Below are 72,089 nucleotides of genomic sequence, written 5' to 3' on the forward strand. Positions count from 1 at the left end.
TCAGTGGTGTTGAATCTTATAATGACACCTAATGAAAAGGATGCATTTATTTTTACTAAGCTTTTTATTTCATTCTTTTGAATGTTTTTCTGTAACTTTCAGTTAATGTACATTCTTTGGTTTGTCATTATAAAAGGACTGTCATCCTATGACATGGGTAAACATTATAATCTCATGTTTTTTTATTCTTTATTTTAGATAAAAATCTTTTCAAGAGAAATAACCAAGTTGTAACTTTTTATTACAATGGTTATAATTTATTCTATGCTTATATAATACATCCTATATTGAACATAATAAATTAAACTCAAATAAACTTCCTATCCTGTTACAGCATGTCAATTGTAGCCACATTTGTAAAATTTAAAAACTCTTTGTATCACAAGACTTTGTTTTATTACGTACTCACCTTGAAAAAAAAAGTAAAAAAAAAGTAAAATAAATAAATGCATGCACTGTACAAGTATTTTTTTTTCTAAGGATATTATTGTATTCATTGATTGTGGTGCTTCATTCACAAAGCGCTGTATGTTGGAAATGTGCATGTGGCTGAGTTTCTCTGTATAGCCAACAATTCTGTAATAAAACATAGTGAATGTGGACAAAAGAATGTGTGTACTCTGTTTTCTGTCAGACCGTATAGCGTTTCTAAAGTCAGCACAATGGCACAACACCACACAGCAGGTCTTTTCTGTCAGTGAAAGAGAAAGCAGAAGAGGTTTATAACAGGATCGGTTTTGTTCCGTATGTGCGCAGATTGTCTCTGGCAGAGGCATATGCAGCAGTGCTGAGCAGAGATGGCACCGTGCCCTTCTCTCTACCTCAACACACAACAGAAGAGACAAACCCATTCTCGCAAGATGAAAACTGCTTTAAGACCTTGATTTTAATTGAAATATTATGGATGAGGTTTAGTTTATTGTTTTGTATTTTCAAGTTTAATGCTGTTTTGCAGTAGTTTGAGATTCATCTGTGTCATATATGTTGGTCCTGGTCTTTAAAGGGGTGGTCCACTACCTTTAGTTGATGTGTAATGTACAGTAGCTGTGTGAACGTAAACAACATCTCAGAATGTAAGATGCTCAAACTTCAATGCAAAGGGAGACATTGGCTTTTACAGAGTTAGTTTAGCAAAGCCTACAGCGAATGAATTTGGGGACTACAAAAAAATACATCCGGGCAAATGAGATTACAAACGTTCCAGGTTATGTGCATTCACCACGCATATGCCTCGCGCAGCAAAGGGGCATGGCCAGACATGCGTTTGTAGAAAAAGGAAAATGCCGTCCAAATGCTGCTATTTTCATGGATCTTGTCCTGTTTCACTATTTGGCCTTCCAGTGAACGTGACACAAAGAGAGAAGTAGTTAAAATTAATTTTTAATTATGTTTCAGAATATTCTAAAAAATATATAACTCTATGTGCAAAGCATTTTACAAAGGACAGCTTCCGGAATAGGTCGCAGTTAAGTGTTGGATTCAGCCTACGATAAAAGAAGAAGCTGTGGATTTTGAGCCCTAATCTGTAAGTACATTTTTTTGTTAAAATGTATATCTTACATGAATAGTTTCTAGCGTTCATTGTAGGCTATGTTGTAGTAAGGACGTAAACAAGGATATAAACAATGTGAAACAGGGTTTGTCACTAGCAATTATTATTTGCAATTTAGCTTATGCCTGCCAACATTTGTGCCCGAGTTTCCTGAGAACGGGGGGTGTGGGGGGTTAGGTTTGGTGTGGTGGTCTCTGAGTAACAAAGTTGAGAATCAGGGGGGTGGATGGGCTGCGGGTGTATGTGGTGTTATCAACTGTACCATGTTTATGGCCAGCAGCGATCAGATGCTATACCAAAATTGAGGACCTGGCATGGGGATGAAATTATGGACGTTTTCTGGGAGAAATTACAAGATGGGAGGGTGGCAGAAGATGGCAGAAGATGAGTGTGAAAGACGAGAGACTCTCGGGAAAAACAGAGTTTGGCAGGTATGATTTAACGACAAACATGTATCCGTTTTACCCCTGTAAACATCCACAATTGTCACCAGCGACTGCAGTGTATCTGTATGTGTTAACATTCCATGAGTTTTACTCAGGGACTAAGTGAGTCACCACCTTGATTCACCTTGTGAATCAGGGGTCGCCACAGCAGAATGAACCCCATACAAGCTTCTCATTTTAAACCCATTTGTTTTGTGCTGTTCCATATGCTGGGATTATTTATGCTGGAAATTATTAAAGAACAAAGCTCATGACCTATTAAAAATAACCTGAATATAATTCACACCATAAATGTAGGAATAACTGTCATTTGTTCACACCAGTTAACACATTTCCCATCACTGTTTGACATTTAGTTTGACATTTTTCCCCTGAAATGCTAAAATACAACATGTGAAAGACACTGACTGTATAAAGCCCATGAATATTTCATTTGGCAAGCTGTTCAGTTTATGATTGGTTGAAACTGCTTCACACTGCATCCTCAGTGGCACAACACAAGTGCTAAAAAAAGGTTAAAAACAGTCTTGAAATTACGTATGTGGAACATTGTTATACAGGGTTAACAGCTGAGTTCAAAAAGGTGATAACGTGGGGTTAAGTAGACTGTAAGACAACCAAACAAATAAACAAAAAAAAATATTTTCAGTTTTATCCAGACCTCAAATAGAACAGTCACTTGCTTCCTACTCTGCAACCCCCCATCCTGAAAGTGTGCAATCTCACAGGGCACTTTGTCTGTGCGGAAATTGAATGAATTAGGGAAAGTACCCCATCTCTCTGCCGCTAGCAGAAGCTATCTTCCACAAAGAGCACCAAAGCAATAACACAAGAAATGCCTGTGGCCCGGGACTTATTCAGAAAGAGAAAGAGAAGGTGATTGTCCTTTGGGCTAAAGTTTAAGTTATAATTTTAGCTTATCCTAAACCTGTGAGAATAATAGACCTGCAAAAAACGATGACACATTCCGTTAGGAAATACATGATACATACTAGTGGAATAACTGATGATGACCAATCAAATTATTGAAGTATGTAGTATGTAGAAAAATAATGCATTAATTTCTAATAATTAATGGGATCAGACTTAGTTATTGTTGGCAAACCTAAAAACACTGTTCAGATTTGGTATTTCAAGACATTTGTTTTGGACATTTAGTTTTTGTCCTCACACAGCTCCTGTGTAATTTATTGCACATCTCATCCAAAGACTTTAGTTTTGACTTGATTTGATTGTTGTAGACCATTTTGACTGTTGTAATAATTGAAATCATCCAGTGTGGTGTCATAGAACTGTGATAATCAAAACCTGCCCCGAACTAGCCTTGTGGATCCCTGAAAATAATAGCAGACATTAAAATATGAATCAAATTAGAATCAAGCATCCAACAGCCTTGTAGTATAAGTAAGGGATAATCAACGAATTGCCAATTGTTGGGATAGTGTAAATATGACATGATGTAATTTTTTCAGAACATTATAAATAAAGAATACAATTACATTCAAAAATAAAGTTTGTTTGTGCGGTGTGAATTGACTTTTAGAAGGCTTAGGCAGGAAAGTCTACAGTATAAATGTGACTTTTAAACATCTCTTTTCATTCTAAACCCCATTTAAAACCACTAGGAAATATACAAAATGTATGAACCTAATAATTTTTTGTTTCTGAGTTTTTGATCGCATCAAAAATTGGCCCAAATTTAGGATCAGGCTATTTAAGTTGATCTCTGATTCAAACTTTTCTGTTGTGTCACCTGTATTAGTGTTGTGGTGACTGGTACATTAAAAAAATGTTGGTTCATGTGATTAACATTATATTACATAAATTGATAGTTCAACGAAAAGTAAAAATTGTTATCATTTACTCACCTCCACTTGTTACCACATGTGTTAAACACAAAATAGGATATTTTGAACAATGTTAGAAACCGGTCATCCTTGACTTCCATAGTATACAGTATATTTTTCCTTTTAATCAAAAATTTTTTTGAATTTTTTATTTCTAACTTCTTGATAGCAAGTAAATAATGAATAAATTTTCATTTTTGGCCAAATTGTTGTTTTAAAGGCAACAAAATTCAATGTTCACTTACGGTTATAGTCCCAGGCATTTCTCAATCCAGGCTCATTGGAGATATCGTCACCTTGGAATTATAAGGCTATCTGCGTTCTGAATGATTTTGAGATATTGAGCTTTGATGTAAATAAGTTGTCATTTAATAATAATATGTTAATAACTCAATTTTGACAAAAAGTTCAGATAGAACTTTACAATTCTAAGGTTAAGATCTGTGCCTCAGGCTACATTTTTGTGAAACCTCTATTTAAAGCTATTTATCTACATAAAACTGTTTTAGTTGTGCATTATAAAAATCACTTTTTTTTAAGAAAAACAAACTACGTTGCTCCAGTTTCGTTCACAATCCACTAGCACAGCTGTCTGCATTTTTGTGTTTCTGAAATACGTTATTAGGGTGCATTGTGTTATAGTTCACGTCCTTCTTGTAGATATTCATGAGGAAGCAGGGATTATTGTACAGATCACCTTCACCCTTTTGTACACTAACCAATAATGCTTTCAAAGGCAAACAGAAAAGTAAAGTGCATTTGGTTATAATTGCATCTTGATTTAATTTCTTTTGTGGAACTGTGGCAAGGCTAGAAAAGTTGTCCATGTCCATATGGTAATACATAGGTGAAGCAGATGTATTTGATAAGACATCTTAACCTTTGTTTCCATCCTACGATGCAAATTTAACCTTATGGGCAAAACTGGAATATCTCAAATAAAGTATAAAAGAAATATTGCAAAAGCACAGTTTCCATCCAATGATTCAAAGAGAACAAAATCGTCAATTCCTGATACACTGGTTCAAGTTCAGAAGCTAATAATATCGAACTATTTTGATGACAGATTTTGTCTAAGGGATTTTAGAATGACAAAAACAACATTTCAAATGTTTTACATTGTAATCGGTTTGCTGGTTTGTTCATTAATGCTGTCCATCACACCCATTTTTATAATATCCTGATTCTTTATAACAAAATGCCAGACTTTATTCAGTAAATGTGTTTCTATTGGCGTTTATGCACATTTTGTCTTATCAGATAAAAAGTTTATCCTACTCAGTTGTTTGCATACATTTTTATGTACATTTTTAAAATGTATCTTGGTGTTTCCACAAGCACAAATTATGTATAAAAATAGTTGAAACATATGGAAACATATAGACAACTTTAGGGATTTCACTGTGTCTCTGTGTCCTTGTGATCTCTGTCCTGCAACAAAGTTGTTTTGTAGTATTTATGTGGTGTTGTGCAAAGAACTGCATGAAAATAATCTTATATTTGTCAAAAATGTGTCCCTATCAAATATCATTAGTCTGAAAAGAAACAAAAGTTGCTGGTGTCATACTGCCCTGTAGCATTTTTAGAATCTAGAAACTGCAGTCGGACCTATGTAGAAGTATACATTTTTGTGGTTTCACAAAGATGTAGGCTGAAGCATGTATTTTCAATGAATCTGATGATTTGTGGGAGGAATGGGAAGGGGTATCATTTTATTAACATAATTTTAAGGTTAAAAAAAAACTACTTTAATGAAATATACATTAAAAAATATTTTTGATGCGTGTTCAAACTACTTATTTTAAATGAGCTGAAACAATGCAAACAATGTGATTTTTTAAATAAAAAAATTTGTTTTACAATCAATCCACTTTAATTTGTAAAAACTATTTAAATTAATTGCATCGATTTGTGTTGGGACAACATGAAAGAATTGTGAAAGCCAGAATTTTTTTACAGTGTATGTGACATGCAAATGCAAATATATATAATAGGGCATCATTTAAAACATCAGGCAAAAAAAAAAAAACAAAAAAAAACATCAGTATACCAATGCTGTCAGAGTTAAGCTGTTTTACACAGATCTTCACTTCAAGATCATATTGACAGACCCCACAGGACTCTTCAAACAACCATAGAGGGAATGTATGCACACACTTCACCCCGACTGATAACTACAAGTCCCATCTCTATGGAAAATCTAATCAATCCTTTCCCTACGATCAGCACTAACTTCATTGATTGTATAGTTATTGTGACACATGTGGGGGCAGCAGACGCTTGACTCTACGCTCCAGTGAAACATGGCTCATTTATGGCCTGCCTGCAGCCTCTGACAAAGTGGTTATGGATGTTACCAATTTAATGGTAGGTGTGTGTGTGTGTGTGTGTCTTTTCTAGAGAGTCAGAGACAATAATATGGGTCTGGGGAGGTGATAAAATTGAAACGAGGTTGTAGTCACATGACATTACCAATCTTTACTAACATTAAGGAGACTTTGCTCACTTACAGAACAATAAAAACAAATAAATACTGTTAACGCCAATGAAACCTTTGAATGATGAATAACATCCTTGTTGCCATGGAGACAGTGAGTACTGACATTTCAGCTGAAGGTTGAACTGTAATTAAACTGGAAGAGGTCAAGAGAAAGGTCATAAACAATGCATAGGATCAAACGTAAATCCATGCATTAATTCTGCTCTGCAAAGCCAAACACATGTGAAGCCATTATTCAGATTTATAGATACATATGTCCTGTCATTTTATTGTAGCATGCAATTAAAGTTGCACAAATCTAGCTTCTTTATATATAAACTATTGCATACATACAGTACCATTTTTACTTTTCAGTGTTTCAACTATAATTTAATTGTAAGGCAATTGTGTTTTTATGTTTTTCTTTAGCAATTACAAATCAGTTGGGAGAAATAAAAATGCATTATTTAGAGTCTAAAATATATTATTGTGCAGTTACATTATATGTATTTTTTACACTGAAGCATAATTCATTAATTAAACAAGGAGTAAATCATCTTCTCCTTTCCAGTAAACAGGGCTAATTTTATTCTCTTATCGATTTATTCTGCTAATTAAAACTTGACCATATTGATTATAAATGTTTCATATTTTCAGAACACACATCCTTTACTCAAGTATGCTCATGTTTAAAATGACTCTGGTAAAAGTTAAAGGACTGATTATTTGAAGGACAAAAGTAAAAAAGTTAAAGTAAAAAAGTACAGCCTCAAAAGTATCTATTACTACTTCCTAGTTTAGTTTCATGCTGATAACTAGACTCCACATCTTATTTATAAATGTAAATTTTTATATTTTTATTAATAATAAATGTTTTAAATACAACACTTAATTTTGCCCCAAATATATTTGTTTTTGTTTTGCTTTCCTTTTTAAAATAAGAATTTAAAATATCAGAGATTTGCATTAGGCAATCTGGTTAATTCTCTTCAAATAGCAGCTCTCTGCTCCTGTGATTTCAGTATTTGTTTGTTTGTTTGTTTTGTTTTGTTTTTCCAGAACCAAATTTAAATGGGACTGTGTTATTACATGCTATTACACATTATTACATTACGTTATGCATGTTATCACTCATGGTTAACATGATTCCCTCTCTTATAGCCACCATTTTCATGCTATAAGCATTATAAATTAGCCTATATGCAAAATCCTAGTTTGCACACTGCATATAAATATATTTACCTAGTCACGTGCCCAGTTTTTGCTAGATAGATAGATAGAAAGACAGACAGACGGACGGACGGACGGACAGACAATCTGATTGATTGATTGATTGATTGATTGATTGATTGATTGATTGATTGATTGATTGATTGATTGATTGATTGATTGATTGATTGATTGATTGATTGATTGAATCAAAAAGGCATTCTAATTGTGGAATGAGAGGAAATAATATAGATTGTGATACACATTAAAACAAAAGTAATGAGCCTGGTTTTAAAATGTAAGGAGTAGAATGTACAGATATCTGTGTAAAAATGCAATGAGTAAACTTAAAAAAATATTGTCTGAAAAATCAATATTGTATTTCAGAAAAGAGCATCTCTTACCATCTCTACTTATTTTCTTGAGATGACTGAAACATTTGGTACTTTTTTGGGAGCAGTATAAAAAAATAAGTTTTGAAAGAAATTTTACCCAAGTTTTTTCCTTCATGTTAACATAAAAAATGAAAAGATGTGCATGTTAGTATGCCTTCAAACGAAATAATTAATTAGGTAACATTTTATTTTACTCTCCTTGTGTTCCTATACTTAGGAATGCAAAATAACGTCTACAGATATGTATGCAACTGACCCTTAAAGAATCAGCCCTAAACATTCACAACACTCACCCATAACAAACCATACACTGTAACAAGGACACTAAGTCAAATAAAGTGTAAACATTAATGATTATTAGTTATTATTACACTTGTTGTTGTTGTTATTATTCAGATTATTATTAAGTATTATTATTATTATTGCTACTACCACTTTCTACTTTCAGAAATACATTCAGTGACATTCGGCACTGGCAAATTTTGCAATTTTGTCTACATTTTTCGAATTGCTGAACTCATAATGCCCTATTAACCATTTAACTGAACTAAAAAGTTAGACTGGACTTTTATTCCATGAATTGCACACTACAGCAGTAGTTTGAAAAGTACCTAGTCAAATGCCACCTCGTCCCTGTTGTTGAATCAAAATCTTGAGAGAAATATTTGCTTGGACAAAGCTACATATACCTATAGGTGCCTGGGCTTTATGCTTAAGGCACACACATACTGTACTGTAACAAAACACATAAATCCAATTGTTTACTGTGCTAAAGGCATAGTCCTCCCTCCCTTTTTTAATTGATGTAAAATCAATTGCTCCTTTGATGTTATTCTGTATGCTTTGTACATTTCATGCCATAAGGAATTTATACAATCCAACTTCTCCTTTTATCTTTGATAAAAGATTGCCTGCAAGCTACTATAGAGCATATCTTCTATGCATAGCACAATGTGGCCTTGACCATATTGTTCCACACCAACTAGTCTACTGAGCAATTCAAAAAGACAGGCATTTCTCTTGAGGTGGTCTAATGTGAAGTCAGTCACTCTGCTGTCAACACTGGCTTTGAAGGATGAAAATGTTGGGTGAGCTGCTCTGGAAAACTGCTGACAATACAGTAGCTTTGAAAACGGAACACTTTGAGGACAGATGCCCTCTATGACTGTGACATTCTGTAGGCTCTCTTTGAAAGCTGAACATTTTCATCTCCACAGCCAATATCTGGGACTGGAACCCTTCCAAATTTCTCATCAAAAGAAAAACTTGAGTAATATATATTTTTTTCATTCTATTTATTTTTCAAAATCAGAACAGGGCTATCTGTACATTTTTTACAGCCCAGCTCTATAGTTGGAATGCTCAAGTTCAGCATAGATTTGTACACAATCAGGGTACCTTCTGTACAATCCATATGCGTTTTCAAAAAAAAAAACAGGAAAATTAAGAAAACAGCCATTTTTTCGTTTGCTCACAAAAAAACCCTGAAAAACAAGACTTTGGCTCAATTTTTGTTTTGTTTTTTAATTTAGGGTAGGAAAATTGATAAATGACTTCAAAACTCATTATACATATGTAGGCGGTGCTGAAACACCCATTTTCCTCTGATTGGTCAACCAAATCTGAGCTCATGACGTAGCTCTCAAAATAAAGCTGCGGTCACACTGGGCTTTTCCTCCCATAGACTTCCATTCATACGCACGCGAATGCGTCAGACTGGAAACGCAGGGTCATGCGTTAAGTTTCACAGGTTGCTGCAGTGCAAAGTTCAAGCCTGGTGAACTCTGACCTGCGAAATCGCATCTTTTGACTGCGTGAGACCATCGAGGATCAAAACAGGACCTCTCTGGACAGAAATTTAAAACATGAAGCAATAGCTCTCTTTTCTAATGTCTAATCATCTTGTTTAATCCCGCCCTTATATAATATATATATATTTAAACTAAGCTTACATATTCTGTCATTTGATCAGTTATCAGGCTTACATTCATTGCGTATGCATAAATTAAATAAAAACCTAAATTAGCAATATTATTAGTCATTTGTCATTTAGATAAGGTCATAGTTTGCTGATCACCTGATGCTGAGCAAAGATAGCCCTTTCAGAGCAGCACCTGGTTTGATGATAATAATAATAATAATAATAATTATTATTATTAGTAGTATTATTATTATTATTATTATTATTATTATTATTATTATTATTAATATTATTATTATTATTATTATTATATATGCCTATAGTTCACTACCAAACATCTTGCTGCTGTGCACCTGATGCTGAGCAAAGACAGCCATTTGCAAACAGCACCTGGTTTGCATGATTGTTTCCGAGCTACTGTAGGCCTAATTAATAATAATAATAATAATAATAATAATAATAATAATTATTATTATTATTATTATTATTATTATTACTATTATTATTATTATACTAATAATAATAATAGGCTAATAATAGTAATTATTATTGTTCACTTAGTATTTTTTTTTATTGGTTAGTTTTTTAAACTGTTTTTAGTAGGACCAGAATAAAAACACATTGGGCCCAGTTGCTATAACAAAGGGTACGATTTAAAAAATTTCCTCCTATTGATTTTGACTAGGCTATGTGTCTAATGTATTTTGAAGTCGTTTATCCATTTTCCTACCCTAAATAAAAAAAAAAAAACTAAAATCAAGCCAAAATCTCATTTTTTCGTTTTTTGTTTGAAAACAGATATGGATTGGACGGAAGATACCCTGATTGTACACGGACCACGGACCCATTAGATTAGTCAGTACTGAAGCCAAATCTGGAGCTTATCTAACAAAATTACTTACTATAACAGTTCAAAAAATACACCCAAATCTATATGTAATGGAAAAATATTAAATAAAAAAGGGGAAAAATCATTCATTCATTTTTATTTCGGCTTAGTCGCTTTATTAATCTGGGGTCGCCACAGTGGAATGAACCACCAACTTATCCAGCATTTGTTTTATGCAGCGGATGCCCTTCCAGCCGCAACCCATATCTGGGAAACACATACACACTTATTCACACACACATACACTACGGACAATTTAGCATACCCAATTCACCTGTACCACATGTCTTTGGACTGTGGGGGAAACCGGAGCACCTGGAGGAAACCCATGCGAACGCAGGGAGAACATGCAAACTCCACACAAAAATGCCAACTGATCCAGCCGAGGCTCGAACTAGTGACCTTCTTGCTGTAAGGTGACAGCACTACCTACTGCGCCACTGCATCACCCAGGAAAAATCAAGAGAAGCATAAAAAAACAAAGTGGAAAAAAGTAGTTGAAATTTTGTACGTGTGTAATTTTTATTTTTTTGCAATATTTTGCTTGAATTTAATTGTATTATCTTTCAATTTCTGAATTTTAAAACTGAATAGTTCTAACTGATCAAGCTTAATATTGTCCGTATAAAATATGTGTAGTTTTAGTGAAATAAAATGTATCAATAAAATGTGCACCATATATTTCCAACCAAAAATGCAAATGAACTTTATGCATGAAACTGGATTATTGCATTAAAGATGTGCGAATAAAGCAGCGTTTCCATCTATTGAGTCAAAGCAAACAAAATCGTCACCTCCTGGCACCAAATATCAACAGTAAAAAACTGAATGTACTGCGGTAGGAGAAGCTGCATCAATCTTTTCTTCATCTAATAAATGACTTGTGCCTCAGAAGGCAATCCTGACACACAGTGAACGCGCGGTGGCGTTTTAAGGTGTCAGACGCGGAGCACCGACGCTCTTGATTAATATAATAACACTAATACTTAAACGGTAAGGCCTTTTAGAATGCCCAAAACAACAATTCAGATGTTTTACAGTGTTCTCAGCCTGCTGGTTTGTCCATTTACGCACATTTTCATCATCACATGATCTCTTAAAACAAAATCACATGACCTTTTTTAATGCGCATACTTGAATTTGTGAGGTAAAAGTGTTTCCATTGTAGTTTATGCGCATCTTTCCTATCGAATAAAAATTTCATCAGTTTTGCGCATAAGTTTTTTTATGCGCATTTTCAAAATTTATGCGCATCATGGCGTTTCCATTAACTGTTTTGGAAACATAGCGATTACCAGCTATCTTAACTCCTTAGATCGCTGGAAATATGCCCTATAGCTTACGGACTACAAATCTGACATTTCATGGACTACATCTCCATACATGCCCTCCGCTCACACACATGTTCCTCATCCTGACTGATTATACACACACCACTGGAGGATTGTCAAGGACTGATTACATACACTATTTAAGTGTATACACTCACTCCAGTTGCCGGGTCTTGTTTACATCCTGTGACATTACAACGTAGTTCCTTTGTCTTGTTTTGCATTGTGTTTACCCTCACCTTGTTATTCCGATTATCCTTGCCTGCTGCCAGCCTTCTGACCTCTCGCCTGTTTTTTGACTATACGTTTCTGGATTGCCTGCATATATCTGTTTGCCCCTGTTGACTATTGCTTGCCTGACCTCCTCAATAAACCTGCATGTGGATCCGAACTCTGTTGTCATCCTCTGGTTACAGTCATATTAATGTGAATTATTTAAAAATAAAAAAGGTAAATTGTATTAGCTTTTAGATTTGTTATAGAAAGACATTTATTTAGATATGATTTACTGTCACTGTAGTTAAATCACAGTGAGTTCATGCATCTAGTTTATTATTTTATAGCTACATTCTACTGTAACATGCTATGTCAGTTAGCATCGGATTATAAATTCTATATCTATTTTATTATAATCTTATGAAAATACCTCAGATCGCTGGAAGAAGGTGAGGGTTCTTTGGGGTTAAGCCCTTATCCCTTTCGACCCTAGCAACGCCCCTGAGTTACAGTACATCATACATGTAGCCTGAGCTATGTCACACAGCCTATGTATTGGTCAAAGTGTTTTCATTCAAGCTGTTCCATGTTTTTTTTTTTTTTTTTTTTTTTGATTGTTTTGTTTTGAAGTTACTTGATGAACTGCGTTCATGAACGAAGTTCCAAATTTCCCCAGAAAGCAGGTAAAATGTACTGTATAGTAGGCTGGGTTTTCCACACACGTATTCAGTAAATGCGTGTAAATCAATTTAGGAACACAGAGAGAGAGAGAGAGAGCGCGCGAGAGAGGGAGAGTTTGTGTGTGCGTGTGTGTGTGTGTGTGTGTGAGAGAGAGAGAGAGAGAGAGAGAGAGAGTAAGAGGCGGGGATCATCGGCGCACGGCAAAACGGAAAATCCGTCTTCGACAATAAGAATCAAGATCATTCTCCGTATCTGGAGCTCTACGGACGCGTTCGGTGCGCCGATTTCATTTGCAAGGAGAAAAACTATTTTAGAGGCAATTCGGGTGGTAACGAAATGTTTTTGGTTTAAGAGTTAGACGTGGAACTTGGGGAGCCGAAGTCTTGGGCGTTTCTCCACTTTTGTTCTTTATTGTCGAATTGAAAAGCAACCGACGCTGAGCGCATCAAATCTCCCCCGAGCGCCCGGTGCTGATGAGGGCTTTGTCGGTGTGATCGATGCGCGATGGCCGCTTCGGGCGGACAGAAGAGTGAGAAGTTAGATGAAGCTCAGGCTTTAGCCAGGAGTTGCGCAGGACGACCGGACTTTCTGCCCTGCGATGGACTATCCATCTGCGCCACACACAGCCACGGGAAATGTTTCAAGCTGCACTGGTGCTGTCATCTGGGTTGGTGCCACTGTAAGTATTTGTATTGTTTTTCTCCAGCACCGTTTAGATGTGGACAGACGGGGTACATGCTGCTATCAGGTGCACATAAACAGATGATCCACGAAAAGACTTTAAAACATCACCGACAAAGAGGAGTGCAGCGCCCTAACAGTTCACCAGTGGCCAGTCTCCAATTGAAGACGTTATGCTAGGGAAATGTAGGTGAATGAGACCAATTTCAAGCTTAGAACAGATTGATTTTCGGTCAAGACTTGTGATGTAATAAAACAAAGATTTAGTGCAGAGTCTCGTGAAAATTCTTTTGTTCTCATTTCCCCTTTCAAAGATAAAAGATAGTTTTTTTTTTAGTTTAGGCTATAATATTATTATTATTATTATTATTATTATTATTATTATTATTATTATTATTATTATTATTATTATTAGTATTATTTTTAGTCTGTAACCAGATTGAAGGTGGTAGATTTAGCCAGGCTTAATTGAACCGTCTTTTAGTTCTTTTCACAACATTCGAAGCCTGGCGAGACTGTTGCAAATTTAACTTGGCAAAAATTGTATATTATAAAATAATTATATTTTAATATTATATTGTAAAGTTGCAGTAATTGGTAATGAAAAAGTCAAATAGACAAACATGTTATTTAATCTGATAACCATGCAAAGTTTATCATCTGCATCTGCGTAGCTATACAGCATCTGCTTATCTCATATTCTCAGATGGATGGAAATCTTGCTTTTGTGTCACTCGTGAAATATTAAACAGTTCTATAAATGATGCATAAACATCTTAGCCTACCACTGGTTGTGAATATGACTATAGTCCCTCTAAGGAAGCTTTATAAAAACAGTTTTAAATCAATTTTAGAAGTGGGCTAAATGGGAATAAACATTGTCGTTATAATTGTCATAACAGAAGATACAAAATGATAAAGATAGATACCATCAAATGCTATGGTTCAGCCTAGCAGTTAGTATTAAAGTTATTACAGGAATTTCCAAAGATGATCAGATGCACCGGGGGAGGGAGCCATTTCTTAGACTTCATTTATTTTAGCCTTTTTTTTTTATTTTACGGATACTCATATAACATTTAAAACATGCCTTTTAGAAAGCTCTTTGACATCTATAACTGGAATTAATTAAATAATACTGACATTTAAAGATACGTCATTTATTTATTGTTCTTTTTTAAGTACCTTAGTTTACATTTAATTAAAATTGTAATAAAAAATTATAAAAAAATTATTTAAAAGTTTATTCATATTTTAAATAATATTAATAATAACAATAATATTTATTATTATTATTTAAAAGTATTTTATAGTATACTGACTTTAAATGAGTGATACGTTTTGACATATCTTAAGTCATTTTTTTTCTCTTTGTTTGAACAAATGTTATTTGTATAAAAAGTTATTAAGTAAATAAGTCATCAGCTTTAATAAGAAGGAGAATATATGCAGAACTTCACCAGTGAAAAGATCGAAATTCTCTAGAATGATCCAAAGCAATTACAGGATCTAACACAAACAGACTTTTAGGGGCTTTTTCTTGGTATAAAATGACCAAGACTGTACTAGTAAAAGGGAAACACTCTACCATGATTATAAAGAATGATCATTATAGAGGAAGTCAACAGCAGAACAAAGCTGAGCACTAAGATATCTTTATGAAGAAGTGATACGTTCAGGCCATTTCTGGTGTCAGATAAAAATGGCAGTCATTGTGAGGCTAACAGATGTCATATGACTGTGAAGGAGGGAGCAGATTCCTTAGATTCCTGCGACCTCTGATAATCATCTCCAAATGTGTGTGTGTGTGTGTGTGTGTGTGCATGTGTGTGTGTGTGTGTGTGTGTGTGTGTGTGTGTGTGTGCGTGTGTGTGTGTGTGTGTGTGTGTGTGTGTGTGTGTGTGTGCGCGTGCGTGCGTGTGTCTAAGAGAGCAAAAGAAAAGTGGAGGAAGGGGGAACCAGTGACAGAAGTCAAATTTTTCTGTTAGTAATACATTTATTTGTGAATATATAAATAAACTAACAAGTAAGTGGCATGGGCTGGTATAAGTTTCTGACAGTATGATAACCTTGGATAAAAATACCACATTTTCACAGTACTATGGTATTGTGATTACTGCTCTAAAATAGTTTTTTTAAATGTCTGGCTTAAATATTTCCCCTTTGAACCCTATATATTTCATTTTAAGAATCATTTATAATATTTTGGAACAGTAAACATGTCAGACTAAATAGTTAAAATAAATCATTGACTTCTGCTCTCTTCATAGTTTAAAATACACAGATTTATTTACAACACGTAATAAATACATAAAAAAAAACCCTTACATATATTTTGGGAACGGTATAACAGAACATATAACAAATTAAAACCTTGACTATTCCAAACCGCGATAAACCTTGAAACCGGTTATCATCCCATTCGCAGTTAGCAGAAAGGAGCTTTTTTAACACTAAATGCAGATTCTTTAGGGCAAGGGATTGTAAAATTGGGTCAATATAGGTTAGTTTCAATATGCAGTTGCGAAAGTACTGGGTTTCTGCCAAAATACTGTCTGATTCTTAAGTCTCACTTCCTGTTCTAAAATTTGTGAAGCAACGCAGATCAATTTTGAAAGAGAGGTTCTGTGAAAAATCCACCGTCAAGCAAAACCACACTAAAAGAAAAACCTTTTGTTATTTATTTATTTATTTATATTAGATACACATAACCCTTTGAGTAACTGTGGCTTGGAGCTATGAAAAATATATCCAACAATGTTGCTACTTTTCCTGACTGACATGTTGAAAAGGAAATTAATCAGGATATGACAGGAAGTTCACATAGCTCTGTCAGAGGTCAAGCACTAAACTGACCTCATTGCTAAGTTGGGCTTTTTTATCTCAGCTTTTAAAGGTCAGCACAATTTATTCCAAGCTTTAAGGTCTTAGCTTTGGCTTTGCTTTTTTAAAGTTCAACCTTTCACTTTTAGAAAAAAAAAATGATAGCGGTCAAGTCTTTGAGCTTCTAGACTCACTCAGTATTAAACAACAAAGTACATTATCAAACCTATCAACCACTTGAAGCTGAATTCATTATGCTTGTTGACCTCCGATTCCAATTAAATTCCTGAATTTCAACAGAATTAAGTAGAAGTACAACATCAAACTCATCCAACACTTATGATGCTAGTAACATTCCAATACCAATTAGATTCCTGAAGTTCAACAGCATCAGGATGCAAAATTTCAGTTACAATTTAAGAAAACAGAATTAAGAAAGACTGAGTAAATGAAGTAATTAACATGCCTTTCCTTCCCACAAAATATTCAAAAGTTATTTCCTGTTAACAATGTTTTAGGACATTTATGTGTGGTGTAAAACTTGAACAGTAGTTTAGATGAATATGTAAAGACAAATGTTTTCTGTAGTTGTGCTATACAGTACATATAAGAAAATAAACGCACGTACCAATTCTAAATCAGGGATGTTTCTTATCATGTTTTGTGTCCTTTTGCTGTCATTCAGTTTAAGAAAATGTAAGGTTTGAACAATAAAGGAATACAATAAAACATTACAAAGCTGTGTTTACATAAACACACCCACTACATAACCGTAAAGTTAAGTCATCGGTAATTAAGCCATTATCTGTTCTAATTAAGGGGAAGATGTTTATGCTTGCAATTCTAGAAGCATTATGTAAACATGTTGAATATTAATTTGATTCTTCATGCAATGCTGCACAGGCTCTCAGGCGGAACCAGTGTTGTTTAAAATGGAACGACAAGGATCCTCCTGGGAACTTGACTGACATTTGTCCTACTTGTGAGCGGAATTGCATGTGTTTTATCTCCTTTCATGCCCCAATAAAGTTGATAAAAGTATTACATACAAAAAAATAGGTAAAAAAAATAATAAAATGTACTTTTTTTTGTTTATTTTTTGCCATTTTAGTGATTATTAAAATAAAGCAGGCAACATGTATAGTTGCTAAACCTAGCACTTTTAATAGGTGTTATAAGTTTGTTTATGCACCGTATAATGCATAAACAAGTCTAAATTTTTTGATTATTACTATTCTGTAAATTGATAGGAGAAAATTCATGATCTTACCTTTTTACTTGTCATCTTCACTGGTAAAAAAAAATGGCAGCTCTGGGTTTTTTTTTGTTCTTTTTTTGAATTTTTAGACTATGCAGGGGGCACATAATAATGACGTCATGACGTTTGATTGGCTGATGGAGTTGTTGTCCCTGGGTCATCATAAAAAATGATGGTCTCAGGACAACTAGTACTTGGCAATATCAGGACCTGCCCATGTAATTGATGAATACCATACCAACAGATATCCATATCACAAAATACACTACAGGCAAGATAATTAGGTCTTGAGGGTGCTTTATTTAGAGAAAATGGACAGCTGACTATACAACTTCTCATTTATTACATAACTGCTTATAAAATAAATGATTCCTAAAATAGATAAATAATCTAAACAAATAATATTAAAGAGCCCATATTATGGGTTTTTGAAAATGCTCTTCCATGTAGTGTGTAACACAGCTCTAAGTGAAGTGAAATATCCAGCTAAGGCTTAAATCTGTAAGTGTACAGTGTTTAAAACTATTGATTCATCTATAAAAGAGTCGACTCAAAGTGCTTCAAACGAGTCGTCTTGATAACGAGTCATTAGGTGTTTCGCGATGACGCAGCCACGAAACACAAGCCTCGCCAATAGTTACGCGCGCAAACCAGGGAGATTTGAAACCTGCAGCCCCGCCCACTAACACAGAAAAAACACTAGACACACACACACAGACGCCGCCGGTCGAATGAAGTCACGCTGTGCTCAGATGGATAATATTGACAGTCTCTACCCAAAGATGAGTTGTGAACTGTTAAGAGTCAGTGGTTGAGGTTTATTCACTAGTGTAAGTAAGTGCGATTAAAATTGTTGCCTCGTTTAACTTGCAAATTATGTATTTATTGTGTTTTGTTACTTGTTAACCTGGTACAGTACACGCGGTTACTCTTTAGTAGAGAGAGAGAGAGAAAAAGAACAGGTCGAGTTTGTGACGCCTAGGGGCTAGGAGACAGGAGACTCGCGTCGCTTTCCCTAGTTCTTCTGAGGAGCGTTGTGTGTGTGTGTGTGTGTGTGTGAGAGAGAGAGAGAGAGAGAGAGAGAGAGAGAGAGACTCGCGTCGCTTTCCCTAGTTTTTCTGAGGAGCGTTGTGTGTGTGTGTGTGTGTGTGTGTGTGTGTGTGTGTGTGTGTGTGTGTGTGTGAGAGAGAGAGAGAGAGAGACTCGCGTCGCTTTCCCTAGTTCTTCTGAGGAGCGTTGTGTGTGTGTGTGAGAGAGAGAGAGGGAGAGGGAGAGGGAGAGGCTAGGAGACTCGCGTCGATCTCCCCAGTTCTTCTGAGGAGGGTTGTGTGTGTGTGTGTGTGTGTGTGTGTGTGTGTGTGTGTGTGTGTGTGTGTGTGTGTGTGTGTGAAAAAAGCCTTACACTATGAAGCGCGTGTGCACTGTGACTACTTTTATATAGTTGATTACCAGCTGGGCATTTCACTCTGTCTCGCGCTGAAGCCTGTCACTGTCGACCAATCGCAGCAGGCTGTCATCGGTCCAATCAGCGCAGATTAGCTTCGCGCTGAGGAGGGGGTTGGGAACAAATGAATCGCTGAACGATTCATATGGGAGTCGTTGGGATAATTAGGTAAAAATAAATGCAGATTATAAGACCATAAAAGTGTTTTATGACCTTGCATGCATATTAGACGGTTGTTGGAGACCCTTACAACCTAAATATGACCCTATTTCATGTATAATATGGGCTCCTTAATAAAAGGGAAATAAAATGGGCGGAAGGGTGGCTCAGTGGTTAGCACTTTCACCTCACAGCAAGAAGGTCACTGGTTCAAGTCTTGGCTGGAACAGTTGGCATTTCTGTATGGAGCTTGCATGTTCTCCCCATGATGGTGTGGGTTTCCTCTGGGTGCTCCGGTTTTCCCCACAGTCCAAAGACATGCTGTACAGGTTAATTGATTAACCTACATTGTCCATAGTGTGTGTGAATGAATGTGTATGGGTGTTTCCCAGTACTGGGTAGCAGCTGGAAGAGCATCCGCTGCGTAAAACATATGCTGAATAGTTGGTGGTTCATTCTGCTGTGGCGACCTCTGAAAAGAGACTAAACCGAAGGAAAATGAATGAATGAGAAATAAAACTAGAATACTGTAGGAGATCAGATACAAAAGAAGAAACATCTTATACAGATGGTACACATTTATAATATACATTTTTTTTATATATATATACATTTGATTATAGCCAATTTTAGGAAAAACATTTAATGCAGTAGACACCTTTAAAAAATGGCCTGCAAAAACTGATCCCAAGATCCCATGATACAGTACAAGAAAACATGGAAACAAGAAGTCACTGTACACTATAAAGCCCAGAGGCAGTTAGAAATGTATTTATACACACTTGCAGGAGTGAATAACTGAATAAAGATTGGCTTTGTCCTTTGAGATAAGCCTTTTAGAGCAGTTCTCTGCAGTCCCTAGGGAATTATGTTGTTTTCTACTCTCGTATTTCTCCTTTTCTGTCTTTTATTTGTCTTTGCTGTTTGGATGTGTGTAAACACAGCAGTCGTTGTTCTTGTTTACCTCCCTAAAGGTTAGGAGAAAGGATATGCCGTTCAGGGACTTCAAACTGTAGAGGAAGCCTGTAAGAGTTCAGTAAATCTACTGTGTGTGCGGTTAGATTTTGAGTTTTTCGGAAATGAAATTTTATTTACGGTTGTTAAAACTGTTATTTTGCAGCCACCAGATGTCTTTCAGAAATGTTTCATTCCAGAGGCACTAGTGTATTGGCGTTCTGGGTGTAATACTGTTCTGTACTTGTCAAGCTTTGATGGAAAAGGAAGTTAGAGAGCTAAGTTTCTTCCAGCAGGCTGTGGGGCAGACCATAGCAAGTCAGTACTATCTATGACTTAACCTTGTTTAGTTTCAGTAAGATGCCATTTTTCTCTAATAGTTGGAGTGTAAGCAGAAACTGTGTAAGCTGACCAATAGGTAATTAATGGGACTTCAGTTTTTATAGTGCACTGAAGATGATCATCGTGGGCCCCAGAATATACAGCTCACATACTGTAGTGTAAGCTGATTACTAGGGTCACATGCCAAACAGCACTTTGCAGTGTAAGATTATCAATTGGGGAAGCAGGAATCATATAGTGTGTGTATTACCAGAGACCAGGGGGCCCTCGTTGCATTCAGAAAAACCTGATTAATAGAAGCTACAGGACACTAAGTACAGGGTACTGTTTGCTGATTTTCAGAGACCTTGGTACCCTCATTGTAAAGGCTGATGTATACTTCTGCGTCAAGTAAACTCGTATGGTCCGGCACAGCCTTCACATGGCCCTCGCCATGTCTGACACCAATCAAAATATATAACTACACAATGACCCGTAGTGCAAACTCTGTGATTGGTCGGCTTGGTTGTGGGTATGAGTGTGGGTGGTGCTGAGAGCCACAGTAGAGCCACGAGCCTGATGGAGGGATTGTTTAAGTGATGAGTTTCGTGAAGGAGCTCCAGACAGAAACTTTTGTTTTGTGTTAACCTTATGATTACAGTTGTTGCACATCCGCCGGTTCCCACCTCTGAATGAGCGAATTTTAGTTAGGTAGTATGTCTTCAACGTTAGTAAAAGATCTAGAAAAGCCTCCTGCTGATTTGAATCAGAAGGGCACTTTTGGCTCACCGGTTTAACTTTTATTCTTCGTCATTCATTTTAAAAAGCACCCAGTCCATTTTATTTGCATTTTACTCGAACACATTAATTCTATATGTGCCTGATAGTTAGATGTGGAGCTAACATTAATCAATTCAATTCAATTCACCTTTATTTGTATAGCGCTTTTACAATGTAGATTGTGTCAAAGCAGCTTCACATAGAAGATCATAGTAAATTGAAACAGTGTATTTCAGTTTAAGTTCAGTTCAGTTTAGCTCTGTTCAGTGTGGTTTAAAATCACTACTGAGAGTCCAAACACTGAAGAGCAAATCCATCGATGTGCAGCTCTACAGATCCCGAACCATGCAAGCGAACCAATTGGCGAAACTGAAGAATTTAAATCCTTGAGAGAAACCAGGCTCAGTTGGGCACGACCATTTCTCCTCTGGCCAAATGTCTTGTGCAGAGCTGCAGTCTAGGCGCCGGAGGCTGGAAGCTGGACCTCAGTGAGACTCATTTGTCCCTGGAGAGTTACATGGAATCAGTCTCATGCTCTCCAATCCTCCATGAGCTGCTGCTCAGGATACGGCCTGGTCCAGGATATGGAAACCTTGGGATCATCTCGTCGCTGGTCTTGGATCGAATCAGTGGCACTACATAGTCTGAGGGCCTCTGGATGAGTATTCCCAGGTGGAAATAGAGAATAAAGAGAATAATTAGCATAGTTGCTTTTCATAGTGTATATAAACGAGATGCAAAAACCTGTGTGGAGCACACTCATGTATCATACCGTTAAGTGATGTATGCTTTCACTCTAGTGTATCAGATTCACTCTAGTGAGCACATAAAAATCAGCATCATAATTTAATCTAGTGCACACCTCAATGTCTCGCGCCCCCCTTAATAGGTGCTGGCGCCCCATAGTTTGAAAACCCCTGCATTAAGGTAACATTCAGAAAATAAATAAATAAATACCCGCGAAGAAACTCGACACAGAAGAACATAAAAACCTACTGCTAGCTAGCATTTCGGAAGTGTTATTGCAGAGCAACAAAAAAAGCATGCAGAAGTAAGAATGCACGACTACCCACAAGGCACACGCCGTAGGTCACACTGATCACTCAATGCAGATGTATAAGAGGCCGATCACACCAAACGCCCTTTTACCCTTTAAAAGTCACTAGGCAACGACTCAATCAGCTGCATTTTGTGCGTGAGTGTTGCTGTTGATATTGTTATAATTGTAATATTTAATAATATTGTGATATTCAAGATTTGTAAAGTAATACAGTTCTGGATAATTTGATTTGAATGGCCCCTTAATGAGCCTTTAGTTGATTACTAGGGGCCCAGTGTTTACAGCGAAAGGTGATGGATAATCTACAGTAGGGTACCCATTGTTATCAGCAAAATTTGCACAGTGTAATATTATTACTAGGGGCCCCAGGACCAACAGAGCAAACAGTGATTGTTGATTATAACAGGTACAATAAAAGCTGACCAGTAGAGAATCTATGAGCAAGGTCATCACTAGGAGCCCTTGGTATCATTAGCACATACAGTACAGTATAAGATAATTTCTAAGGGCCTTAGGACCCTCAGCACATGCATGTATATTGATTACTAGAGGCCTCAGGCTGTATGGTTTATTGCCTTGGACCCAAAGACACTCAGCACACACTGTAGAAAATAAAGCTCCTCAATTTATTGATGTTGTCTCAACACAAATCGATTAAATTAACTTAACAAATTTAAGTGGATTGAAAATATAACGATTGAGTTTTCCCAAAAAATGTGTAGCTTCAGCTAATGTTAAATACTAGGAGCCCAACAGATTATATTATACAGTACAGTACAGGATGAGTACTAGGGCCCTGAGTCTATCCACATACAGTACAACTTAAGGTGATTACTTGTGACCCCAGGCCTCTCAGAAGACACAGTTTAAGGGCACACTCACTCTATGCTATCCGAACCGTGCCCAGGTGCGTTTTCCGGTTTGTTTGAGAAGTGTAAGTGCTCTGAATTGGGTTCAGGCGCGGTTCAGTTGACAGGCCCAGGCTCGGTTGTAAGACATGTGCCAGAGCACGGTTCACTTGGGCTTTGGCGCTGTACGCTTGTAGTGAGTGCAAAGTGCGACTGAGTTCGAAACTGAAGATGAGACGTGACTTTTAAGGGACTGTTTGGATTTATCATATGGATTTATTAATCATTCTTAATGTTCAATGAATGCAAACTGTCGTAAATTATTATAGGTGCAAACCCCTCGCTACACGTCAGCTGTACCTTCAGCAAACCTCCTAAAACCTGCAGCACGGGGACTTTAAGATAATTTATGAGCGTCAAAAGTGACTGATCAGTTCGGCAAATTATTTGACTGTGTGTCACTGCATATCAAACGACTAAAACGATATAACCAAAGCAATCTCCACTGTGCTGAGCAAGAGCGCTTCTCTTTTGTTAAACTGAACAGCGCATCATTGATGACGTAAGCGTGCTCTGGCTGGGATGCAATGTGAGTGCAGGCCGTCGAGGCAGAGGGGAGGGGGCAAGCGTGCTTCGGCCCGGTTCAAAGCAACTGTACATAGTGTGAGTACGACTACAAGTAAAGCTGCGGTCACACTGGACTTTTCTCCTGGAAACGCAAGCTCGTGCAACACGTTTCTGAGTTCACTGCGTTGGAAAGTTCAAGCTTGGTGAACTCTGACCTGTGAAATCACATCACATGACAACGTGAGACCAATCGAAGATCAAAACATGACCTTTTTGGACAGAAATTTAAAACATGGGCCAATCGCCTGCTTTTTTATGTCTAATTATCTTGTTTAATCCCGCCCCTTTTCGCAGCGCTGTACAAAAGAATTTCGCACGCACAAACTCTAGTGTGACCGCAGCATAAGTCTGTAAGTTGACCACTAGAACCCCTTTAAAGTGTTTTAAACTTGTGGGTATTCCATGTTATTAGATAAAGAGGAGAAGTGATTTTGACAAGAGCCTAAATCAGATTTTTGAATTTTATTGTAAATTCTACAAAAAACAGAGAATAAGTAAGGGCTCAAGCATGACAGAAAGAGTCAGGCAGACTGAAAGTGATTGTTCTACTTGAGGTGAACCAAGAAGCAAATGTGAATGGCCTTGCCTATCTATCTAATCCTGATGAATGATTCACACTAAGGGATTTTTCAAGGCTTTGATCCTCAGTCTTCAGGCAAGCCTACCTTCACACATCTCAGTGCCTGATCCAATCTGTAATTGCAGGATAGAGATTGCTGGAGTGTAGAATCAACTCCTGTCATCTGTGACTACTTTTCTAATCAGAGTTCACTGTCAAACTTTTCTCAAAATGTTGGTCAAATGTAGCTTGAGAAAAAGCTTCAGTTGTCTCAGCACTAGTTTCACCAAAGTTCTTCAAGATTTATTTTGAAAGTGGAAGAAAACACAAGTCATTTAAAAAGAAACTGTATTTATCTTTTCCACCATGATGTCAGTCCATTGAATTTTGAAGATTTTCCTTTCCATACAGTTGGGAATGTACTGCAGAATGTACTCACTTCCATTCCAAATCTACAGAGCCCTTTACAAGACATGCTGAAACAAACACAAACACACAGCCACCAATTAAGCAATTCATTAATACATTTTCAAACATTAATAATTAATTTATGCATGCCAATTGTGTGCATGGTATTATAATTGGCACTGTAATTTTGATTTTGGTTTTCAGAAACAAACGTATCTGAAACACAAGAATCTGCAGATTCTTCAAAATAAAAAAATTATTTATTCCATAAAAGAAACAACGTAAAACAGATCTGAAACAATATGAAGGTTTATGTAAAATAGCAGATTTTTCAAGATAAATAACTGTTTAGCACCACATAGTCTGTAAGACCTGTTAAGAATGACCACCATATTAGCTGGTCAGCATTCAGTTTTATGTTTTTTTTTGTTTTTGTTTTTTAATTATTACTATTAATTGGATTAGCAACCTTAATCAGAAAGATTTCCTTGGTTATACAAAATAAAAAATCAAAACATCATGTTTTTTAATCAGCTTCACTAACTGTATTTTGCTGGTGATCAGAACAAAGCGAGCATGAACCAACAGGACCAACACAAAACTATGAAAATACAAAAAACTGTCTAATCAGAACAAAATGCAATAGGAAATACCATAGGCGGACTAAACTCTTTTGTTTGCAGTTAAAATGTAGTTCTCAATTCTCCAGAATAAAAGTGACCAGTTTGCATTATATCTGTTCAATTAAAAACAGTTCATATTCCAGTTTATTCAATATAAAAATTATTGTAAATGTCAAATCATAATTACCCAAGTGTAACTTAATCGATTCTCAACCAAGGTTAGTCCTAACTTCTGATTTCTGATAGCTAAGACTGCAAGTACATATAACAGGATGTGGAAAGTCCTGGTCACGTCCGCCTGTAAACCCCAACTGTACATCAGGCTTTGTTTGCACAATATTTCTATGAGCACAAAAACTCAAAGCCTAAAAATAAGACCAACAATCACAGGATTACTTCTTATCAGCAGACACACTCATTCTGTCTCTCTTAGTCACCAGAGGTTTTAAAAACCCTGTTATCCAAAAATGGGAACTTTTTTTGATTTTTCACTAATAAAAGCCACAGTAGTACTCACTGGATCACTCAAATCTTAATTATGCATGTCAAGCATGGTTTAAAATGAATTCCCACTAATAACAATAAATAGACATTTTACGACTTTTTCCCTGCCGTTTTATCAAATATCTTAAGTCAAACACATTGACAGCCCCTCATCTTTATTTTTACCCACTGAGGTAAACAAATGGATTTCATTGAAAAAGATTTGCAGTCAATAGTGACTCAAAGATAGGCCCACACAGAATCTGTGTGTACAGAAATACACAGATTTATGCAGATTTTTAGGCTATCATTGAGTCTATTTATTTACTTATGTAAATGTGTGTAAATTTATATTTATTCAGTTTTTAAATGCATTTTTATATTACTGACAAATATGAAGATGTTCATATAATTTATGTACAATATAGTTTGTAAAGTAATAATTTTTGTCTTTTACTATGTATATTATATGAGACTTGCTTTGTTTACCAAATAAGTGGAACTAATTGGATTTGCATTGTAAACATTAAATAAAAGTTTAAAAGGTGTTATTTTTTATTTGAAAAATTAAGCTTTTAATTATGATACTCCCAAATTCCTTCAGCATAAATCTGCAGATGTTGTGGTTGTGGTGAAGCCTAAAATGAAATTTGATCTGAATCAAATAAAAAAATTTTATATATTCAATTCTAAGACCTGACTTTGGTCATTTATGATATATTTATCTGACTAGTGGAATTTTTGAATTGCTTAAATTTGTTTTAAAACACTGGTCATAAGTGTAATAGATATGTCAAAAAGTGAAGTATCCTGTTTCATTAGCTTTCATCATTTTATCAAGTTTAAATGAAACATGAGGATGGTTAGAACAGATAACAGCAGCTTTAAAGTTTCCTTGGGAGAAAAACACGACATGAATGAGTTTTCAGTAAGACGTAAAGCTCCTTTTGTAGCACTTGGCACAGATTGCTAACCCACTGATGGACTTGGTCAATAATTTGGGTTTATGGTAAACTGTAACATAAGATTACGAGTCTTTAGTGGCACATCATTATCTGTTATCTATAGAAGTACCAACAACATTAACAGGATGTAATACTTCAAATAAAAAGGCCTGTCAAATGTTTAGCATGTTAGCAGAGTTTAAACAGTTGTGCAAATATGCTGTGTTCATGAATTAATGAGCACTGAACCTCAGCTCATGCATGAAAATGACTAACTTGCATAAACATTGAGGTCCCTGGCACAATTACTTAACATGTTAACTATTACATTCCTATTTAAATTTTTTACTCTTGGTAATTAGCATTACACACATCAATAGATCTGACGTCTCATTAAAATGACTTGGGGATACGCACACATTTTTTTATTATAAACATTTCTTTTAAAGGGTGGGAATGTTTTTGTTCCCTTATACCCAGGAAAGACTGTGTTTTCGAGGCCTAATTTAAAAAGACAGACATGACGGTTACAATTACAGAAGCAAGAATGCTTCTCGACAGGATGTTGATGTGATTATTACAGGGGACAGTTTTTTCATGATGGCTAAGAGATTTTTTGCAGGGCTCTAAGCATCTATCATTTCACATTTCATGTTTAACACTTGACTGCAAATCCTTGTATTTCAGATCCATAGTAATGTGGAGCCAATTGTTATGTAGATAGATTCATTCTTTTTAAAAATTCTTTAGCTTGGCAGTAGAGAAGGTGAAAGCCTAACAGTCGCAAAATTGTCAATGACTGCATTAAATGGCGGGATTAGAGGCATTGACTGTTGTTCTGTTGTAAACTGGGGCAAGGTTTTTCCATTCTTTTATGAAATGTCAGTGAGGTAGGCCTGCTTTCTGTTCATTTTCCATCAGAAGCAGATTAGAATTCAGCCTACCACAGCTAACATGACAAATCTCCCCATGTAGGAAGATTATGTGGATCCCCTACATCATATGTTTTAATAGAAATGCATGTCTTGATATATTTAGATGATTCTGATTCATTCAAATTGCCTGGAGAATATTTTAGGTTTGTCGAATGCTCCATTTCATTTTTGACATGTCTTTATTGAATAAAACAATAGAGACTTGACAGGAAGCAGTGTGAGGAGGAGAGACATGGAAAGGGATTGGAAAGTACCACAAGGCAGGACTCAGTTCTGGTTGCCCGAAGCGCAACAGCACCATATGTCAGAGCACAGACCACAAGGCTATTGGCTCCAAGAACACACTATTTATTATATACTGTTAGGCATGAGACAATAACCGTTTTCATGGTGTACCAAGATGTGGAAAAGTCAAGGTTTTAAAACCGGCAAAATTTTCTGCAAAACCGTTCCTAAGGTATGTGTAAGATTTTTTTATTTACATTTTTTTTTGTTTCTTAGGACAGTATCTCCAGCAGAAAAGATATCCAAAGATGCCGTTTTAAATTGTAAAGAAATCTGTGTTTTAAAACGAATGAAGACAGAAGTCTAGAATTCATTTGAATTATTTAGCCTGATTAATTATTTAACCTGATATTTACTGCTCCAAAATATTTAAAATCTTTCAAAAAAATAAAATATATTGTTCAAAGGGGAAAAAGTAATTTTTTTCTACCCAGACATTTATAGAGAAGATATTTTAGAGCAGTAATCAAAATACCAGGATACCGTGAAGAATACCGTGATTTTTTTTTATAAGGTTATCATACGGTCAGAATCTTACACTGGCCCATGCCTATATACTGTATATACCAAGTATTCCTCACATGTCCTGAAAAGTTAAGCCCAATTATTTTGATCACCCCAACATGCATGGCTGCAGTGAAAAAATTGTAAACCCTGTCATCGCCATGTGGGTAAATAGGATGTGATAATGAATGAATAATCCAGAGACTTTGTTAGATTTTATTACGTCAGTGCAATACCCAATCTGTGTCAGTAGGGGTATTTGAAATTTTGTTTTCGCGGAGCTTGTCTGGTTGTGGAATGTCTGAGTAGTGATGAACTGTAAGCTTGTGATTGTTTTCATTTGTTGGCCTCTGTCGATGCAGTGTGAATTAGGCTTAAGTTAGCATTTTTTCCTGCTGATGCATCTTCAATTTTGTTTTTCTAATGTATATGTTATTAGCCAGGTTAATTGATGCTATTTAAATGGGGTGTCATGTGATTGTTGTGTGCTTGTGATTAGATCCATCTTGTTCAGCCTATGCCATGTAACCAGTCGATTAATAAGTACAAACAATTAATCAGTACAAACTGAGAACTGCATATTGCAACACAAGCTCATTGGAAAAAGGGCTTCTGCCTACATTTTTGTGAAACTGTAAAAACATACTTCAACAGACTTTTGACTGCAGTTTCAAGGTAAAAAATAATGGTACAAAGCAGTATGAAGCCTACAACTTTTGTCCCGTTTCACACTAATGATATTTACAGGGACAAAGCTTTTAACAAAAACAAACAAATCACACAAACAACTTAACAGTATATATAATTTGTATGTGCCTCACCTATGCCTCACCTCTCCATTTGGACAACTTTTCTGGTGTGGTCAGTTTGCTCAGTAGCTCACCTTGTACAGTTTTGTATATGTGATGTAGAGGGCTTGAGTTCGGTGAAATACAGTTCCACCAAGAGGTAAAAGAAATGTAAAATGAAGGTAAAACTATGTGGTTGCAGTGCACTTTTCTCTTATATTTACTTTAAAAAACACTAAAGGTTCGTTTTAGGGAACTGTTTAGATCAGTGGTTCACTAGGTGATCTGTACGACAAACCTTTTCATGGAAGTGTACAAGAAGGACATGTACAGTATCTGAAACATACAAAAAAAGTTTAAACGTTTTTCAGATTTGCAAAAAAATGTCGATAGCACCAAAGGCTTTAGAATACACAAGACATGTCACTTGTATAGTTTGAATGGGAAAAAGTGTAGTCGTCAATATGGCCGCATTAGTGATGCGCATTAGTGATTCCCAATCAATGGAAAACATCCACACACGGTCATTCACACTCATACACTATGGAAAATTTAGCTTACCCAATTCACCTGTACCGCATGTCTTTGGACTGTGGGGGAAACCGGAGCACCTGGAGGAAACCCGCGCGAACAGTGGTGTAGTCCTTGCTATACTCACGTATACTCAGTATGCCTACTTTTTACACGAGCTGTTTGGGTATTACGACTTCTGAGGATCATACCCTCGGTATACTCACTTGTTTTGGTGATTAAATGTCCCTAATTTATGTGTATTCGCGTCTCCTTTAATGGTATACCAAATGTTTTTTAACTCGCATCTTAATTTGTTGCAGTTGGTGCACTTTTGTTTAACTTGCGCCATTCCCTGCCTCCTGACGACCGCAGCAACTGTGAGAACATTTCGTGAGTTTCTCAAAGATCACAACAAATCAGCTGAATGATGTCTCATTAAAACATTCAAGTAAAATTATAAAACAGTATGGGCGTCGCTTTAGTCCTACTATATTTCCATTCAGCCCCCCAAAAACTTTTGCAATTACCTCATGAACTGTACACTACTAAATGATCGCCTCAGTCCCTTTTAAATTTGATATAAAACGGCGGCAGAAATTCGATTCTCCGTTTTCAACTTGTTTTTCATTTAGTCAGCAAACCACAGCTGTGCAGACTGTGAGCACAAGGTGTGTGTTTATCGATAGATTGTTAGAATATCCGCATATTTGCAGTTCTTTGCTATAGAAACACTTGTTTCCTTGGCGCTCCCCTCATCAGCACAGATGTTTTCTCCAGTGAAAATGTAACTCTTAACAGACATGTTGCTGTTTATTTCACAATTAACAATGAAAATAAAACACAGTGCATGTGCATTAACTATATCATACATTCATGCACAGGATTAAACACTTAATGAATGTACTCATTGTAACTTCATATCTAACATCATGTGATGTATCAAATAAAAAATTATTTCTTATTATAACTTATATAATGATAGTGAAATATGAATATGAATTTAAAAAGTGGCAGTTTTATTTAATACATGGATAAAAATGTACTTGAGTATAGGCTAGTATTTATATATAAGGTAACTGATGTTTAGTATGTATATATATGTAAGTAAGTAGTCTAAGTCATTGATGCTTAAGGTAGAAACACAATTTGATAGGATGACACCTGATTGGTTTGTGTCATGATCTTCCCTCCTAGTACTCATGCACATTAGCTTGGACAACCTGAAAAAAAATATTTTTGTGTGTGTGATTCGAATGTTTAGAAACTAAATTTACGAGTCAGTTGTTAAATTTCATTGGTGATTCCAAATATAAAATGTAATCGCTTGGCAAAAAGGTTTGGAGAGTTTAATTTGAAGAGATACTTGTGCTTTTGTACTTGCATGCCCAAGAGGCTTTTTAAAGATATCTGCCGGGTAAAATAGCTTGCCTTAAAAGGAACTTTGAAAGCACCCTCTAGTGGATTTGTCATTGTAAATGTGCAACGAAATGTACCCAGAGGAATATATTTTAAGCTTCACAAAAAATGATGGCTGAGGCATGTATTTTCAATGAGCCTGGCCTCGTATGTAATTTAACCTGCCTAAATCTAAAACAGGATTGAGAGACCAAATGATGGAGCATAGTGAAGTGCAAACATAATGAGAAACTGATGATTATCTGACTTCAGACTCTCATTGCCTTATAAACACATTATACACTGGATGTTATGAAAAAGAGACAGGAACACAGAAAGATATGTGTTTGTCAAAAAGTAGTCTTCTTTAAAGCCTATTTTTGTAGGTATTTATGGCAACTTAAGTATAATAAGAGCTTATTCTATCATTCTATCGTTTTTTTGTTTATAATCACCACAGCCTTTTTATTAGTGTTACTATGATGGCAATGGTTGGATGAATTTTTGACATGTCAGAACATGTGATCAGCCCTTGTCAGAGTATTGTACAGTTGAATCTGAGATACAAACCGATGGGCACTGAAACTGTGTGAAAACAGACAACCACTTCAGGTTCAGGAGGGTGTGATATAAAGGATATATTATAGAACACACAGGAACAATTGAATGATATTGTAATAAAATTTTTGTGAGATACAGTGCTGATTAGAATCTTTTTCGGAATTGTGATATATAAATTTATTTTACGTCCGATATTCCAATATTCCATCTTTTTGATTTAGTGGGTAATTCATACTAATTTGTACAATGTTATTCATATATTTAAGTACGATTTTCTCATCCTCCAATGAGGGGTAGGTTTAGCAGTTTGGGAAAAGTCTCCTTTTAAAAATAGTATTTTAACATGAATGAAATTGTATGAATTTGTATGAAATAGCCACTTTGGTGACAATGTGTAAAATAGTTACGTTTCTTTGTTAGATTGGGTTGGATATTCAAACCCCAATTGGTGGTGGAAATAGCTAATGTTGTTTTGCCAGCTGCAATTTACATTTAGTCATTTAGCAGACGCTTTTGACATTTAAGGAAAAAAAAAAGAAAAGGGCTGTGAAGTGTTAATGTGTAATGTGATGTAATGTGAGCTGTCAAGTAGCAGCTCAACAGTCTGACCATATAGTGTAAGGAAATAAATTGTGAGCTTTGCCATTACATGGCATGCCATTTTCTCACACTGTGTGAGTTGATACCTTGCTGAAATCAAACAGAAATTGCAGTGTATGCCCAGCATAACTGATCAGAATCAGCTCTCATTATCCCAATGTTTTATTCACTTTTATGCAGGTTTGCCCACACTTTTTAAAGGAGAAACAGATGCTCAAATGTGTGTATGAGGCCCATGAAATGGGGTTGTGTTCGAAAAGCTGTCTCGGAGCAGCATTCCAAGGTAGAAAGGCATAATATGTCACATTCAAATGAAAATTCTTCTTCAGTTCCTCTGTCAAGAGGTATCATTTCTGATTGAATTCTGAAGGCAGCAAACAGTAGATGTTTGTGTATCCTACACAACCTTTGATATATTACAATTCTTTGCATTAAAGTTTTGACAGTCAACCTTTTGGTAGAAGCGCCGTTTGGGTGTCAATGTATACTGTATTTTGACCAATGTTTTCCACTTTTGATGGCACTTCTAGCAAGAAGTTAGTATTGTAGTTAGGCATGGGACAATAACTGGTTTTAAGGTTTACCGCAGTTTGGAAAAGTCAAGGTTTTAAAACTGCTAAGAGTTAACTGTTATACTGTATATGTAAGTTTTTAAAATGTTTTTTTAAACATGTTGTACAGAAATCTGTGTTTTTTAAACTAAGAAGAGAGCAGAAGTCAGTTATTTATTTTATTTATTTACTGTTCCAAAATATTAAAAATGTTTTCTAAATTAAAATGTATTTTGTTAAATTGGGGAAAAGATTTTAGTTTTTTTTACCCAGACATTTAAAAAGAACTTATATTTGAGCAATAATCACAATACAGTGATACTGTGAAATTGTGATATTTTTAAGGTTATCATACCATCTGAAATCTATACTGGCCCACGCCTAATTGTAGAAAGCAAATATTCCGAGAGTTATCATCAAAGCTCTCTTTATTTTGTTGTACTTAATTAAATTGATATGGTGTCTCAGAAGTCTGTCTGAAATCAGTTTTACAAGGTGCCTTTATGCACAACAATGCCTTTAGAGTGACTGCCAGTTAGGGCAGTGAGGGATCAAGTCAGCTGACTAATCTTTTGGACGCAGCGAAGGTCTGTTCTAGGGCGTTACACTCATTTATGCTTCCTTGTTCAGGGTATTTGATGTACACTTTAGTAATAGTCAGTTGTTTATTGTTTAATTGTATAATTTATTTTTTGTTTAATTTAACATTTTATCAATTTGATTAATTTTCATGTATTTGAAGTGTACATTAATCCAAACCTATCTAAATCTAAAGGATATAAGATGCATGATATATTAGATATGTTAGCATGTGATGTTACAGAAAACATATTGTGCTTTGTTTTGTTTTAGATATGAGACACCAGACAGATTTGTCATATCTAAATAAGAGTAGAGATTTGATTTGGATGGAAATAGCTATTACTGCAGCCTGACAGCCAGCTGGGCCTTAGAATGTTCCAGAGTGAAGAATCCATTCCATCACTATAGGGAATTCTGCCTTTGTGATACTGGCTATCAAACTGTAACTCTGGGGGAAATGCAGTAAAATTGGATTTAGATAAAAATAAAAAAAACCTTGCAAACTTTATACAGAGATTAACTCTACAAAGAAGTTTGCTTGCATACTTGCTCTCATCCCTAATGATTAAAGTGTCATTTTCAGATCATCTGTGATTTGGAAATGCATCTCTTCTGTGTGTTTGGTGGTTTTCATTTTTGTATTTCTAAACTGTTCTTTATTCGGCTAATTTTAGAGAGCACAAAAATAAACACTATCTGAGAAAAGTCTTGTCATTGATCCCAGTTGTAAGAGCAAAAATTAATAACTTAATTATTAATTCTCGATAACTAGAACTTAATTTTAGTTCATCATTTGTAAAAGTGGCAGAAGACAGGTTTTTCTGATGAATCATCACAAGATTTTCACAGAAATCAGTCAAGTTTGGTGAAGGAAAAATCATCATTTGGGGTTACATTCAGTGTAGGGGTGTGCGAGAAATCTGCAGAGGGGATGGCCTTCTCATACTTCAGCCTCCACATCAAAGTTTCCAAAAGCAAAGAAGGTCAAGGTGCTCCAGGATTGGCCAGCTCAGTCACCAGACATGAACATTATTGAGCATGTCTGCAGTAAGATGGAGGAGCCATTTAAGATGAATCCAAGAAATCTTGATGAACTCTGGGAGTCCTGCAGGAACTCTTTCTTTGCCATTGCAGATGACTTTATTATTAAGTTATTTGAGTCATTGCAGAGATGTATGGGTGCAGTCCTCCATGCTCATGGGAGTCAAACACAATATAAATAATTTTTCCACAGCACCATGACTTTATATTCTATACTGTACATTATTTCTGTTAAGTGACTTTTGTCTAAGCAAAGTCAGACCTTACTGTCCTAATTATATTATTAAAAATCAAGGCATTACCATATTTTATTTTGGTACAATAAGCGTAATCTAGAGGCCTTTGCCTTTCATATAAACCACTTCTGATACCAAATGAACAACTAGAAGTCAAGTTATTATTTGTTGTTCCTAAAACGTGGATAGACAACAAGACTTTTGTTAGGTAGTGTATATAGAAATATTCTCTCTATGCAATGCAAACATTGCTGGCTTGTAAAATAACCCCTTCTGTCTGTTATGGAAAAAGTGACATTTTCAGATTAGCACCCTGTGTTGTGCATTACAAGTATCTAGTACAGTAACTTATAACTTAAAACAACTTATAACCATCTGTCACAGCTATCTGTAGTACAGCTGCCAGATCAGTCAGAGCTCAAGACTATGACAAATTCACAATGTGATTTAAGTTTTCAACAAGAACTTATTACTGCTCAACCTCACTTTTCTAAATTAACTCAAAATTCTCAAATTCAGTCAGTAATATCAGTGTCCAAGGCATATTCTTTGTCTTGCACCATCTGTTGTATTAAATAAGTTTCAATGGAAATTACGAAGGCTATTCATTGTTTTTAAATCAAAATGTTTCTTCTTTTTTCCCCATCTTTGCAGGTAAATACGTCTACCAGCCTATGACCAGTGTATGCCAACTTCCCAGCACAGCGGTTCCAGTTGCTCCCTCAGGTCATTCGCACACTATGAACCTGTCCATCTCGCTGGCTGAACGTTTTCTCAGGACGGCTCCCAAGTTCCAGGCTCCACCCTGCCCAGAGTCTCCCAAGTTCTGTGTCATCTCTGACCTCTTTGTGGATGATTACATGGTCAAGCGTATCAATGGTAAAATGTGTTATGTGCAAAGGCCTCCGCCGCCTACACCAAATCCCACACACCAACCTCAAACACAGGCACCTCAGCCTGCACCCCAACGTTCCAAGCACAGTCATCAAGTGGGCCCAACTGTTAAACATGGCCAACCAAAGGAGAAGATTTTAGCCCCTAAAATGGACCACTGCTCCTCTCCCTCCAGCTCAGAGGACTCTGGAATCAATGCACTGGGTTTGCACTATTTGGAATCATGCGACGAGGAATCATGCGTAGATGACGATGATGAGGAAGAAGAGGATGATGAGCTGAGTACTGATGGAAATTCCAGCCCCGGTAGCTTCTGGGACCAGGACGAGTGCACTTTACTATCACCATCTAAATCAATGGTTGAGATCATTGAGAAGATTGAGACTACGGTTTGATGTGCCTGTCAGTCAATAGCACAGTTGGAATTCCTCAGTCACAGAAACACTTCCCTCCACTATCCTGTCTGCAGGTGCATGAGTTCAATGAGCCAGTGCAAGCACACACTCCTTGTTATGGCAATGCAATTTGAGGTTGTCCCAGAAAAACCCTCGAGAGATGAGTCACGGGGACTTCTCTCCTGTACTTACTACAGCTCTCATTTTCCCTATAGTCCCTTACGCATGGTGAGGCTAATGTAGGTTACACGCATTTAAGTGCGCTGACATACACATATCGTGAGAACTATGACCAAACGGGACACAATACTTGATAGAATATTTCACGGCAGAACAGATATATCAAAGTCAAACTCAAAAATCTGAGGGTACCCAGGATACGTCTCTCCCCAGAGGGCTCTGTCCATTGCATATAAGCGGATGAAGAAATGGCTGATGCAATATAGAGAGATCTAGACTAAGACAGTCTGTGTGTGTTAGGAGGATGGAGAGAGCAACAAAGATAGGAGAAAAAAGTGAAGTAGGGAGGCTTTCAACATCCTGTTAGCAGGATTAGTCAGAACAGTGGCTAAATCATGCATGAGCTCAGAGGATGGTAATGAAACCTTGCGATGAAACGAGATTGAAGCTCTGTGCTTGAGGGAATGCCCCTTCACTCACACTCTCTCACACACACAAATTCCTCAGAGGCGCAGCCAAGGGTGCACTACCAGACATTTCTTGTCTGGCACCAGTCTGTTTGGGGAGAACCAATCCTCCCATCCTCATAGTTCTTTGTGGCTTCTTTAAGAGTGGAGTACAACTGTTTGACAATCAGTTATAGGCAAAAGTTGATCTTAAGTTTAGAATAAATTCAACAGTAAAGAGAAAAAGCTAAAATTGTCTTTCGTCTCCCTGGAACATTACCGTAAATGCGCCTATGCTACTTTGAAGAATCTGTCATTACTAGCTAGAAAACTGCTCAAGGGCCAGCCAAACAAACTGTGTACTTGTCTCCATTTAAACTAGTTTTTTGATGTTGGTTTGAGACTATGTTCCTGGAGGCACACCAATAGAACCCACATTTTGGATGTCTTTATCCATCTATTTCTGTTCTTGGGCTGTTTCTCAATATGCATGTTCAATATGCGTTCTCATCCAACGTAGGCATGGGCCGGTATATGATTCTGATGGTATAATGACCTTGGATAAAAATATCACAGTTTTACAGTATTGTGATTACTGCTCTAAAATATATTTTATATTTTAAATATCTGCGTAAAAAACAAAAACTTTTTTGAAAAATATAGTTTATTTTGAGAAACATATAATATATTTTAGAACAATAAACTTGTCAGATTAAACAATTCAAATAAATCTAATCTACCGTCATCATCAACGCCGAAGTTGGATGTATTAAAGAACCCAGATGAAATTGAAGACGTATCAATTGCAGGCTTGTGAGTGCAGCACTCGCTTAAAGTCCCAGAAGTTTTTGCAGCTATATAAAGGAAGAGAAAAGCTCAGAATTTTATATTTACTATTATTTACAGTTCAGAGATATAACTTGTTTATCTCTGGAGCTTCTTTAAATGAGATAATGTAAACTTTCAGAATAAAATTTGAATAAAGGCATAAACACATGGAAAGGTGTTTATTTGCTGCATTTTGTAAAGCAACTTTGTAATGCTTTAGTACATGTTATATATTGAAAAGAAAAACTCAAATACAAGTAGAATAAAACAGTGTATGAATGTTTTAATAATTTTCAGTGAAAACTTGTGAAGGTCATGTAACCATCAGGAAGATTGCAGCATCTCATTCCTCACAGCATGTGTTCTCGTGGTCTTCTTTCTTCCAAGGTAACTCAACAAGACCCGTCTTCACGAGAACGCGAGTCCATTCACTGTGTTCCTGGTATTGAGAAAAAGCCTTATATTCTCGACTACCAAGCAGATTAATTAAATCAGCTCTGTTTAATTAGTTTGAAAATGTGTGGTATTGATGTGCATCCAATACATGGTTGTGAAACATTGTTCTAAACAGATTTATATTGGCCCTTGCAGCACATCTTGCTGGTTTTCAACATTTTAGGCCACAAATTCCCTATTCATTCTACATCAGGTGATGACTGTTTTAAAACACAGAGTTTATAAGAATTAGGCAGGATAGGAACAATTACATTTGGACAAGTGTTTTGAGTGTTTACAGTAGTAAGTCATAATGCAGTAGTTATTAACATTTTTGCGATTTGAAATTGCATTCTAGATATATGTTTTATGAGCTGATGCATTCCTAGAGAATCAAACCCATTAAGTTGGTGTTACTACAGAAATGCTATAAACCAGCCAGGTCAGTTCTGTTGCCCTTGTCTAGTTGTATTTAATGCAAGAGTGCACTGTGCATGAAGGGCCCCTTAGTGTCATTGAAAATACATCTTTGAGATCTTCACTGGATGCAACAGTTTCAGTTTTTTTTTAAGGTTCAAGAATATTTGCCCCATTTGACTTGATACAGCATCTACAGTACTTATTTTATCCAAATTCCTTTTATTCTATTATGTCTATGAATGTTACCTTAAAATACCCTAGTACAGTTATAGACTGCCCTTGAATGAGAAAAAGGCCTGTGTGTCAAGAAGTGCTACTTTTTCCTGGTTTATCAAGCACATGAAACCCCTCCAGTGTGTTTTTTTTTTTTTTATGTGAACCCCTCCAGTGTTTTTGTTTAGGTGTCAGCCATGTTTGATTCTTGGCATCCACTTGCTGAGGAGGAATACAGACCTAAATCAAATATCAAAATTGCACAATATTCACTGATGATTACAACTTTGTTAACCAAAAATTTAAGTTATGACAGAGAATTAGCTAATTAAAGGTCTATGAGCTGAGACTGCCAAGAATGTACTGACTGGATGAAAACCAAGGGAACCAATTTGATGATCCAACTCAGTTTATTTCAAGTAATGGCTCAAAGATATTACACTAGCTTAAGGGTTGCCAAACCAATGTAATATATAAGCACAAATGTAACTTCACTGCCTGGACACAAATATACATTTTTGAATTCGCAGACAGAAAATCTGATAATCACTGAAGGACCATGATTGATTAGAGAATGAATGAAGGAATATGACTATCCTGTCTCTGCAGTTTCATATCAGGGACTGATACTGTAGCTAAAAATATATACTGTATTATACAAAGGTTTATCAGATATTAAAATATACCCCTTTTTTCTTATATCACTTATTGTTAACTCACCTCTTATTTTTTTCTTATAAAGAACTATAAAAAATATCAAATCTCCTCTGTCTTTTATTTTGAAAATATGCATACTGTATTTTACATGCTTACACAAAATATGACTATACTATTCCCAGTGAGAAATCTCAGATGGCACAATAAAGGTAGAGGTCTTTTTTACAGCAATGTTCTTGTGTGATTCATTTGCCATTAAAGGCTAACTGCATTGGCCTTTTAATTCTAGATAATCCTAAAGAATTTACAATTCAATTTACTACCTTCATTTTCAGAAGAGAGGATATTTGGGAATTATAGAGGACCACTTAGCATAGAAACCTGTTTGCAGAAACTGAAGCAGTAAGATATTATTCCTACCCAGGCCCATAGCCAACCTGGTGAAAGAGGTGGTTCTTTTTTTTCTCCACAAGTGGACCTTTTTGCAATTATACATCTCATTTTCTATTTAATTATGGAATTTAAAAACTGAATTTTAGTGACATTTTAAGCAGTATTCTGAATTAGCTTATTGCATGGTCATCATAACCACACTTTTTGACTATTTAAGCCAAAATAGTCTTGAAATAAATTTTAATATGGTATGCTTTTTGTGCTTCACACCTTTTTATTGATCATTTTTTGTTTTAAGAATAAGGTCCAAGATATATAATAAAACATTTTCTCAACAATACAGTAGTATTCTTGCACAGCTGGATGTTGGACTCATGAAAAATATTTGTTAGCATCGGGCAGAACTGATTAGCTGAAGTCACAACAGCCAACAGAGGATTTTGCTTCATCTTTAAGCCTTTTTTGATTGGTTATTTTCACCATCATGGCATAGCAGTCAAAATAGCACAAATGAGCTCATGTTTGGGACAAATTCTGGACCTTTGTCAGTGAGGGATGGGTCTCCCGAACCACCTGAACTCCCCTGGCAACGGGCCTGCTACTTGGAAAACACAAAATAATATTAATTTCCTTGTTCCTCAGTCATGATTCTATTGAACAAACATTTTGTGAATCAGGTAGAGTAACTCTCACAAACAAAACACAATCCATCCATGTGACTGCAGAGTATGTAAAAAAAGTAAATGGTGAAAAGACACTTACTCAGAACAGCATGTTTACACTGTAAATAAGTGGAGTGATACAAATAAAAAAAATCATGGATGGATTTTGCCAGGGGTATCCAAGTATTAGAAGCCTTGAGCTGACAGGTCCTCAGTGACTGGCAAAAGTAAAACTGATGTAAGTGGATGGAATGAATGAGTACACCTCTTGAATATGTGTGAATAATACAAAAAAATCAAGATATTGCGTGAAAAATAAAATAAATAAAGCAAAATTTATCAGATTTAAATAATGTAATAAATTAACACTTCTTATAAATCTATATTTGGGTTAGGTGGAAGATTAACAAATTAAACACAGTATCTGATTGAGAACAGTATTTTACAACATTGAGTAATGAAACCACAGTCACAGTCTGTTGATTTCTTGCAACCAGTTAACAATCAAAGGTGTTTCATATGCTCAGAATACACTCAATTCTTTACATGAGTTTGTGGTCATTGCTGAGTTCTGCCGTCCACTTATGAATCCTCTCATTACAGCAAACAAAGTGGTGTGGACAAGCTACAAATGAAAGCAATAAGTCCTAAGATTGTGAATTTAGAACAGCATGGTTAGGCAGGAAACAGAAATAAACACATGACTGCAAAAATGCAATGATATTGATCATCATCTGCCAAGCAATAGGAAAAAACATATCAAGCAGCCAGATGCAGTGGCACAACAATGTTGTAATGAGGTCACATCTGTGTGTTTCTAAAGTCATTTACAGCTTCCAATAACCAGAACTGTCTATCTGATTTATTTAAAAAAATATCGTTTTCAACATAACTGTAAGTGAAGTGACATCTTTTGAGCAAATAATATTCATATTTATAATACTTTATTTATTTTTGGTAACAAAACTTACTAGTTCAAAGGCTCGATGTGAAAGATTCATTGCTAATGGTATGTTATTTAAAAAACAGCAACAACAAATAAATTGAATTGAAGTTTAAAATACATTTGCATGTATTGAACTGTGTTTTAAGCTTGTTGTATGAATTAACTTGGCTGGCATGAGACAGTTGCTGCACACTACAGTAGGCTACATTACTCTATATTGTCAATGCAAAATCAATTTCTCTCTAGTCCAAGGTTATTTCAATCTCTCCATTTTGGAATAAGTGACATGCTATTAATCCTCATTTTACACCTCTCTTGTCTCAGGATCTTCTTGGGCAAGTTATTTTTAGTGACAGAACTTCCCAAAAAAACATAATTATTGAGTGGCTTCTAGAATTGCACTCCTTTCATGATGAGCATTTGTGTTTCATAGTTTCTCTGGAAACTACAGATAGAGAACACACTGCTGACAGGCAATGCAAACCAGCAGGATTTGTGCCATTTTCACTGGTGCAGTGAAATTAAAATAATTTTTTAAATAAGTTTTTTTTTGATGATAGTATCAGTCTTCAATGATATAAGCTATTGTGGTGCAAAACAATGACAAAATTCAGAAGATATAAAACCTGATAAAAACATGTGATTTGTCACTTTCGCCTAAATGGATCAATGGGGGTTTTTTTCACATCACCTCAGTTTCTTATCAAATCTTGACCAATCAAATGCTCTCTAGTATGTGATGTCCCTCGCACCCTTCAAGATACTTATTTGCTTTTCATTGATTCATTCATTCATTTTCTTTTCGACTTAGTCCCTTTATTAATCAGGGGTCGCCACAGCAGAATGAACTGCCAACTTTTCCAGCATATGTTGTCAGGGACAGGGTTTGAACCCAGGTCTCCAGTGTCAGAGTCTGAGTGCTTAAACACTCAGCCACAGGTGGATAATGAACCCAGAAGTGAGGTCAACAGGCAAAATATCTCTGAAAAACTAGAGCAAGAGAAATGCATCCAGAAAACAAAGAAAAAGGCTAAGTCGCATAGAACTTTGACATAAACAGACTTTAAGAAAGCAGGACAAGACTCACAATAACGAAGGGCTAGTATTAATAATAACCAAGCAAAGAAACAGGGGAAACTAGACAACTTAAATACACATGACATAACAGGACACATGTGAAAACAATCACATAATTACTGAACTCAAACCCATGGGGAGAAATGAGGACATCTAGTAGAGAAACAAAATCATAACATGTAAAAACTAAAGTCATAAAATGACAGATCCTGACAGGACACCCCCCTCTAGGAATGGCTCCTGACATTCTTGCTGGGAGACCTTAACTTAAGTGAGTGAAAGTCTCGAATCAGATTGGGGTCCAAAATATCTCTGGCCCGAACCCAGGAGCGCTCCTCAGGACCATAGCCTTTCCAGTCCACGAGATACTGCCGGGATCCACGCACTTGATGGACATCCAGTATTCGGCGGACTGTGTAGGCTGGTTGGCCCCCAAAGTAACGAGGAGGAGGTCTATCTGTCACGGAAAAGGGAGAAGAAAAAACAGGTTAACAGAGACACATAAAAAGTGGGATTTATTTTAAAGGATTTGGGTAAGTATAGACAGTAGGTAACAGGGTTGACTTTCCTGGCAATCTTGAAGGGGCCAATGTACTTCTGGGAGAGTTTCCTTGACTCCAACCCAAGGGGGATGTTTTTTGTGGAGAACCAGACTTTTTGCCCAGGACGCAGAATGGGTGCCAGTCTGCGGTTGGCCTGATGTTGGTACTGTTGGGAGACTTTGAGCAGCTTGAGGCAGACCTTCCTCCAGGTATGACGGCAACGTTTAATGAACTGGAGAGCAGAGGGTACTGCCACTTCTACCTCCTGCTCAGGGAACAGTGGCGGAGAATATCCAAACTGGCACTCAAATGGAGACATGCCTGTTGCAATTGAACACAGCGTGTTGTGAGCATATTCCGCCCACATGATAAAGCGAGACCAAGTAGTAGGGTTGTTAGCTGCCATGCACCTTAAGGTAGTCTCCAGGTCCTGATTAAGCCTCTCTGTCTGGCCATTAGATTCAGGGTGGAACCCCGAGGACAGACTCACAGTAGCACCCAGGGATTGACAGAAGGCTCACCAGAATCAAGAGAATTGGGGTCCTCGATCTGAGACAATGTCTTGTGGTACACCAAAGACCCGGAATACATAATTCATGAGTTCCGCAGTTTCTTTAGCAGAGGGTAGTTTGGGTAGGGGATTGAATCGTGCTGCCTTGGAAAATCTGTCTACAATGACTAAGATGGTAGTGTTCCCCTGAGATAAGGGGAGTCTAGTGATGAAATCCATTGAGATGTGTGACCATGGTCTGTGAGGTATGGGAAGTGGGTGTGGGTGTAGGTGTCCCTGGGGCGAACAGTGAGGGACCTTACTCTGGTTGCAGGTAGGGCAAGCCTTAACAAAAGTAGCCACATCAGTTTTGATAGTGGGCCACCAAAACCGTCTCAGGAGAAACTCGAGTGCGAGAAGACCCAGGGAAACAGGCAAGTTGTGACGAATGCCCCCACTGAAGGATCTTAGCTCTTACAGTTTTAGGGACAAACAGACGATTATTTGGCCCTCCTCCAGGATCAGGTTCTTGATCTTGGGCCTTCCTTACCATCCTCTCCATGTCCCACTGGATAGGGGCAATGATCTTACACCTGGGTATGATAGTGGCAATGCCATCTTCCTGAGGAGATTTAACATAAACTCTGGACAGAGCATCTGGTTTCAGGTTTTTGGAGCCTGGTCGGTAAGTGAGAGTGAAATGGAAGCGGTTGAAGAATAGAGACCAACGTGCTTGGCGGGGGTTGAGTCGCTTTGCCTGTTGGATGTACTCAAGATTCTTGTGGTCCATGACACTTCGAAAGGGTGTTTGGCACCCTCCAGCCAGTGTCTCCATTCCTCCAGGGCTAACTTGACGGGTAGTAACTCTGTCACCTATGTGATAGTTCCACTCAGTGGGAGTGAGGCATGGGAGAAAAGCACACGGATGTAGCTTATTGTCATCTCCTGTCTGGGATAATACTGCCCCAACGCCTACATCTGATGCATCCACTTCTACTGTGAAGGATCTCTCTGGGTTGAGAAGGAGAAGGATAGGTGCAGAGGTGAAGCGACTCTTGAGGTTGTTGAAGGCCAGTTCGGCCTCTGGCCCCCATAGAAAACCTGCTGGGTTACCCTTGGTGAGAGCAGATAATGGGGCCGCCACAGAATTAAAGTTCATAATAAATTTCCGGTAGAAATTGGCAAAACCAAGAAAACGCTGTACCTCCTTTATAGATGAAGGGGAAGGCCAATCTTTAACTGCCTGGACCTTTTGTGGTTCCATCTGAATTTCTCCAGGTTTGACGACAAACCCCAGGAACTTAACTTGGTACACATGAAATTGGCATTTTTCAGGTTTTACATACAAGTGGTTATCAAGGAGGCACCTGAGAACCTTACTGACATGTTGTACATGCACTTGGAGGGAACTTGAGAAAATGTCATCCAAGTAGACGAACACAAACTTGAGCATATCTCGGAGGACGTCGTTAATAAGAGCTTGGAAAACAGCAGGGGCATTGGTGAGACCAAAGGGCATGACCAGATATTCATAGTGCCCAGTGGGCTGTTAAAAGCAGTCTTCCACTCGTCTCCTTGTTTAATGCGCATAAGATGGTAGGCGTTGCGCAAGTCAAGCTTTGTGAAAATGGAGGCTTTTTGATGAATTTCAAAAAGCGGTAAACATGAGGCAAGGGATTGCTATTGCGGACTGTGATTTTAGTGAGACCCCTGTGATCAATACAGGGGCGAAGTCCACCATCTTTCTTCCCCACAAAGAAAAAAACAGCGTCTGCAGGAGAGGTGGATGGCCGGATAATCCCTGCTGCAAGAGATTCATCTATATAGTTGTCTATGGCTGTTCGTTCGGGGAGAGAGAGTGAAAAAATACTGCCTCTAGGGGGGCAGGAATCTGGGAGCAACTCAATGGCGCAGTCATAGGGGCGGTGGGGGGGCAGGGAGGTAGCTCTCCTTTTGCTGAAGACAGCCTTAAGGTGGTGGTATGGAGCTGGGACTAGAGACAGATCTAGGGGTTCTTGAGACTGGAGAAAAGGTTTGAGGGGTTTCTGACTCAGGCAGGTGGTTTAGCAAGTGGGACTCCAACTTAAAACCGTGCTAGTGGGCCAATCAATTTGAGGATTATGCTGAAGCAGCCAGGGGTGCCCAAGGATAACTGGAAACTCTGGTGAGTGTATTAAGTGAAAGCAAATCTTCTCTTAATGCTGACAAACAGAGAGACCAAGGTGGGAGGTGAGGTGGGTGACTTCTCCTGGACCTAACGGTCTACCATGCAGAGCAGTGACATATAGTGGGTCAGGAAGGGGATCATTAGGAATTTTGAAGTTTCTGGCTAAGGTGAGATCCATGAAATTTCCAGCAGCCCCGGAATCTACAAAGGCCTGAAGTTGGCATTTCTGGTCTGCCCACGTGAGTGTGATGGGGAGAAATCACCCAGATTTGGAAGGTACGGTAGTGACTGTAGCTCCTGTTACAGTCCCTCCTTGCCTGTACGGAGCTGAGGGCAGGTAGATCAAAAGTGACCAGGCAGACCACAATCTAGGCAACATCGCTCTCATGCGGCGCTCTCTTTCAGTAGGAGAGAGACGAGTTCTACCCAACTGCATGGGTTCTAAAACTTCTTAAGCAGTTTGTAAAGTTTGAGGGGATGTTGGTGTGAAAAATGGTGTGGGGGCTGAGGAACAGTTCAGCTTCCTTTCCCTCAGACAATTATTGAGGCGAATAGATTGGTCCATCAAAGTCTCAAGGTCCAGAGCAGGTTCTCTGATAGCTAGGTCGTCTTTAATTACCTCCGACAGCCCATTTTGAAAGCAAACCATGAGTGCCTCATTATTTCAGCCACTCCCTGTTGCGACAGTTCGGAAATGGATGGCATATTCGGCCACACTACCACTACCTTGTTGAAGGGTGAGGAGTTTCTTAGAGGCTTGCCGGCCACTGTGGGGGTGATCAAAAACCTGCTTAAACTGGAACAGAATGGGGCCTTAGCTTTCCAAACTGCAGTGGCCCATGAAAGAGCCTTACCAGACAGCAGGGTAATTACATATTCAATCTTGGCCCGATCTGAGGGGAAGGTAGATGGCTGTAATTCAAAAGTAAAAGCAGTTAGGAACCCATGAAATACACTAGGATCACCTGAGAAGCATTGAGGTGGTGGCAGGCGACGTTCCGTCAGTGGAGAGGTTACTCGAGTCTCTGCACTGGGTACTGAGGCTACAGAGGAGGCAGGAGTAGGGCTAAAAGGTAACCTGTCGAAAAGCTGACGAATAGAAGTCATTATGTCAGAACCTGCGAATGCTTGGCCATGAGTGTTTCCTGCTGCACAAGGACTTGCTCATGTCGCTGGACCGTAGAAGCCTGCTGGGCTACTGGGGCAAGAAGATCCTGAGGGCTGTGTGATTCTGGGTTCATGTTTGTTCTTGGCTTGGTTATTCTGTCAGGGACGGGGTGTGAACCCAGGTCTCCAGTGTCAGAGTCTGAGTGCTTAAACATTCAGCCACAGGTGGATAATGAACCCAGAAGCGAGACGGAACTTGGACTGAGAGAGATTTATTTATAAAAACAAAAATCCAGATTTGGAACAAAAAAATGCAGAGATAAAATAGGACTGAGTTAACGGAGGAACAAAAAGGCCAACAGGCAAAATATCTCTGAAAAACTAGAGCAGGAGAAATGCATCCAGAAAACAAAGTAAAAAGCTAAGTCGCATAGAACTTTGACATAAACAGACTTTAAGAAAGCAGGACAAGACTCACGATAACAAAGGGCTAGTATCAACAATAACCAAGCAAAGAAACAGGGGAAACTAGACAACTTAAATACACATGACATAACAGGACACATGTATAAACAATCACGTAATTACTGAACTCAAACCCATGGGGAGAAATGAGGACATCTAGTGGAGAAACAAATTCATAACATGTAAAAACTAAAGTCATAAAATGACAGATCCTGACATATATTTTTTATATACAGCGGATGCCCTTCCAGCCACAACCCAACACTGGGAAACATCCATACCCACTTTTTTATACACATACACTATGGCCAATTTAGCTTATTCAATTCATCTCTACCGCAAGTCTTTGGACTGTAGGGTGAACCGGAGCACCTGGAGGAAACCCACACAAACACAAGGAGAACATGCAAACTCCACACAGGATCTAATGTTTTATGGAAAATATTATGAAAATGTAATGGAAAAACTTGCCAAATATATTTCTTAATATATATATATATATATATATATATATATATATATATATATATATATATATATATATATATATATATATATATATGAAGTAACTCATGGGCATATTGCAGTGAACAACACGAGTTAAATCTGAAATCTCGGAAACTGGGCGCCAAGTTGTCTGTCATTGAACTGGCTTGAGGGCTTATACCACCAGGATAACAGAGTGGCAATTGCTTGTGTTCTACACGATAAAACAGACATGAGCTGAACTAGAACTGTGTTTATTGCCAGGTATTCTCCCGCAACAAGTGCCTAGCATCCCGCAGGACAGCGTCCCCACCGGATGCCGGTCAATGTATGCTATTACACCGTGTAACATCTCCCTTTCTTTAGAGAGTCGCTTAACTTCACAGAGAGACACAAACACTCAAACTCGACAGAAACAATAGGTTATCAAACACCAACTAACGAATAACTTTATATGTTTTTTTTGTTTGTTTTTTTTACTTTCCTTTGATGCTAGCCTAATAGCCAACTAGAACTCACAGGTTAAGTCTCTGTGGTGGTCGTGACTGACGGCCGCTGCGAGTTATGATCGGCGCTCCCCGTGGTGGTCACTATCAGTCTTTGGTCCTGAGCTTGCTCTGGTTCACAGTTTATAATATCTGATGTGTTCTCCCCTCTTGTGATTATTATTTCACTGCCGCCGGTGGTGCCCTGGCTGTTCTCCTTTGATTCTGCCTCTTGATGATTAAACTGGTCAAAGCGCTCAGCTCTTCGCAAATCCACGCGGTTGCGCCTGTACCATGTGCCCTCAACATCGACTACATAAGATCGCGGATTCACCTTTCCCAAACATTGGCCTCTCCGCCACCGGCCCGTGCGTTCTCCAGGTAGGGGTTTCATTCTGATGTATTCGCCAACATTAAGCTCTGGGAGATCTTTGGCTCTTAAGTCGTACTGGAATTTAGACATGCGCCGTTTCCATCTCAGTTTCTCTGAAACTCCCTCCACCACGCTTGGAATAAGTAGACTGTTTGCCATCGGAAGTCCCGTCCTAAGTCTACGGGACATAAGTCGTTGCGCGGGACTGCTGTCTAATCCCTCTGTCGGTGTGTTTCGCCAGTGTAGAATTGCAAGCCATGGGTCTGACCCATCGAGTTTTGCTCTCTTACATATGGATTTTACGATCTTCACTGCGGACTCAGCCTTTCCATTAGACTGTGGGTGCTGAGGTGAGGATGTTACATGAGCGAACCCCCACTGTCTAGCAAAACATCTGAAAGATTCACAATCAAATTGCGGTCCGTTATCAGTGATTACTTTATCCGGCTGCCCGTGACGTGCAAATTGAACTTTGCAACGCGTGATGACCGTGTCTGCTGTCAAGTCTGGTAACTGATCGATTTCCCAGTAATCCGAGTAGTGGTCCACAATGATAAGAAAGTCTTTACCACTGTACGCATACAGGTCCATATTCACAGTTTGCCAGGGGCGGACCGGGATCTCGTGAGACATCATTGTTTCCTTTTGTTGCCTGTGTGCGTACTCGTTACATGCAGCGCAGTTTGTCACATAATCCTTTATTTCGCTCCTCATATTCGGCCAGAACAGTGTTTCCTTCGCCAGTCTGTAACAGGCCTCACCTCCGATATGAGTTGCGTGAATGCGAGTCAACATTTCGGCTCTCAGTGCTTTAGGTAGAATAACGCACTGACCTCTGAACAGTACGCCATTCTGAATGTTCAGTTCATCTCTCAATGCCCAGTACTCGCATACTGAGAGCGGCACATCCTCTTTGCGCTCCGGCCAGCCTGCTAACACTATATTCGCCAGCTCCTGCAATGTGCCGTCCAATTTTGTCTCTTTAACAATTTTACGAAGGCTGGCGTCAGTCACGTTGAGGTGAAGCGCTTGATCTACAATTGTAAACGCGGCCTCGTAGCTGTCCGTGGCGTTCACCATCTGTGACAGTAGTCCGGGCTCGTTGGACACCTGTTTGTGAAGCGCCGCTCTGCTCAGCGGGTCACTTATGTACATCTCAGGGCCGGGCTTGTACACGACATTCAGGTTATAGTTTTGTAGTTGCAACATCATGCTTTGGAGACGTTTGGGCGCACTTAAGAGTGATTTTTTACAAATTGTCGTGAGGGGTTTATGGTCGGTCTCAGCCGTGATTGACTCCCTGCCATAAAGGTAGTGATGAAACCTTTGACATGCGATTTGGGCATAGTTCTGCTCCGTACTAGTGAGTGCCCGTGAGGCAAATGCCACAGGTTGTCCCTGCTGCAGCAGACAACAGCCCAGACCGTTTTTGCTGGCGTCGCTTTGGATTGTCACTGGCTTATCAATGTCATAGTACTTTAACACGGGTGTGTCAGAAACCATACGTTTTATCACTTGGACAGCCTCTTCATGTTTGGGCAACCAGTGCCACGCCACGCCTTTGTCCAGCAGTCTGCGCAGAGGCTCGCACACATCTGAGAGCCGTGGGAGAAATTTGGCCAGATATGTTACAAAGCCAATGAACCGTTGAACAGCCTTCACATCCTGAGGCGCCGGCATTGCCAGGACCGCTTTCGTTTTTTCCGGGTCGATGCGTAAGCCTTCGGCTGATAATATGTGCCCGTGGAAATGCACTGCTTTCAGTTTGAATTGAAGTTTTTTCTCGCTCAGTCGGAGCTTCACGGCGCTGCAGCGTTCCATTAGTGCGCGGAGATTTTTGTCATGATCCGACTCGGCTTCTGCGTCCGAGTCACCGCAGCCAACTACCAGTATGTCATCCGCAATGGGCTCTATGCCTCGGAGTCCCATTAGCAGTTCATGTTGCTTGCGTTGATAGATCTCGGGCGCCACCGAGACGCCGAAAGGCAGTTTGCACCATCTCATACGCCCCCATGGCGTCCAGAAAGTTGTCGTTAAACTGCTGTTATTGTCCAGTCTGCAGTGTAAAAAGGCATCCCGAACGTCCACCAGTGTAAACAGACGTGCTTTTGGTAATTTGTACAGAATGTCCTCGAGTGTCGGCATGTGGTAATGAGATCTCTGCAGTGCTTGGTTCAGCTGTTTTGGATCTATGCAAAGTCTCAATTTGTCAGGCTTCGCTATAACTACCATGTTGCTGATCCATGGAGTGGGTTCGGTGACCGATGTGATGTGTCCCTCTCTGATGTGCTTGTCAAGCTGCTCTTTAACTCTGGCTTTTAAGGCCACCGGTACGTTCCGTGGCGCGCATTGCACTGGCGACACACTGTTGTCCAGCACGAATCGAACCTCACCCGGCACAGACTCGACTGGGTCATTAAACACATCCTTGTAACTGCAAATCAGCTGTTGCTTTGTGAGTGGTATATCCGGGCAATCAACAATTTTGTGAAGCTCCTCGGGGATGGTGAGTTTCATGAGCCCTAGCCGCTGGCATGTGTCACCCGAAAGTAGTGGATCCTGATTGGCTTCTACTATCTCAAAAATCAACTTGTGTTTGGTGCCTTTTACCGTGCATTCTGTGTGGAATCGTCCCAGAGAAAGCATTGTCGCGCCCGAATATAATTTCAGCTTTGTCGTGCTCGGCTGCAAGGGGCATTTATAGTCCAGTTTCTCTTTGATTGTTCTGCTCATAACGTTACAAGTAGCACCTGTATCTAGCTGACAGGCCTGCTTTTGTTTATTAATTGTTAAGTTCACAAACCATTTTGGACCTGGACACTTTACTGTGTCAACGCATTCCTCTGCAGTGAAAAGCCGACCCTCATTGTATGGCGCTTGCTCGTCTCGAGCATCATCCGTTACTACGTTGACTCTGCCTGAACTGTAGGCTCTCTGTCGTGCCCTACACACTTTGGCGAAGTGATTTAATACACCACATGATCGACAGGTCTTCCCATACGCGGGGCACAGGTCTTTGCCTTTCGTGTGACCTCCCCCACAATACTTGCAAAATGCATTACGGGATGTTTGCTCATTTTCACCGTCCTTGCGTTTCATTCTCTGTGCTACTGCGACGTTCACACTGTCAGTGATTGAGCTGTCAATTGTTTTAACACGTTGCTCCGTCACTTCTGCTAATCGGCATATTTCCACGCTTTGTGACAAGGTCAGCTCACGTTCACGCAATAGGCGCCGCCTGGTGTTCTCATTAGTAAAACCCAAGACAAGTCTATCACGAATCATTTCGTCTTTGAGTTCTGTGTAGTCGCAGGTTGATGCTCGCTCCCGCAGCTTTGTGAGAAAACTGTCAATAGGCTCATCCACTTCTTGTTTGCAGCACCCGAACATGTATCTCTCGTAGATCACGTTTTTTGCAGGCTTGAAGTAGGCCCCCAGGGCATCGAGTATGGCCTTCGGATCTTTAGCTTGTTCCTCAGTCAACACGATATTATGATTGTAGACGTGCCGACATTCGTTGCCCAAAAGGCGGCGTAGTGCTGCTGCTCTCACCTCGCTGGGTTTCTCACTTAATCCAGTTGCTAGCTCATAGTCCTCGTATTCCGCTCTGAAAATGTCCCAATTCTTTGATATATCCCCGGACATCCGCATGCCCTCGGGTGCTGGAATGCTGTTCATGGACATATTCAGAATTTAGTGCACTTCTGACACCATGCTTGTGTTCTACACGATAAAACAGACATGAGCTGAACTAGAACTGTGTTTATTGCCAGGTATTCTCCCGCAACAAGTGCCTAGCATCCCGCAGGACAGCGTCCCCACCGGATGCCGGTCAATGTATGCTATTACACCGTGTAACAGCAATTGATTTTTGACTCTTCTGACCAATAGTTTGGCCACAGATGTGCTGGTACCCTTCAGCTAACTAGTAAATGACTAATAAACTTAAACAATTGGGCTTTACAGGATTTTCAGCAGGAACCGCCTCACGAGACTTTTGAATGACACCTGGTCATGCTTTAGTCATATGGGACATCCCGCCAGATGTACAATTTTGTATAGACAGATATCTCTAGAAGAAATTAATGCATACGAATAAAAGACAATCTCTTAAAATTTTAGAACTAAGGCAGATGTATCTCTGAATAATATGCCCTAGTTTTCCTCATATACTGTTATTCCAACCAACCAGATTAATCAATGTGTTGATTTAACCCTTATAGCAGATTAAAATGAACTGTATGTGTCTGAAATGTATGATGTCTGGTATTGAACGATAGCTAGTGACATTTGCAACACATTGGTGTAAATGAAAAACGAGTAGCACAAACAGTATTCGTCTTGTAACATATGATGTGATGTGGTTACAAACTTGCCACGTGAAATCTATATGCAGTCTGTTAATTATTGACCACTCCTACGATGGTACAGGGCGTGGCCCCACCCTTCATGGCAACTGCTCATTGGAAGACAGTGCCATGGGGATGGACCAAACCAGGTCACTTAAAAACACCCTGCAACATAGAAACTTTGCTTTTTTCATTAGCTGGCTTGCGCTTGCTATTGCTTTCTGCCCCCATTTGCCTGCCCGGACACCGTGCCGCCCTCGATTGGGTCACCACAAACTCTCCATGTAAACCTCTAAAGTTTCAGGACCGCCGAAACTGCACAAATTTCCACAAACCGACCCTCAGTAGTCCGTCACCTCGGTAACTGACAGCCGCCCACGACCGAGTCCCAAGGACGTCACTGAAGCCACCAGCCAATCAGGAGCACCGTGTTTCCCCAAGGCCATCCAGCGAGGGAAAATCGACTCCAGCAAATTCGCAAGTATCAAACAAACATTGTCTCTTGCTGATCTGGTGCAGATTGATCTTAAGCAGTTAAAGATAAGCCCTATTTCTGCTTTTGTGGTTTCTCAGGTGTTATTCTAAGATCTTGCAAGAAGTATTAGAAATAATTTGGGACGGTTGTTCAACTCATTTTACATCCTCTGAACTGCCTCTGTGTGTCCCTGCTGAAAAAATCCATCTTAAACCAGCCTAGGCTGGTTGGTTGGTTTTAGCTGGTTGACCAGCCTGGTTTTAGAGGGGTTTTGGCCATTTCCAGGCTGGTTTCCAGCCATTTCCAGCCTGGTATTAGCTGGTCAGGCTGGAAAATGACCAGCTAAACCCAGCTAAAACCAGCTTGACCAGCCTGGTTTAAGCTGGACATAGCTGGTTTTGGCTGGGCTCCCAGCCTGGCTAGGCTGGTCAAGCTGGTTTAAGCTGGTAATCTCCCAGCCTGACCAGCTAAGACCTGGCTGGAAATAGCTGGAGACCAGCCTCGAAATGGTCAAAACCCCTCTAAAACTGGTTTAAGCTGTTTTTTTCAGTAGGGATAAGTGAGAAATTGTGTGTGAGTTTGTTTGTTGTTTGCTTATTACGTAGTTAGTTTCATGTATCGTAGTGTAGCTCAATAAATAAGAACTGTGTTCTTGTTTATGTGCTTCTAAGTCATTGCCTCGAGCTGTAGCTCTTGTTACCTTGCTAAAAGTTAACCCAATACTGTGTTATGTTATTATCATTGGCCACGTAAATAATATCAACAAGATCGGTAAGATACGATGTCTTCTATTTGCAGGACAAATGGTAGATAAAGTGTGAATCTTTTAATCTGATTCAGTTTGACTCAATTGAGTCGAATCAATGATTCGAATCTTCAAGATCCGGTTCATTGAAATAAGCTAATAAACCCCTGATCAATCTTAAAACGTAGGTTGATCCCCTACATAATAATGGTGGAGAATGCGGGCACAGCACGATCTGACTTTTAAGCACAAAAACATTGTTTATCTTTTCTATTTTGTCCGGAAGAATAGATCAGAGACAGAGAAAAAAAGTTGTTGTGTTACTGTATGATTTATTGTGGTACCAGTGTGTTTAAACGCATGAATGCACAACTCGAGTGCTTTAGAGAAGGGGAACTTCAGTAAATAGTTTTTGTCCATGAGACAAAAGCTATGAGTCGCTGTAAAGCACAAGGATTCAGAAACAATAAGCATGTTCCTTATTCTTTCTTCTATAAGGCCTCCAAAGTTGATTTAAAGGTGCGTGTCTCAGCTTTAAAGACTAACTGTGCATTTGTAAGGATGGCTATATCTCTCTATAATATTAAACCCTGAAAACGGTTAAGGAGCTCCACACGAGACAGGACCACCAAATGGTCAAGCACTAAAACAATAAACTTTCTAATCTGAGAAGAAGATCAGCTAGAAAACCAGTTGTTCGGGTTGTCTCGATCATGCATCCTGAGCCCCCCTCTTTGCCCTGGACTTTACCTTCTCCACCAGAGCAGCTCACTCACATTCCACACAGAATGTTTAAGTTTTTAATATGGTGTATCTTGTGGCTTTATATTCATGTTTGGTGTCATTTTAAATCTCTCTGTGTGATTGGTAAAGTGGTCTTAATTTCACTGTAATATTTTACAATCTCCCGTATATCAGTTAATTTGGGTTTTGACTTTGATAAGATCTTTGCCAGATGCTCCACTCCAGGGCAAATGGTCTTTACATCAACTCATGACCAGGCAAGTGTCTTGGTGAAGCTTTTATTGTCTTGAATTTATGACGATTTGAGTATTTAGGCAAAGGGTGCAGAAGTGTCTGTGGGATTCTGTAGGCAGGATACCCCATTGCAGTTTGTGAGTCTCTGAGCTCTGCATCAGGACTTATATGCTGCAATGTATTTCCACACGGTCAGGTATTAATCTCTAACTTAAATGTATCTTCGAATAATTGATGTTGTACAATCTTGATTGGCTTATTTTGTTTAATTATGTGAATTGGAATAGAAAATCTTTGCCTGACAAATAAATGTAAAATTCTTGTTTAACTCTAATATCTCCTGAAATCATTTAAATCTAGTAAATTGTTTAGGCTGATGTTTCCGCAGCTTACGACCAGGATTTGTCATACATTCAGGATCAATGGATGGAGCATGGGCACAGCATTAGAGACCTGATGATTTCTGACAATCACTGACTTAGTATAATATAAATTAGGGGGCTAAATACAACTTCCTTTAAATATGAGCAAGCATGGGGCGGCCAATTATTGCTTAAAGGAAGTAGCTTTCAGTTATATTCTTTGACTAAGCTAAATTAAACTTTTCTTTAAATATGTGCAAGCATGGGGCGGCCTATTATTATTTAAAGGAAATTAGCTTATCGGCTAAGAATCGGAACTGGCGAGGTTGTGTCCGTGAGCAGATGTAACTGGCCAGCATACTGACTCTAAGCGACTTCGGGTAAATGATGAACCATTACTTGAGAATAAGGATTTATTAGGTTAATCAATCTAAATTAGACCGAATCACAACCTATAAGGTAATCAGCTTGAATTAGATAAATCTAAAATTATTATAAATTGGAGTCAGATTAAAATTCGGAGTTGGAAACAAATTAAAATAAATCTTAATGAATAAAATATTTCTTTTCACATGTGCTAAAAGGCTTACATGCATTTAACCTTCACCCATGCTGTTAGTTCCGTCATAGGAAAAATAGATGGGCCTTTACAATTGGTGACAGACCCTAGTGATCTCCCATAAAGTTTCAGGCGAGTGATTTCTTTCAGCGCAAGATTCAAAAGAAATGCTCCGAAAAAAAAGGTTCGAGTTTCTCTTCTTCTTCTTCCAACTGTTGAGGTAAGTCAATTATTTTGCCTTTTAAAGTGTTGAGGGAAAGATAAATGCATCTTATATAGACACATTTTGTAGAATGAGTCGGAATACTCAAAAAGGATAGACCAGAGACCGTAAAAATCTGGTTGGGCTTAAGAATTAGACAAAACCACATTGTTCGTCAGGGACATAATAGCAGCAGAGTGGGAGAAGAATGAAAGCTCTAAACCCAAAATTCTCAAAATCTCTTCAAGAGATTAAATTTTAAGATGGAATAACATCATCCAAATTTTATTCTGGTACTTAACAGAGAGCGGCAAATGAACATCCAAATTCTGAATATAACTGTTTCCACTAAGGGTTGCTTATTGCGCAAGTTACAATAACTTTGCAACACTGCAAACAAGCAGCATTTATATTTTAAGAATTTTGAAATTTGTAATTAGATTAATTGGAAATTCTTATTGTAATCTTTGTATTAAATGTAATGAAAGTCTTCCAAGATATATATAAAAACACTGAAAATAGTTTTTTAAATGCTGTTTAAGACTCTGTCTAAATAGTTAAATTATTACACTATTATGAGGTTCAAAGCTGTAAGGCAGATAAGGACATGGTCAGTGTTGGAGTGTTACTTTAAAGACAGAAGAAAAAAATTATTAATTACATCACTAAAGTTGTAGTTAATTTATGTTTCCAATGGCTTTGCCTGAAAAGTAACTTGGTTACTCGATAAGTAATTTAATTACTTGACTAAAGACTAAAATTCCACATAAATTGCATCGGCAATAAAAAATAAACAATCAGGAATTTCTGTATTGTTTTGAGAAAAAGACAATATGTTTCAAATAAATGACACTATATTTCATAAATTCACATTTCATTGTTTGAGATAGGTATCACCCTACTTATCGGAATTGAGTTATATAGAACCATTAAAGTTTTATATAGCATTTAAGGCAAGTACATTATAAGTCACTGTAATTAAGCTACCTAAGAATGAGAAATAATCCCTCACTTAATTCTTTGCGAAAAGGTAATTTTAAATTGCAGTGACTATTTACTTAGTAACTAATTACACCCCACACTGGACATGATAAGATCATACATCTACAAGATGTGTATTCTGCATTTGCCCTTACGTGCCAAACTTTCAAACATTCACATATGAAGAAAGATTTACAAAAGAAAGCTCACCTAATAACAACTAAGCTCAAAACTAAGTGACTAACCCACAAAATTCTTTAAACCGAGCAATGATTGACTTGGAGATGTGCTTGCAATTCACTAAATGTCCAGGCAATAAAGTTTACGACTGGTTTCCAGTGTGACTTGATCCTGCATTGATAGTGAACGTGTAAGAACAACCGTAGCCCAGAGCCAAATCAAAAGGTGACATTCCAAAAGATCAATAAGATGATAATCAGTCATTCTAGACAAATTACTAAACAGCCACTCCAGAGACCAGTAATAAAATGATTTTAAAATTTATACTATCTTAAGGTAATATGATTTATATCGTAAGAACATTATGATATTGTATATTATCACAGCCAATAATGGCGTCCAATCTCATTAAGATTCAGCATGATTTAGGAAGGAAAAGAAAATTGAAGTGTGTAAAATGGACAAAGCAGGTGTGAAAATGAGAGTAAATGCATGTAGCAAGAAAATGAGGATCTTTCTTAATGTTAAAACATTAAAAAGAAGTCAGCAGATAGTTAAAGATGGAAAACAGTAAGTAGCTAAGAGAGGAAACGGAAAGGAAAAATAATCAAATTAATAAGAAGGAATTTCTTTATCTTCTAATAATGCAAAAATCTGTGATGAGAGAAATTGACATGCCCGAAAATTATCAACTAAACTAATCGATCTGATTGGAATGAAAATACTCTCAGTGAAAAACAACGCTGTAGCAATGGCAATAAAAGTTAACAATTGCTGATCCTGTTTGCATTTCCAAATTTGTTATATTTGTGTTATACACATTTTCATTTCCACAGAACACAATGGTATTGTGTGATACTACATGTACACATAGACTGAGTAATTCCTTAAAACATGATTTTCTTAATGTACTGTAGGTGTAAAAACACTCAGGTCTGAGGTTTTAGAAGCCACAGATGCATTCTAGACCGCATGTCATGTATAAATAAGGAATTAACTGTATGCTGAAATTCATTAATTTTAAGGTACTTGTGTTTATATGTTGGATGAGTCTCATCTCCTAAAAGTGGTAAACTCTGCTATCCTCAATATAGCTGTAGTTTAAACTACAAACAGGAGTATAGAATTGCCTTGTGGCTCCAGTGTAATAACTGCAGTAACTATGGAAATGCTTTCTTACAGGATTCAGCCTTAAACATTGCATTTTATCATGCTCCTTAAAAAACATTGATTTGGAAGTATTTTGAGCCAGATCACAGTCACATCTCATGCTCAAATTCCATCCTGGCTCCCTGTTACCACAGGACTAAATTTTACACACTGTCGTAAAACTTCCACCCTTTGTTGCGAGCATGTTTACACAAACACATAGCCTCAGCTGAAACACTGCCACACAGAGAACATTTCAAATCTTCACACACATAAAACTCACATTATGGCAGACTGAAAGTTCAAAAGCTAAAGATATTTAAAAGGATATGCTCAAATTTGACCATCAATGCTCAGTTGATCTGACCTTTTGCTTTGCAAAAACATGATTATGATAATAAGATGTCTTTGTAAACCAACACAAATTAAATTATAATTGCATGTAAGTGGATACCAATTATAAAACATGTCTAGCTAAGACCATAAATGGGAAATTAAAGTAGTACTATCTATTTTAATATAATTTGTGTAAAGGCTCAGATAAAACTGTGTTTTTTCTCTCTGCATATTCTGCCATTCAGGTTGGCGTCTGCCCAGACCTGCCTGTATTCAGACAGGACACACAGCTTGACATAAGATGGGTTATAAAGGTACTTAAAGAGGCCAATCATACCCAATAAATACACTAACACTGCCTGTCTACATGGCCTCCCAGTGTAGCGCTGGATCTAAATTTTGCAACACAAATTATAACTAAACCTTACCCATCTCATCCACACAAACACACACAACATACATTCATTATTGCAACCTCAGTATTTTTAACTGGTATATGTCGACTATCCAGGTTAAAATTATTTACATCATTCAAATCTATCATACATTATTCACTTCATACATATAGGACAATGTGGAAAATTACTAAAATATCAATTGTGGTAAACAATTTTGCAACTTTGTGGTTTTTCAAATTGCTGTGTATTGCTATAGTCATGTACAGAAGACTTATGCATGGCTACAATCACATAACAAACTAATTAGCAAAATCTAAATGAGACTACTAGTCTATTTAGATGTTCAATTCATTCATGTTTATTCATTAGCCCTGTTGCAGAATAGTAGGGCCCACTATTTTACAACAGTGACTTTTGAAAACTCAAAATTGATAAGAACAACTAAAATCTAAAAATGCAGGCACTAGCAATTTAACAAAATTCTAAATTAAACCTGCATTGTTGAATGTGACTTTAGCCTGTACATCAGATACACAAAGAATGAGAAAAAATAACCTGAAGATTGTAAATCATTCTTTGTCTGAATTTGCATTCTCTTGTTGATTTAGTCTAACCTTAGGTCTGCATTAATGTTTTTTTTCAATTGAACCATTTATATAGACAATTTTATGATTGTAATTGTGAAATTGTGTATTTTTCATTATATTTTATTATGCATACCACTAGTAAAAATACTGGTTATATTGGTTTTTGCACCTTTCCTTTAAATTACTCTTATCAAATATTTTTAAATACCATACTGTCATTCATCATGGAAGTGAAGCATCTGGGAATTTACTAGCACTAAATTTAGGACTTATTAAGACCTTATTTACCTCTCACACTTTGAACATGGTTATTATGTTTTGTGTTTACCCATTCTACAGTGATGCAAAGCTCATTGATATTCAACTATTGCATGGTCATTCAGCTGTCTCACATAAAGTGGAGCATCATCAGTGACGTTGGTCCTTAACCTGTAAATATATGAACTGCCCTGTGAACCTCACCTTATGTCTGACGCTGAAAAAGGTCTTTCCAGTGGAACTGATAATGACCTGGGGAGGATCTAATGCACATGAATGTTTCTCAAAGTGCAATGAGATTTGCAACTTGTTTGATCAATGCACTGAACTTTGTCATTCTATAGACTGAATACCACCACAGATGGACACAAATACAACGAAGCGGATGGCAAAAATGCCTGAGCAGCCACTTGAGCCCAAGCTCAACACAGCATGCCTACAACTAAAAAGACTGTGGGGTTCAGCGATATAACTCCATCTTAATGTTGAAGCTGCTTTTAATGTTGTGATTTCAGGTGATGACATTGTTTCTACAATCAACACCAACGCTTGCCAAAGCCATCCAAAAACTATGATCTTGTGGCCCCTTGAGAGACTGCTCAGAATTGCTCCAAGGGACCAGGGGAGGAAATCTGTAAGGATGGCTATATCTCTCTATAATATTAAACCCTGAAAACGGTTAAGGAGCTCCACACGAGACAGGACCACCAAATGGTCAAGCACTAAAACAATAAACTTTCTAATCTGAGAAGAAGATCAGCTAGAAAACCAGTTGTTCGGGTTGTCTCGATCATGCATCCTGAGCCCCCCTCTTTGCCCTGGACTTTACCTTCTCCACCAGAGCAGCTCACTCACATTCCACACAGAATGTTTAAGTTTTTAATATGGTGTATCTTGTGGCTTTATATTCATGTTTGATGTCATTTTAAATCTCTCTGTGTGATTGGTAAAGTGGTCTTAATTTCACTGTAATATTTTACAATCTCCCGTATATCAGTTAATTTGGGTTTTGACTTTGATAAGATCTTTGCCAGATGCTCCACTCCAGGGCAAATGGTCTTTACATCAACTCATGACCAGGCAAGTGTCTTGGTGAAGCTTTTATTGTCTTGAATTTATGACGATTTGAGTATTTAGGCAAAGGGTGCAGAAGTGTCTGTGGGATTCTGTAGGCAGGATACCCCATTGCAGTTTGTGAGTATCTGAGCTCTGCATCAGGACTTATATGCTGCAATGTATTTCTACACGGTCAGGTATTAATCTCTAACTTAAATGTATCTTCGAATAATTGATGTTGTACAATCTTGATTGGCTTATTTTGTTTAATTATGTGAATTGGAATAGAAAATCTTTGCCTGACAAATAAATGTAAAATTCTTGTTTAACTCTAATATCTCCTGAAATCATTTAAATCTAGTAGATTGTTTAGGCTGATGTTTCCGCAGCTTACGACCAGGATTTGTCATACATTCAGGATCAATGGATGGAGCATGGGCACAGCATTAGAGACCTGATGATTTCTGACAATCACTGACTTAGTATAATATAAATTAGGGGGCTAAATACAACTTCCTTTAAATATGAGCAAGCATGGGGCGGCCAATTATTGCTTAAAGGAAGTAGCTTTCAGTTATATTCTTTGACTAAGCTAAATTAAACTTTTCTTTAAATATGTGCAAGCATGGGGCGGCCTATTATTATTTAAAGGAAATTAGCTTATCGGCTAAGAATCGGAACTGGCGAGGTTGTGTCCGTGAGCAGATGTAACTGGCCAGCATACTGACTCTAAGCGACTTCGGGTAAATGATGAACCATTACTTGAGAATAAGGATTTATTAGGTTAATCAATCTAAATTAGACCGAATCACAACCTATAAGGTAATCAGCTTGAATTAGATAAATCTAAAATTATTATAAATTGGAGTCAGATTAAAATTCGGAGTTGGAAACAAATTAAAATAAATCTTAATGAATAAAAATATTTCTTTCACATGTGCTAAAAGGCTTACATGCATTTAACCTTCACCCATGCTGTTAGTTCCGTCATAGGAAAAATAGATGGGCCTTTACACATTTCTCCCTGGTCACAATAAGCACAGAGTAGCTAACTGTCTTTTTACCATTTAATTCACTAACGTCAAGAGTTAGTGAACTCTGAGCGCTGCGATCGAGAAATTGGCTGAGCGTATTCTCACGGGAGAACTTCTCTTGATCAAGTGTTTGTGGTTGAATCCACACATGTCTTTGACTGTGTATAGTCTCGACACAGATCACTGGGATCCTCCGAGATCTTAATAGTGCTATGTTCTGTTGAGCAGTGTGAAATGCTGCATAATGCATGTTAACATGCTTTAATACATGATGCATGTTAACTTGTGTGCATAGCTGGTTCATTCTGTGTACATAGTCATAGTAACAGCCCTATCCCGGAAGTCTCGAGATACCTTTTCGAAGTAACTCTCAAGTGCGCAGGCGCAGTCCTCCACACGTGAATCGGCTGTAGAGATTAGCACAAGGCTAAGCTAACTGAAGCTAACCTTGTTGCATTGAAGTGTGTGGTATGGCTATAGCATTAAAGGCTAGTGGTTAGCGCTCTTGTGGTCTTGAATGCAGTGTGTTAAGTTGAAGTGACAACCCTTACTCACGCTAGTGAGAATTTTAATGTCGATTTCTCACTCTTTATAGGCTATTTGCCATATTTCTCATTTTCTCCCCTTTCTTGGAAAAGGCTTTGATTAATGCAGATTCAATAAACCCTTAGTGTGCGCGATCTCATCGCTGGTTTAATCACATTTGTCAAATGTTTTTCCTGCTTAACGTGGCCTGTTTTCAGATGCTCATAAGTTGTTGGTTTATTAGCAATGAATTATAGTGTATGACTATAACTTAATGCTTTAAATTGCTCAATCAAATGAATGCTTAATGCTTAATTAATGATTTAATGCTTTTCTCTTCTGAAACTTATCAACATTATAGGAACAACCATTTCCTATGACTGTTGATATTTTGAAGTTGATTTATAGGCACAGTGTTTACTGGTTAATTTAATCATAACATTTATTGTTCCTGGGACTTTACAAACACAATCACTATTCTGAAATTTTAATTTCACTTAATAGTTAAATGATGCTTGGCTGCCCTATCCCAATAACAGTTATTGATTCATTTTAAATAAATACTTTTGATCAAATTGAATGACATCAGGAATACCACGCATTCCCTATCATCATTGATTTTGATATTGATTTATTCTCATAACTATGGTTTGCAGGAATGCTTGCTGATTAATTAAATCATAATTGTGTTTATGACTTTAATGACAACCTCACTGAGTGTAAGTCTTAACCAACATTATTACTATTTAATAGCTAATTGATGTTTGGTTTCCCTTTTCTATAACAATTATTGATTAATTTAAAGGGTACCTATGGTAAAAAATCAACTTTTCAAGCTGTTTGGACAGACATATGTGCATGTATGGTGTATAGACTGTCATATTGGGGTAATATAAGCACACCCAGTGCTTTTTTTTTTAATTTAACAACATAAAAAACGGTGGACCAATTGGAGCGTTTTTCAAACCGACCGCAACTTTACGTAGGAGTGCGGTCCCCCCCCCCCCCCCCCCCCCCCCACCCCACCAATATGGATTGACAGGCGCGTCATCATATCCTCAGTTTGTTGATTCACGTCTGCCATTTTCAGCATGAGTAGAAGCGATATCTCTAAAGGAACACCCTAGCTCTATTTTTAGATGCAAAGCTCATTGGGCTCAACACAAGAGCAATATTCTCCACATTATCGCTCTAATCGGAATTATTGGTTGTATCTTTAGGTAGGTTTGCAAACATGTGTACTTCTCATTGAGTCTACCTTATACTTCAGCCGTTTGCATTTCTTGCGATCCCAGAAGCTCCCTGTGATCTTAACTAGCATGCGTTTTAGAATTCTAAACATAGGTTTCTATCAGGGTACACTCAAGTCGACGGCTGGGCGCCAAGGACCGCTGCAGAAACCTATGTTTAGAATTCAAAAATGCGTGGCGCGACCATTCGGGACACTTCATGTTTCTGCCGCGCCACAGAGAGTGTCTGGTGTGCCGTGGCGCGGCTTCGAGCGGCGCATCCAGTGCCTCAGTCAAAGTTAATTCAGTGTGCGTGGTTATTAGTTTCTGTGTATAAGCTCGGCACTTGAAACTAGCACAAAGTTGACTGTAAAACTGTACAAAGACACATATGATTTTGTACTCTCTGCTTGGTCTGTGTCCGAGTCGTACATGTACGACTGAATGCTGAACCTCTCACTCCTGCTCCTTCTCGCAGACTTCCTGTCAGACTCCATTCCAAATGCAGAGCGGGTGAGCTCATGGCCCCGCCCCCTTGTTACGTTGGCGGGAAGCCGAAACTAATTTACATGTGAAGCAACACACCCATAAATCAGCAAACTGTGGACACGCCCCCAACATGACACTTTTTAACACATTATAATAAAAAAATCTAAATTGTGTTTTAAACTGAACCTAAACTGGCACACTTAGAAGAACTATAATATTAATATTAAATCATTAAAAAGAGGTAAACTATGTGCCCTTTAAATATAGCATCTCTTAATCAAGGGTATTGATAAAATCAGACATCTGAATCACGTAATGTCATTACTAATTTGAACTAGTTTTAAATTAATTTGCAATCAAGTTTTTTCTTTTGTTATTATTATTATCCTTCAGGTATTAAATTACCTCACAGGACAGTGCTCCCCTGGTGTCTGGTTGATGCAATGGCACAGTTTAGCCTGTAAGTGGCTGCAACTGAACTCAAGTCATTAAACCTAGCATACCAAAGCAGTAGCCTCCAATTAGCCAAACCCAAAGGAAAATTAGGATTTTCCTGTCTACTAGGCTGATTAGTTACCTTGATAACATAATAAACCAACCCCTTTTGATGTATTGACTCAACAGTGCCACCACTTTGTCAACTTTGTAATTTGAAAACTCGCTCACCTTTTGAGATTGTACCTGTGTGAATCATAAAAACAGAGAATGTTAGAAACATTTAACAGATGTTTGTGAAACTTAAACATTTTATGTTAAAATGATCTGACTCTCTCTCTACCCTTTCTCGCCATAGGACGCTACCCAATCAAGGATGAAACGAGTCAACCAGAAGACAGGTGTTTTCAAATTTGATTTCAGATTCGCATCCAAAAGTGGTTTACTCAGTGTAGGGTGTCAATCCTTATGAGTAAGAAACCAGCACTGTCATTGTTATTGTACTTTCTTTCACAGCGGAGGAAATTTAATAACAATCACAGTCCTGGTGTTTAGAGCTCCCCATTTCCAGCTTCCAGCCATGAAGCATCCTTTCTCATGCTTGACAAAAGCTAAAGGAATCGTTCTCTCTAGGAACCTGAAAGCAGCCAATTACCACTCTACTCCTTATCAGTCTTGCTCTCTTCCTCTGTTCTCTAGCTGTCCTAACTCTGTGTGTTTACTGACTGTCCCCACAGAGACTACAACGTAGATGCACGCCAACTAGAGGATCACAGTCACAGAGAACAACACCCACCTGTTTATTCCACACTCAACAGTAACTCACACCTGACATTACACCCTGACACTTTTTGTTTGCTATTTGTTTTGGGTTTTTTTTTTTTTGTTCTTTTCTATCTCTCTCCCCTCTAGGTCTGTGTCAGTGTCGGTTTTAGGTCTTCCCCCTCACCGCCACAAAACATAGCTCGCCCCAAAGACCCTGTTGGCCACTGGAAGGACCTAGAAGCATGGCTAAGTGTTGCAAAGGACAACCTCCTCCCTAAGCAGCCTTATGACGCAAGACCCAAGCAAAAGCTACAATCACAAAGATCTAGCAAAGATCACAGGTACTTTGAGTCACATTCTCATCACCACCCTCAAGCTGAGTGACAGGCATTCTACCCAGCTCCAGCACAAGCTGACACATGTGCAATCCCGCATCAACCAGCTAGAACTGGAGGCTCAGGAACGACTGGAACAGCCAGATGAGACTGATCAAGCTGCCAAAAAGGAGATCGATAAACTTAAAGAGACTCTAGCCGGCAAAACCCTCACCAGCTCCCTCTGTTCCAGCCAGCCAGGTATCACCATGTGGCCTGGACCTTAAAGACCTTGACAAGCTAGTCAAGAACCTAGGCATGTTCACGCCGAATTCGTCAGGCAGCCAAGATGTTATCCCCTATCTCCAAGACATTGACTTTCATCTGGAAATGAGACCCAATGTCACTGACAAAGATAGACTGTATTTGCTCCGAGCAACCTCTAGCCCTGAAGTGCGCAGTTACCTGGACCGTCAGCCTACTCACACCTACTGACTACTGACTAGATAGGCTCTGAGAAGCCCTCATCAGAGAGTTTGATGACATCGAGTCTGAACAAGGACTTGTAGCTGCCCTGGAGACGAAACAAGGTCACCATAAGTCTTCTCAAGCTTACTACAGCAGACTCAGATGAGCCTACCCGCAATGAACCTGAGATATAAGAGGACCTGAACTTTAAAATTATCTTCCTGAGAAACCTCCATCCTGGGGTAAACCACCATCTTGGGGTTTTTGCATGCCCCCACACGATGAACACTCAGCAATTACGAGATTTGGCACAATAAGCCTACCTCAAACAAAGGACGACTTCAGAAAAGACTTCCAAAATCCCTGCTGTTTATGACTTCAACACCCAAAGTCAAGATCTGGCCCTTGAGGGTGCCCAAGGCCCAGACAATGCTAAACTACCTCCCAGTAAGTGGAGTGTGTTGTCTTACAACAGACAACAAGACTGTCATGCTGACAGTCTGTCATGCTGCGGGGGGGGGGGGGGGGGGGGGGGGGGGTCGTGGAACAGGTCCACCTCATTTGCAAACCAAAGTGAGACAAGCTTGTGGGAATCCAGTGGTATCTCCAAGGTAAAACACCACCTTGACGCAACCAGCCCAAGAGGTCAACGAAAGAACCCACAAAGATTCCATGCTGACCGAGCTCCAACTGAACCCCCAGAAGGGAAAACATCACCATGTTTTGACCCTCAAGAACTGATGAAAATGATCCTGAAAGAGTTCTTCCACATAAGGGAAGAGGATCGGAAGTGGGAAAGAAAGGAAAACCTGATTCTGCCTGACAAGCAACGACCTCACAAAACAGCACCTCTTCACCTCACTTACAGAGAACTGTAAGCACCATAACTTCAAAGACTCAATAGACCGTACCTGAACACCAGAGTTGGACGCTAACTCAACACCTGATGCCTCAGGTCACCACTGCATCACACAAACACTTGTGGATGAAACCCTTCCAATTCCTAAGAGTGCTGTCTTGGTCGTTAGCCACTCAGCTGAACTCAGAATCAATCCAAATCCTACCTGTGCCATGCCAAATTCAGTCCCTCAACTCCAAATGACCAGAAAGGGGGAGGAACCAACCTGCTGACACAGACCCACTATCCTAAACTCTTAATATACGGCTAACATGTTTTTGTCATTTTTGTCATTTTAGGAAGACACCCAGCCCTAGCTATGTTTCCTAAACTCAATACATACACTCTCCCCTCCACTGCACTGCTAGGACCAATCTCTAGTAGAGAAGAGCTATTACACATATGTGACACTTGTTTGTTGTGCTAACCTCACTTAATGTCCTTATGTCTCAGTGTTGTTTACTTTTTCTCTCTCTATGTCTTTCAATTCGTTTCTCTTGCCTCATCAGGGACCCCCCACAGATGATGTTTAAGTTCAGAGCTCAGAATTAGGATTGACTCCTTTCATCAACCCTCACGGATCAATGCCTTAAAGGTGTGATCGCTGTATTGGTAACTTAATGTTGTAACACCTGTCTGATGACATGTTTTAGTTTTGTTGAACACATTTCTTCATTTTCAATCCAGAACCGAAAAGAGGATTGAAGGTAAAGAATGAAATTTATTGGTTTTGACTCTCATCAAAACAGCATTGTAGGGTGTATGTTGACTTTGACACTTGCCTTCTTCCTCCACGAGCGAGTAAAGGCCATCCAAAAGTTGTTCAAATGTGCATGCCCCACATCTTGCGCATGCTTAGATGCGATAACGCTGACTAAAATTTAAATTCTTTACAGATTGAGATAATGCCTATACATCTTTGTTGAACCATCAATACCTTGGTTAGTTCTAAAAGCCTAAATTCTGATCATACTGAACTATGCTCTTCTACACCTTGAGCGTTGCTAACCCGAGCATTCCAAAGTGCCTAAACCCTGCACCAAGATTCAGTTAGTGATGATGTTGTTTGTGTCTTGAGTTTGCCTGTTCTCTCTGCTTCTGCCTGTTTGTTTCAGTGCCTGCCAATGTTCACACCGGGAACATCGGCAATCAAAGGGGGATATGAAGTAACTCATGGGCATATTGCAGTGAACAACACGAGTTAAATCTGAAATCTCGGAAACTGGGCGCCAAATTACCTGTCACTGAACTGGCTTGAGGGCTTATACCACCAGGATAACAGAGCGGCAATTGATTTTTGACTATTTTGACCAATACTTTGGCCGCAGATGTTCTGGTACCCTTTAGTCATATGGGACATCCTGCCAGATGTACAATTTCGTAGAGACAAAGAGATCTCTAGAAGAAATTAATGCATACGAATGAAAGACAATCTATTAAAATGTTTTCCTCATATGCTGTTATTCCAACCAACCAGGTTAATCAATGTGTTGTTTTAACCCTTATAGCAGATTAAAATGATCTGTATGTGTTTGAAATGTATGATGTCTGGTATTGAACGATAGATAGTGACATTTGCAATACATTTGTATAAATGAAAAACTAGTAGCACAAACAGTATTCATCTTGTAACATTTGATGTGATATGGTTACAAACTTGCCACTTGAAATCTATATGCAGTCTGTTAATTATTGACCCTTCCTACGATGGTACAGGGCGTGGCCCCACCCTTCATAGCAACTGCTCATTGGAAGACAGTGCCATGGGGATTGACCAAACCAGGTCACTTAAAAACACCCTGCAACAAAGAATCTTTGCTTTTTGCATTAGCTGGCTTGCACTTGCTTTCTGCCCCGATTCGCCTGCCCGGACACGGCGCTGCCACACGATTGGGTCACCACGAACTCTCCATGTAAACCTCTTAAGTTTTGGGACCACCGAATCTGCACAAACTTCTGCAAACCGACTCAGTCCGTCATCTCGGTAACCGACAGCCGCCCACGAGCGAATCCCAAGGACATCGCTGAAGCCACCAGCCAATCAGGAGCACCGTGTTTCCCGAAGGCCAGGCGGCGAGGGAAAATTGACTCCAGCAAATTCGCAAGTAACAAACAAACGTTGTCTCTTGCTGATCTGGTGCAGATTGATCTTAAGCAGTTAAAGATAAGCCCTATTTCTGCTTTTGTGGTTTCTCAGGTGTTATTCTAAGATCTTGCAAGAAGTATTAGAATTAATTTGGGATGGTTGTTCAACTCATTTTACATCCTCTGAACTGCCTCTGTGTATATGTGTGAATGTGTCTGTGCGTTTGTTTGTTGTTTGCTTATTACGTAGTTAGTTTCATGTATCGTAGTGTAGCTCAATAAATCTTTGTTCTCATTTTGTAAGAAATGTGTTCTTGTTTATGCTTCTAAGTCCTTGCCTCGAACTGTAGATCTTGTTACCTTGCTAAAAGTTAACCCAATACTGTGTTATGTTATTATCATTGACCATGTAAATAATATTAACAAGATTGGTAAGATACGATGTCTTCTGTTTGCAGGACAAATGGTAGATATAGTGTGAATTGTTTAATCTGATTCAGTCTGACTCAATTGAGTCGAATCAATGATCGATCCCTGATCGATCTTAAAACGTAGGTTGATCCCCTACATGTGTATATATATATATGTGTATATATATATATGTATATATATATATATATATATATATATATGTATATATATATATATATATATATATATATATATATATATATATATATATATATATATATGTGTGTATATATATATATATGTATATATATATATGTATATATATATATATATATATATATATATATATATATATATGTATATATATATATATATATATATATATATATATATATATATATATATATATATATATATATATATATATATATATATATATTACTGATCCCAAATGTTGGAATACAGTATATGTGTCATATTCCCCTGCTATTTCTGCTGAAACTGAATGTATTACTACAGTACATAAACTAACATGCTAGGCCACGGACACTGTCATTGCTTTCACATATTATAAAATAAATGATGCAATGCTATGTAAACTAGAAAAGACACCTGCAACAGAGCACAGCCTTACGAGTGCAGGGGAGAGAAAACAGGGTAGTCTATCCCTCTCAACAACTAGTGGGGGCTGATTGCTGGCTCCATTAGTCTAGTGAACAGAATGAGTACAGTAGTACATAACAGGATGAAAACACTCCTAGTGATGAGGGAGCCTGTTGAGTGTAATGTTCACATCATTGTCTGCAAATCTGAAGAAACCTCTCAATGATACAGCACACAGGAAACATGTACTAATGAGCAAACAGAAATGTGGCATCCAACATGTGCATTCAACCCCACAGGTTGTCAAGGAGACATTTATCTGGGGATCAGAGGAGACAGAGATGTAAACAAATACAACTACAATCTTTTCCATGAACCGGACTTTGCTGAGTCTTTTATTTCAGTATGTTGATGTACATCCAACTGCAATGGAATATTGAGTAGATGGTGGGGCTTTCTACTTGTGCATCATTCCCTCATAGGAAACTAATGGTAAGAGAGGTGTGGTTAAGAATATTGTAACTGACAACAGAGAAGGACCGCTACTTCTTTGAATGATTCAGATTTGGATTATTACCAAAACTAATTTTTTAATTAATTGATCCACCTAAAGTATAATAACGTGTGGTAACAAAATAAGCATTGAAAATTTAGATTTATTTAAGGTAAAATAAAGTACTGATTTGCTGCTCATTACAGTTTTTCTTAGTTGTACTTCAGACAAAATGACTACAACATGTAACTGATGCACTAACCCCCTGAAGCAATTCTGAAGCACAATTCCTGCTTTAAACTAAAATTGAAGGTTTAAAACACACTTTTTCCAAAACACTACACACAATTCTCTGCATTTGGCACAAATCTCATGCAGAAAACCTCTTGTTTTCACAAGGAACACACTGTCATTCAAAATTGTAAAGTCAGTTGCCCTACTTTGCATACTAACTCATCACATAGGTAAACACCTGTCACACACAAGTGCAATTTAGGAATCAGAGCTCATCTGGTTGTTTTCTGGTTCACTGCCCACCCATGTTTTTCAGTTGTTTATTTCCCTCCATATTCTCCATTCCTCAATCCTATTGAGAATTTTTTTTCTGCCTGGGGATGGAAAGTGTATGACAGAAATCCACACACACATGTATACCCCTTCTCCAAGCTATGGAAGATGCATGTGGAGATATACAGTGTAGCAGTTGATGCTTTTCATTGCTGGATTCGCCATGCTAGGCGACATTTCCCCTGCTGCTTGACCAAGCAAACATTGCTTGTGATGTGGATGAGGTGCTGTGGCCAGACCAAAACAGAAGAGAGGATGCAGCATAACTGTTTTTGTTGTGGTTTTTGTTGTTGTTGTTGTTGTTGTTTTTACTGTAACTGCATTCTGTAAGTACTTCTGTTGATGGCATGTAGACCACATTATTTGCAACTTTGTGTTGGTTGGGATGAACACTGTGTACACTGTTTTTATGGGAAAAATACAGTAAAATATGTTTGGTACCGTGTATTTGTGTGTTTTGTATAAAATAAAACACACAAATGCACTTATGTAGGTCTAAAAAATGCACTTATGTAGGTCTATGTACTGTCTGTAGAAAGTGTAACACTAAACAAAAAAGGCTTACAGT

The 72,089-nt window shown here is 38.1% G+C and overlaps 1 protein-coding gene and 1 pseudogene across 1 annotated transcript; both read left to right on the top strand.

Moving 5' to 3' along the window:
• The first annotated feature begins 13,156 nt into the window (after positions 1-13,156).
• On the top strand, positions 13,157-38,912 carry c1h3orf70 (chromosome 1 C3orf70 homolog). Its single transcript, XM_056458625.1, has 2 exons — positions 13,157-13,645; positions 35,584-38,912. Exons 1-2 carry the CDS (start codon positions 13,471-13,473, stop codon positions 36,216-36,218), a joined length of 810 nt encoding a protein of 269 aa, XP_056314600.1. The 5' UTR covers positions 13,157-13,470; the 3' UTR covers positions 36,219-38,912.
• Positions 38,913-57,981: 19,069 nt separating this feature from the next.
• Positions 57,982-67,342, top strand: LOC130220927 (uncharacterized; annotated as a pseudogene).
• Positions 67,343-72,089: the final 4,747 nt, after the last annotated feature.

Source organism: Danio aesculapii, chromosome 1, assembly GCF_903798145.1.
Source record: "Danio aesculapii chromosome 1, fDanAes4.1, whole genome shotgun sequence".
In the NCBI taxonomy this organism is placed as follows: Eukaryota; Metazoa; Chordata; class Actinopteri; order Cypriniformes; family Danionidae; genus Danio; species Danio aesculapii.

Coding starts and splice junctions, on each gene's coding strand:
- c1h3orf70 (XM_056458625.1), top strand. CDS start 13,471: ATGGCCGCTTCGGGCGGACAGAAGAGTGAGAAGTTAGATGAAGCTCAG. Junction 13,646..35,583: donor TCATCTGGGTTGGTGCCACT/GTAAGTATTTGT, acceptor CCATCTTTGCAG/GTAAATACGTCTACCAGCCT.